Below are 56,115 nucleotides of genomic sequence, written 5' to 3'. Positions count from 1 at the left end.
GCTGTTTGAACTCTCATTCTGATGGCATCCCACTGAGTGCAGAAGATCATTTGGTGCAAGTGATGTAATGTTAACATTCTCCAAATCAGTTCCTTTGAAGAACCAAATGTTTCTTGCACATTCCACAATCGAAAGCCAGTACTATTGCAGTGAGAAATGCTGCCATCTTTTGGTCGAGCATAATTGTGTCTTTATGCATTTTAAACACCTTTCTGTGACATTTCTGCTAAGCACTGATCAAAACAGAAAATTAACAAGAATGACACTCTGTTGCAGTTTTGTTTGTATGATTTATTTCCAACTAAAAATTTAATATTTAGAAAAAAAGTAGCATACCCAGCAAGGACATGTCTTGGCACATTTTTTCTTGGATTTCTAATACAATTTCTTTGACATACCAAACAAAACCATATCTCATCTTTTAGAAAGATTTTAAAAAAAAAATTCTAAATAATAAGCACATCTATTAAAACAATTTGCTTTAGTAAACCTGAATATATTTACATCCTTTGGATGAATGGCTCTGTGTCAATCTATGCCATGTTAATTGAAAACACTAAAACAAATATAAATATATCTTTACATAAGAAATATTAGAAGCCTGTTTCATTCATAATTCTTAGCAATATGTGAAATAAATAGACAGGATGTCAACAATTATTGCAGTTCTGACAAATGAACAATACTAAATTCTCCTCATCACACACACATTAAACATTATGCACAAATCTTAAATAAATAAATATATATATATATTGCATAGGATAACAAATTTATTAGTTGAGTTAATTTACTGGAGGTCAAAATATGATTGGATATGAAACCTCAATGTATAGGAAACGTCTCGGTTTCTCAGGTTGTTTCTACATTCTGTCACTGATGCAGTCCTTGCCGGCTTTGACACAATCTGTTTTGTTTAAAGCGCTATATAAATAAAACTGACTTGACTTGACGTGTTTATAGCACTCCATAATGCTCACACCACCCTATTCTGGGTAATACTGTAAAATGCCAAAAATAATACTTCTCATGACAAAAAAGAAGTGAACATTTGCAAATCCATTAGCTTGTCTCCAGTGTTTTACCACCTAAGGAAGTTTTCATTAATGCAAGAATATACCTAATTGTCATGTTCTAGGGTTGTCATATTTATCTTAAAAATCTAAAATCTTATGCAGTTTTTCCCCATGGTATCAAAAAATGTTTTTGAATATTGATATTTTTCAAGGTATCATAAAGTTAGAAAATCCAGTATCGTGACAACACAAGTGCATAGTAAACATTGCATAACCTACTGAATTCCTATTAGAAGTAATATAGTAGTTTGCAATTTTGAACATATCCACCATGCTATAGCTGAGGACACTCAATTGATTAGTTTATTACATTACTGTATAAACGTGACGTAGTGCTCTCAGAACTGGGAATCTGCCCCCAGTGTGTTCAGATCATCTTGGGAATATTTCTCTGCCCCTGAGCGGAAGCTTGCAGAGATCTCTTCAAATGTCCGGCCTTTAGTCTCAGGAACTTTGAAGTAGGTGAAGACGAAGAATATCAGCAGGAAGATAGTGAAGATGATGAAAACGTACGGGCCTGTCAGTTCCTATGAGCAGAGAAACTGAGTATTTAAAAAAAATTGAGAGCAATGAGAAAAGAAAGACTTTAACCGTGTTCATGTTTCCGTACCTCAACATACTGGAAACACATTCCCACCAAAAAGTTAGCAAACCAGTTGGAGAAACCAGCAACAGCGATGGCAGAAGGCCGGGGACCTTGACTGAAGAGTTCTGCCACAATGAACCATGGGATTGGGCCTGGTCCGATCTCGAAAAATGCCACAAAACTGAAGATGGCTACGATGCTGACATACGACATCCATTGCACTTGATCCTGCAAAGGACAGTTAGCGAATAAACACTATTAAACACCAGTGTACACATTATCAGAAATATAGTACATCAATGTAAGCATATACATACTAGTAGTGCCATAGCTATGGTCATGAGAACAGAAGACACAGCCATTCCCATCAGCCCTATGAGATGTAATGATCTTCGACCAGCTCGCTCCACTATGAACAGCTAAATTAGAGAGGCATATAATGATTTTCAACCATAAAACTGTCATGAGACTCAACAAAGGCCAAAATCACAAGGAAACAAGTTTTTACTGACTTACAGACACAACTGTGAATGCTGTGTTAACAACTCCAGCACCAATGGTGGCATAGACCGGCTCAGACACCCCTGCTTTCTCAAATATACCAGTGGAGAAATAAAAAACCTGAAAAACACAATATCAAGCACTTATCATGCAAATCACTGTAAATGTAGAGACTTGACAGCTATAGATGAACATTAATAGGTGCACCAATGGCCAACTAACTAGCACTGTAATTAGCTATATTATTTATATTAGCTGGGACAAATTAGTTGTACATGAACAAACAAAGATTAATTTTCATCCGATCACTCTTGCCTCTACAGCTATTTGATACACAGTTTATCCTATTTCTGAAGATCAAACAAATGCTTTCTTATGGATGCAAGTATGCATGTATCCTTGAATTAATTTTTTTTTAATAAAACCATAAAGCATAATTTAAAACATAATTTTTTGTAGTAGTATAGCATTACTTAGAAATGATGTTGGTCAAAAGTTTGGATTACGATGAAACAAAGTATCTTACTGTAATTGTTTTATGAAAAAATACAGTAAAAACAGTAAAATTGTGACATATTACATATTATATATATATATATATATATATATATATGTGTATTTTTTATTTTTTTTTTTTTTTTTTTTTGCATTAACTGGCACATTGGTTAACACATTAATCATTTTTCAGTAGCTGGTATTTCTAATACAACAAGCAATAGAATTTGGTTGAAAAGGTAGATACCGTAGATGGAACTACTGATAAATCCTAGATAAATAAATAGACAAGAAAACGTACAGCATTGATACCAGAGAGCTGCTGGGAGAGTTGCAGCATGATGGCAATGAAGATGGGCGGGCGATAGAGTGATGAGCGAAACAGCTCAGGGATGGTGACCTTCTTCTCCCTCATCATCTGCATGCTCTCATCCCTCATCTCCTGCATGTCTGCAGCCACGTCATCAGTGCCACGGAGCTTCTTCAGCACTGTGGAAATCAGTTAGTTAGGCTGGCTGGAGAAAACCTAGGAAACATCTTAAGTTGAGTATTAAAAACTGACCAGTCTTGGCTTTTTCCTCTTCGTTCTGGTTGATGAGGAGGTAGCGTGGGCTCTCAGGGCAGAAGGGGAGCAGGGCACACTGGAATAAGGCTGGGATGAAAGTAAAGCCAAGTAGGAAGGGCCACATTGTTGGGTTTCCCATGATTTCTTTCATACCAAAAATCTAGGGGACAAAGCAGGATTGTTTCCAAATGAAGTACACAAAAAACACAAAGGTCCTATCTATCTATAAAATGTAAAGGTTTCGATGATTGCTAAAAGTGTTCTTAAAATAAAAGAAACAATTTAATTAACCTGTGCTATGAGGATGCCAATGACAATGCCAAGCTGATGAAGTGTGCCCAGTGCCCCACGTAATGAAGTTGGGGCAATTTCTCCAACATACATTGGTACAAAGCCTGTGGACAGGCCAGAGTAAAGGCCCACTATGAAGCGTCCAATAATAAGCAACTCCCAGGATTCAGCCAGCTTGGAAAAGCCCATTAATGCAGCAGCTATGAAGGCCAGAACATTAACAATGAGCATTGAGTTCCTCCTGTTAAATGATCAGAAAGAGAACGTTTAAAGACAAGTGAATTCAGGATAAAGGTAAAGTATTTGTAAAGTTCTGGCTGAATAGTCAAGTTACCTGCCAAAGCGGTTTACAAACAGCCCAACTGAGAAGGAGCCGAAAATGCCACCTACTGAGAAGATGGCCACCGATACAGACCAGAGTGTAGTTAGTGTGCTCGACAGCATGTACTCTGAATACCTCTTATGCCACGTCTCATTGTAGAAAGTCTCGATGATCTATGCATGAAAAAATCATTCTATTTCCATTATTAAATAAATTCAGATTTTTTATTTGACATAGCAACTTCAGACTTCAGTCAACAGTCATTTGCTCCAGCAGTTCTACATTAAATTCAGCAGAGGAGCGTCAGAACGGACTTCATAAGAAGCTGCTTGATTAAGTTAATCATCAAACATACAAAACTGCAAAAACAGGCTTATGATCTAGATTAAACAGGCTTATTGTTGAAACTTAAAACTTTCTTCCACAAGAAAAATGAAACAAGTAAAAATAAAGCAGACAAAAGAATATTTAAACCTCTTCACTCCTAAAATGTCCTGCATGCTATTACACTGAATATGTGAACTAAATACCATTCAAAAGTTTGAATTTATATATTTCAATAACTAATTCAATTTGACAAATTGAAAGATTTAGATGTGATCAGTCAATAGAAACATTTGAGTTGGAGAGGTCAGAATTTTTTTTTACAGTGTACTAATAATCTTAATATCACTGTATTACTTCACAGTAATGATGTCATTACCTGTCCTAGACTTTAGATTTTTTCTATTTATCCCATTAAATGACTAGCCAAACCATGCCACATGATTTCCACTCTATATAGAGTTAATTCAAGTGTATGTGGGATTTACCCACAACCCTTACTTGATGTGTATTGAGAGGTCAAAGTCATTTAGTCATTCATTGTTCATGGCGGGAAAAAAAAGGCAAATCTAATCATGTTTTATTACTTGCACATAAACATAAATGTAAAAGAGAAATCTATTTGCCTACTACTGAAGTAGTGCTGGTCTATTATTAGAATGCTCTGCACGTGTTAAATCAGCATGTCTTAATAGGCTATGGTGGAAGGAAGCTTAATAGAGCATACAGTATACAGCTAGTCTAAAATTAAATGTATTAAATAATAACACTAACATACAAACAGCAACAATACTGTAAAAGTTAATATGGGTGAAAATACCCAAATATCCATATGCTGATACTTAAGTGCTTATGACAAATGATGTGCCATGTCTGTAGTTACACGTTTAAAATTGTTCACCTTCTGAGGGGCATTGATGACTCCTGTGTTGTAGCCAAACTGCAGGGAGCCGATCACAGCAGTCCCAGCAGCCATCAGCAGCTGTAGAGTCAACTGCTGTAAAAGAAGAAGAGCATTTCAGTTCAACTATAAAGAAATATTTTAATTCGGTTCGCAAATTAACAATTTTATCCTTCTGAATTATATGGAACAATATATATATATATTTGTACTTTGAGATCAACAAACAACTCAGAGAAGCATCTGCCTGCAAAACTGGAGGCTGCATTTTCAGGACTGCAATCCTAGGACTGCATTTCTAGGACCCTAGGTTTTTAGTGACAATGCCACCTACTGAGTTAGAGGACCAGTGAAGATGGATGATGAATATATATATATATATATATATATATTCTGTGGCAGAAACAAAATACAGATTGTGAAATGTAAACTTGGAATTCTGGAGAAAAAAAGTCAGATTTGTAAGATATAAATTTAGATTTGCATGTATTCAGAACTGTGAGAAAAAAAAGTCTGAATAGTGTAATACAAAGTTATAATGAGCTTTATTATTTATTTATTTAGGCTTCCATATAGACTTGATATATAGATATTCATAATTGTGTAATTTTTCACTCAGTCGGTGTACAACAATAGTCAAATTAATATGGCCCTTCAATTCCTTTCACAGCTTTGCTGTTTGTTTAAAAAAAAAAAAATTTTTCAAATTATTTAAAAAAAAAATTTCTAACCTACATAAAAACAATGGTTTATTCCACAGAATTGAAGACCCAAAAAGCAGCAACATGTAAGATGCTGAATGAGGGAAACCCTCCAACCACAGGACTTTATATAACAATGCTCAAAGAAAACGACTTCATCGTGAGCTCCAGCACGAAGGGTCGGATTAACAATATACAATTCGGCTTGTGATTTTATATGTGCCCCTAAGCATTCTAAATAACACTTTAAAAGGAACATAGGCCTGAATATTTTTCTGGGAATCCAACCTTCTACCTGTCATACATAGAAAACAATAGTTATTCTCAAGCGTAAGAAGGTTTACATCAAGTAGCCTTGTAGTGTTTTTTATCTGTCCCCTGCCTACTGCAGAAACGCTGAGTTTTAACAAATATTCCTTGTATTAGAAAATAACGGTTATGGCAGGTTTACTGTTGGACAATTGCGTCCCCTGGCTGTCAGGCTCGGTACAGTTCTGACTCGACCACAGACTGCAGCCCTCGTGTTTACAAGTAACACTTGAAGCTTGTTAAATATTATGTAACCATAGATTAATAAATGAAATAAATTGCAGTTGCAATAAAAATGCATGCATAAAAAAATAAAATAAATAAATGGATGTGCATTTACCAATGTTCACGGAGTAAAATTATCATCAAGACCTTAGAAGCGTAACATTCCTGTTAAAATAAACATATAGAAAATAACCAATGCAAGGCCAACCAAGCCACTGAATCAAAGGTGTTTAGACTTCAAAGGCGATACAGCAGCTCTTTTTCTTTAAATCTTAATAAAAACCATTTAAGAGCACTGGTCTTCTAATTCCCTTTAGCACAGTTAGGCTATAATAAGCAAAAAAAAAAAAAAAAAAGAATTCGTTTATTATAATGCATATGCATAAACATGAATCTAGTTCAAAGTACTTTCATCACTTTTCCTGGAAAGCCAGATGAATGAGTCTTATATCAATGTCAGAAAGGGTCTGTTTCTCCTAGGCTGTGGTTTGAGAGGTCTTATTAGAAGGCTTTCCTACGCATTTCCATTACTTAAGGGATTAAATCTGATGACATCTTTATTGCTGGAGACAAAAATAGGATTTGCTTTTCATCTAATTATTTTCCTCGGATAGCCTACCATATTGGAAAAACATCACTACACTAGTGTTATAAGGAAGGCAATATTTAACTTTACCTTTTTATTAGACTCCATGGTGGCAGATAAAAAAATAAAGTGTATAAGAATAATTTTCTTCTTTTCGTTGTGGTGTAAAACTGCAGTCCTAAAACCCCAAAGCGCGAATATATTACAATTTAAAATCCACAATGTATCATCCAACTTGTCATATTGAAAGACGCCTTCATGTCTTCTGTTAGTCAGAGAACTGTTATCAGTGGAGTAAAGAGCTTATTATAAACTCACTGACCGCTTTGAGCCGTTGCTGCGATACGTCAACGCGTCCGCCATGTTTGTGAGGGCAAGAAATGCCAGCTGCGGGTTTTTTTTTTTTTTTTATAAAAACACGATAACGTTACATTTATCAACCTATTTCAGAGCTTTTGTGATCTACGTGCAGTTAAAAATAACTGGTCTTCAAGTTATTTAGTGATTAAGAAATTGTGAACGCTCACACTTGTCTCACTTGTTGATTTCGTTGGCATTTTTCAGTTTACAATTCTAATATTAATGTAATGTAATCGTGACATATAAATGTAGCCTAATGTAAATTGAATGTACATTAAATTATATTAAATTGTTTCATTGCTTTCCGTTTTCTTCTTAATAATATAAAAAACGAGTAGAATAACATAGCATAAGTGATATAGGCTAACAGATTTATAATAATACAAATGATATGTATAATAGGCTACCATAATATATATATATATATATATATATATATATATATATATATATATATATATATATATATATATATATATATATATATATATATATATATATATATATATATATAATCCTCTGAATCAATCTCAGCACAAGATACACATTTGATGTAAATAGAGTGGTTTAGTTGTGATGACAAAATCTAATAAAGACTAATTCTGGACCGCTTCCCTCAAGATTTTCCTATATTTTATTCAATAAATGAGTAAAATAATGGGAAAAACTTGACAATGCTTCACATTTTGTTCTACAGTAAAAAATTACTGTTTTGTTCCGAATATAAGATGATGTCTTTTTTTCTTGGAAATAGCCTAGTAGGCCTACATCTGAAAAAACGCGGTCGTCTTATATTCAGGGTCCAGACTTTGACATATCTATAAGCCAATAATACAACCACAGCAATAAGCTGGCGCAAAAAACGCGTAAACCGATTGTGAATGAAATACTTAATTTAATGTGTGTTGTAAAGATTGAGTTAAAAAAAAAAAAAAGAAAACGCTTACAGCGGCATGAGTCGTGACTTTCATTAGCCCGATGGGACCAAACTTTCTCTGTAAGTGATTTTGAAACATATGAAAGGACCCACATTTGAAGACTACAATAAGATTTTACTTCTACTGTTAATAAAATTCTGGTATAGGATACTATGAGATGGATGGACTAAATGTGATATAATTTAACCTGTTAACTGTCACTCACATTTTTGAAGATAGACTTGAATGTGCATGATACAGACCTAAATTTTTATAATTCATGACTGAAAACATTTTGTAACATGATTTTGATGTGCCATTTACATCGTAATGCAATGTCTGATTTTAAAATGGGTTTTGAAGGATGAATTTTGAGATTTTATGTTTTCAAGTGATTTATAACTTCTGATGATTTCTAAAATGTGATAGAGAAAAAGGCAACGAGGAAGTCTTTTTTTTTAAACAAAGGTCAAAGCTCCTTTTGTAATGTAGATTTCTGAGGGTGCACTCTTGTCATAAATTCATCTATTACTTTTCCTACATAAAGATTAACAAAAAATATTGGTAAAATATATATTTGGGAGTCTTAGACCTTTCCAACGATATATAGTTTGTCAAGATTAGATTAGATTTGATTGTAATATAGTATAGTCAACGTAGGCATCCCGTATACGGGCCGGGGTGACATTTAACAGGTCAAATGGGCTACCTGTTATTTGGTATATATGGTATATCAAAAAGTGTATATTTTTATTTTTATTGATTATTGTTGGTAAATGTTACCAGCATTTACCATACTTTCAAAACAAAAATTAAAACAGGAAAGAGATGCAACAGGAAAGAGATGCAATATGCAATATGAAAATAATTGAAGAAAAAAATTATGTGTTTTGAGGAGAAAGAGAGAAAAAAAATAGATTTGGTTTTCAAAAAGCCTTTTTTCAAAAGGTAGCCTATCTAAGAAAAGTGGGGGTTGTCTTGTATTCTGGTCAGTACGGGAGATAAACCAATGCAGAAAACACAAAATTTGAAACAGTTGTTTATTTTTCCATGTTAATACATATGAATGTTTGGGGTGTGAGTGAGAGCAGTTTATGTTGTACAACAAAATGTCAAAGCTGCTCCCCTGAAAAAAAAAAACATTCTATTAATCAAAATTGATAATAATTATTACAACATCCAGAGCAATAATAAAAATGATTTTGTCATGATATTGCAGCTTGATTCACTAATGAGTTCCTGTGTTTTCATTTCTAGGCTATTTACATTATGTAGCTATTTTTTGTGTAAAGACACATACAGTCCATGATCAGCATTAAAAAGCCTATGTAAATAATTTTAAATGCTCTCTATAATAATTTCTATTCCTAATAATAATTCATTTAATTTAATATATAGCGCTGTTCTGGTCACTCAAAGCACTTAACATAGAAGGGGGAATCTCCTCAACCACCACCAGTGTGAAGCACCCACCTCCAAATATTTGACAAAAACAACAGAAAGATTTAATAAGGTAATTATATAAAATTAATTCTAATAAAAACTGTTCTGGGGGGAGAGAGAGAGAGAGAGAGAGAGTGGTTTGAATATGAGCAGGATCATTCTGGCCGTTCATTTAGGGCTGCACTGGCTTTTTAACCAGTACAAATACAACATTAGGCTGTTGAAGAATAGCCTTGTCTCTTGGAAATGCAGAGAACAGGCTTTCTTCAGCGTTCCTTAAAGGGTTAGTTCACCCAAAAATGAAAATTATGTCATTAATAACTCACCCTCGTGTCGTTCCCAACCCGTAAGACCTCCGTTCATCTTCAGAACACAGTTTAAGATTTAGGTTTAGTCCGAGAGCTTTCAGTCCCTCTATTGAAAATGTATATATACTGTCCATGTCCAGAAAGGTAATAAAGACATCTTCAAAGTAGTCCATGTGACATCAGAGGGTCAGTTAGAATTTGTTGTAGCATTAAAAATAAATTTTGGTCCAAAAGTAACAAAAGTTACAACTTTATTCAGCATTGTCTTCTCTTCCGGGTCTGTTGTGAGCGCGTTCACGAGGCTGCTGACGTGTTATCTTTGTTATTGGGCGCACCAGAAAACACGTCAGCAGCATTGACATCTAATAACGTCTAATAATGAGATACTAAGTGATAATTATGAGAAAGTTTCTCAGTACTATGACTTAGCCTACATAATCATACTTTTCTCAACTGTGGCGGAAACAGGCTTCCATACATATATGCTAGGATTACATAAAATCATCTAAAGCAAATTATGCATAAAATGAATAAGTGCATTTTCATTGCATTTAAAAGATGTTAAGTAAAAGTTCCACCAACCGTTTTTTTTTTTCCTCGGTGGGTGGGAACGTTTGACAGAGGAAGTATGCTGCAATGGACAGATTACGTCTGCCCATCTATTGGTACATTGAGTGTCTCTCCAGTCTATCCACTGAGCTTCAGCCTCTTATTCACAAAGAATAATATTTGTATAGAGTGAATAGAGAACAAAACGACAACAAAAACTGGACTCAGAGATGTCAGGACTCCCCACGATCCTGGTGAATAACTTCCTCTTGGTAAGCACAAAGGCTAAATTAAACTCACATCATAATATACTTAAGTCTTCCTTTGACTAACTCAGTCACATAAAAGACAGTAGACTAAGTAGGTAATGTTAGGTGACTGTACTTACTTAGCACTGTGTAATTCTGCCCTCTGGTGAACTGGAATGTGTACTGCTAAGAATTTGTTGGAGTGGGTAGTTAGTAGTCTACAGAATCAAAGTCTAGGTTTTTTCTTTTTTTCATGGTAAAATAAAACGCTGCTTTTAAATGAAGAAACAATTCTCACACAATTCTCCGGTACTAAATACCTTAAATAGTTGTAACAGAGATTATTAATAGTAATCAAGTATTGTGTCATCAGAGCTGATTTCTCTATTTTCACTTGAGCAGTAGGCTAATCACATGATTACTCTGAAATGTCCTAGAACAGAACTTCCTTTTTTGCGCAATGATGCAAAGTAATTTTGCCTTATTTATACAGCCGAATTTGTCATCATTTCTTGTGTAACCAAAGCCACATGAAATACGTATAGTCAGTAACACCAAACAAGATAATATCGGTTTTGTAGGTTTTGTTTGAAAGTACGGTGAGAAGCATTATTATTATTATTATTATTTTATTTGCAGATTCCAGTTAAACATTAAAGACAAGATTGCATGTGGCACAGACTCCTGTACATACATATAATCAAAATGTTACATAAAATGATTTTTGGCAAAGCTGTTTTTCAAATATTTGAGAGCTTAAATGTCAAACCTTTTATTATTTTATTTTCTTATTACTTAAATTGACCTTTTAATATGAGCCCATGGAACTGTCACTTGATGCAGCTAAATTAATTATTAAATAGCTTCTCTAATCTTTTTGTATTCTATCTCTTTGTTTTCTTTTAATTTATTATACAATAAAAAATAAAATAAAAAAGGCCTCTAACACTTTCTTGCTGTATTCTTTTCCTAATCAATCTTTTTTTCATTTTCTTTTTATTTATTATATGATTTAAAAAACCTTGCTTAGTGTACTGCATTAAGCTAACTGCTTGTCATAGCACATATCATTGCTCTTTTGTTGCTTTTGATACCGTTGTCCTCATCTGTAATTCGCTTTGGATAAAAGCATCTGCTAAATGACTAAATGTAAATGTAAAATAAAAAAATACTAATGGAAAAATATGAATTCAACACAGTAGTCTTTGTTTTATTTAATTGAAAGGAGAAACAAATACTGAACAAAGCATAGAAATAATAGTCTAAGTGGTAATGGGGATCTGAAAATACTATCATAATACTTAATAAATTGTTTTGTTTGTTTACAATTTCAAAGAAGACATAAAACGATTCAATTCAACAATAAACAACATAAACAAAGGGGATGAATAAAAAAAATGTTTGCTTATAAAATTTTGACAGCAGTATAAATAAATTAACAATGTATTCAAGACCCTTTGCTCGTTTTGTTTTCATAGTACACAATAATATCCTTAATGTAAAAATGTAGTTACCCTATCTTAAATAAAAAATAAATGTTGCCAATTCCATTCAAAAGTTTTGGACAATTTAACATTCAAAGAACAAATCTCTTTCATTTTTACAAAAGGAACATAAATCGTCAATTATCAAAGTATCTTGAGTATCGTTGTTGACAGTAAAGCCATGATGTCATGAAAACCAGAGCGTTTGACCAATACGATTTTAGCAAAAGCTGACGCTGGTTGCTTGCTAATAACACTTTGTACCAATGCAACATCTCAGGATAGACTTGTTATAGTGTATATGCTGATTATACAGTCTATAGTCTCTCACGTTATTTACCAAATAACGTAAAGTTGCAGTTTGTGTTTCGTAAACTGGAGCGTCGAAAACAAAAGTATCTGTATTGCAGTATCACTGGATGTTCTGACACGATGTCAACACAAGCAAAACAGGTTTGGCAACTTAAGTTACCTAAATAATGTAATATCATGTAGCCTTTTTGCAAATCCACTAAAACACCGGATAAAATGTATTGTTTTGTATTAGCATATATAAGAAGGCATATAGCAGACTAAATGTCATCAGATTTATAAGCTACTGTGCTGTGTGGAACTTGCTAGCTTATTCCCATATCTGAACAACAGATCAAATGACACTGACAGCATCTGTGCAAACCTACCTGCCGTAAATAATGATGGGGTCTAACATTTAGATCTTATCTTATATTATCAATTTTTTTCCCCAAAAAAAATTTGTCACCTTTCCGTTATTATAGATTTAGATTTTTTTTGAAGTTTATTCTTAAATGTTTAATCTTGATGGTTTGTTTCTCTTTGGCTACTTACCAATTAAATAAATACATGGACATAATGACATTGATTTGAGCTTAAATTTAGCCTGTTTTAATGTTAGGCTGTATATTATTAGCTTCATCTTAGAAGAAAAAATAAATGATTATAATGTACGAACAATCAGCCTACCAACAAGATGAACACTTCAACAGTACTATATTAATTTTCAATATAATTTTCTAGTGGCTAATTGTTAATAAGAACTAAGGTGCTGGTGGTAGATCTACTGTAGGGTAGAGCTACTGTAGGTGTCTGAGTAGAACAAATATATTTACATTCTATTCATTCTGTTTACACATTTTCCTGAATATTATTACAGTTCTTGTTGCTGTCCTCCCTGGTGGCTTTGCATGCTGAATACTCCGGTGGGTTGCCAAATGTCCTTTCCTTTTCACTAATTGCAAGTGTCCATGTTACATTTCTGATTAAGCAATCAGTGAGAGATAATCAGCACTATTCAAAGCTTCACAAAAGTTCATAAGCACTGCAAAGAATTTATAAAATACTTCTCACATGAGCAATGTATAATTTTTTTCTTGTCTGTTTTTTCCCCACAGGACATCACAGTTTGATCATATATGTGACATTTGCTCCCAGTCATCAATATCTACCTAAATACTCCTCATATGGCATGCTTGATGATTACAGAGTGTTTACTTATGACAGCACCTCTGATGCATTTTCACATCCCTTCGGCCCACTGGAATCTCTGTCCACTGTCTGGAGAGATCTCAGGGATTGCACAAACTTTAAAACGGGATATTTCAACCTGTTTTCAAGATATGCAAATTTAACCTTGGGGTTGAATGGTAGGTCTGGGAGTCTCTTTCTGGTACTACAACTTGTCTAAAACTTTCAACCAGTGTTAAATAAATACACGAATACTTGATATACTAAATAGGTGGTGTCGTGGCCTTTTGAGACCGCACCAATCTGATCTGATATCTTTTGGGATTAAATAAGCAATTTTACTCATTTAATTTCTTGAAACACTTTTTATTAATAAAATTACAAAATGATTATGTAAGGAAAATGAGGACAGAAATGTATGTTGAAGAAAGTGTCTCACAACTATGATTATACAAACAAAGTCAAAGTCACTTGTTTATCTATTATAAGAAAGTAAAAAGAGCTTTAACTTGTATAACCTTCCAAATATTCAATGGTAAATTTTTAACTTTTAGTTGGGTTTGATTGCAGAAATAAAATAACTGTTTAGGCTCACAGTTATAAAACAGTTGGAAACCCAGTGTCGTCTAATTTGTCAGCTTCTGCATAGTAGATTTAATAACTGCAAATATTCAACCCAGTAATGGGCACTAGAGAGTTACTATGCTCAGAATCACAATAGCTGTTGTCTGCATTTTTAATAAAGCCCAATATTCTGCAACGTTGCAACAAATTATTCCTTCAAATTAGTCATTTTAGGAATGAAAAGGATTCTTAAAAATGGTTCCAGTTCTAATTAAACGATGATTTTGTATTATTAGGTCCTCTCTTGCAGTTAATGTATGGCTGTCAGCTGAGCCATAATGGAACGTCAAGTGGACTGTATCATTTTTCAGCCGATGGAGAGTATAGTCTCTCGATGGATATGGACAGCCCCCAATGGTACTCATATTTGCCACAGGATCTGGACATTAAGAACATTCTAGACAGGTTTGAGCTCTGGAATCACAATAATCTCATATACATTCATCGTGATTGTGTTCCTCGACTCAAGAAGTTCTATGAACACAGTAGAACAACACTTGATCAGAAAGGCAAGTGTGTTTGTGTATCTTTAAATGTATCCAGTGTTGTTGTTTATAGTTATTCATGCTTCCAACCAGGTTATATACAGCTTGATGAAAAAAAACATTGTATTCAGCTTAATATATTTTTGTAATCTTTTTTATTGCTTGTTTCACCTGCGCTTACAGTTCGCCCTGAAGCTGTGATCAGTCATAAGCGCGCTGGAGCTCTAAACTGTGTGGTGACGGGATTTTACCCTAAAGATATCACTGTAGAGTGGATGGTTAATGGACAGCCAGTCTTAGATGGGATATCAACAGGCTCCCTGCCAAATCATGACCAAACATACCAAATTCAGGTGATAATTCTGTTATCTGATCCTACACACAACTACTCCTGTCAAATAAAGCACAGCAGTCTTCAAGAACCAATGGTCCTTACATGGGGTAAGAATAGATCACAAAAATTCCTATATATATATATATATATATATATAATAAGCATGCAGCTTGCTTATGACATGATTGACATCAGTATGACTTGCTGTTTCTTGCTTTCCCAACAGATGCTTCCTCAGGTATGACTGATAAAACTTCTTTGCACATTGGTTTTATTGCAGGACTTATCGCAGTGCTTACACTAATAGTAGTTCTTATGTGTTTCATATTGAAGCGTGTAATTTGGAAAAGAAATGCATATTTGTAATATAATTGTACATTTTATTTTAAAATAATATATTATTTTCTAAATATTATATTTTTTTTCACTGTCCCCGTAAAGGCTTGCAGTATAAAACTCCTATAAATAAACATGGTATTTATATGATAAACTTTATATTTATAAATTATTGTATTTTGGTTATTAATTTATTATATGTTAGTTTATTGTCATTTTATGTTAAATAAGTGAGATTCATGTTGACTGTCTTTCTTAAAATTTGTTTTACTACTTTGATGTGGATATTTGTAAAATAGGGAAATTAGATCTTATTAGCTAGAATTGTGTGACTGAAGCAAGTCAAATTAGTTCCATTAACTGCAGTGTCACTACTCTTGCACATAAAAGAATATGTATGAAAGGGTTTAGATTGTGTGATTTGATATCATCTGGAATAGAAATGTGAACATTAATCGATGTGTGATGCCAAGCACTGATCATGTTTCAACCAAAGACCACAGAATTGAGAACTGCATGGAAATATTATGATAACTGGCTGGGCTGGGAGTATCATTTGAGAGCTACGAGGCACATGCAGTCCCATCTAATAATCTGACCTCAAGCACCACTTCCATCCTGACCACTTCAGCACACTCAACACAAATGGAAGGGGAAACCCTGCCCTAATCAGGTTCTCTGCAGAGTTAAACACATTACAAATGTTCAAATGCATCTGTGGGAATAATTTGTTTATGCTTTTATATATCATTTTGGACCTTTTTTGATGGTCACCGTTGTTGTGATTCTCACGCTGATACTTGATATCCGTGTCTAAGTTATAAAGATTTTTTTTTATAGTTTTTGGTCTAAGTAGGTTTTAAAAACTGCCAGAAATGCCAGATCTGATATTGTTCACAGTGTTGGCATAATTAATAATAATAAAAAAAAAACCTCAGTAATTCCAGTCTCTACATGATGATTATTTCAAAGCATAATCAACACCACATTATCACTTTTCCTCAGGGTTGTCTGGCTGTTATAACACAATTACAATAACCAAAAAAAATCTTAAATGTTGACTTAGATTTTTTTTTTCTCATTTGGTGATTCTGCTTGTTAACATCAGGCATCTTCAATAATGTTCAATCATCACTTAATTAATCACTTAATTATCTCATTAACCAACACTAGGGATTTTGCTGTGTACAGTATCTGGAATTGAAAATGAACTTTGTTCATTTTTATCTGTCTTACTTTTTGAGGCCTCTGTATAATTCAGTATACAACGAAAATATATCTAAATAAATAAATGTTTATATAAACCATTAGAACATAATTATTATTCATGTTTTATGCAAACAGTTCGGAATCAAAATGTTCATAATTAAATTAGCTTTTCATCAAAATACCGAGATGCTGAAAATGAGACTTACCTGTTTGCTGTCATCCCTTGGCCTAATCAGGCTGGTGGTTTGGTTAAGTTTGGTCTTGTCTGTGGTGGTCATGCTGATGAGAGAGAAAAAGAGAGACCAGAACGCAGAATGAGAAGCAGCTGTCTGCTTCTCCAGCACAAAGGAAAACACAAACCACAACCCACATCTCATTCAACACATACATAAAAACACCCCCATTACATGCTTCTCATCACCTGATGCCTCATTCAGCAACTAACATATCCATGGCATCAGCTTTTGACCACCATTTGAACAAATCAAACGGAAAGGTTTACTCATTGTTCAGACTTACATTACACATTATTCCTATACACATACAGTACTGTCTAATTCAATCAAGCTACTGGAAGTTTCTGAACCTTGTGTGTTCTGGGGTGCGTTTCCCAAAACCATGGTAACTAACCTGTTAGCAATGTTGGTTGGCAATGGGAAATTGCATTGCATCCAACAAAGTTGCTAACTTAGTTACACCCCTGATCACCGTTTACCATGACAACAAAGACATTAAGTACACTACACTGGAAGAAAAAAATGTAGATGTCACACTTTGCTCGAAGAAGGAATGAAAAGATACAGGAGAATGTGGTAGTAGAATATTTAATCAAATGCACATGGTGGACAGTGGACATCGAACCAAGAACACTATTTAAAGACAGAGACTGATGGGACACAATTGGAATCAAATTAGCTAAATGCACAGTGTATGTTCGGCCTTATATAGTGAATGTGTGATTGCTCTCAGCTGCTGTGTGTAATCAGTGCATTTGGCTGTGTGCGTGTAATCAGTGCAATGGATGATGGGAACTGTAGTCCGGGTGGAAGTAGAAACAGTGGGTGTGGTGCAAGAGTCCATGTGGTGAGCGGGTGACCTCTGGTGACAAATGAACGGAAGTTCCTAGACCAGATTCATGACAAAAACACTACATAATGTAATGCATATGTCAAAATACGGTACCATTCAACAGTTTGGACATGACTATAATAATAATACGAATAATAATGAATTTTAATTTACTTTAAAATTTAATTTATTACTGTATTGGCATAGCAGAATTTTCAGCACTACTACTACTACCATTAGTGAAGTACTCAAATACTTGAATGTCACATGATCCTTCAGAAATCATTCAATATGATGATTTCATACATTAATAAATAAGTATTTTTTATTATAAACTTTGGAAATGATTGTGCTGCTTAATATTTTGGGGCAACTGTGATATATTTTTCAGAATTCTTTAAATAACAGAAAGTTCAAAAGAACAACGTTTATTTGTATAGAAATATTATAGGAAAGTTTTAACATTATAAATGTCTTTACTTTCACTTTTGATCGATTAAATGCATCCTTGATGAATAATAGTGTTCATTTGTTTTTGTTTTAAAAAAAAAGCTCAGACACTTAACTTTTTAATGGCAAATTAAAAAATAAAGAAAACTAACAAACACAAATACTTTTCACTAAAATAAATAGATAATTAAAAAATATATATATAATTGTTATATAAAATTATAATGAAATAAAATAACCTAGAATTATACTTAATGACATTAATGCTGCAATTTATTTTCTAAAATCAAAAGATTATTATATTCTACTGGCAGAATACTTTGGGGGTCTGTCACATAAATAAAATTAAACTTCTGAGTGAAAACCTGACTGAGTGTAAAGAAACTAAATATAAACCAAATATAATGGCAGGCCATCCCTACTCTGAAATAAACTTTTATTTTTAAAAGGGGTATGTAAAGAGTAATTTGTGAAATATTCCTTCATTCTAAATACACATCTAAATATCCATAAAGGCTAAATACAGTAATATGAGCAGACATGCATCTAACATCCTGTACATTGACGTGAACTTTCACCAACTCGCCAGAGGATGGCAGCAGTAAAATACTAAGGTTGAAGGTCTATTTTCTGTATTTACAGTATATACTGTGTCTGTTGGACGGCTTTCAAAATGTGAATTCTACTCACTTATTACTTTCTATACAGTGTATATTTGCATTATTCAAAAAAATGATTCTAAAGAAGTAGAGCAAATACCTCAGGGACATTTCTGTACTTATCATTAATATTTCAGAGGGAAAGCCTTGAATAATGGATCATGGTGGCGGTAATTGTGTGTGATGTCATGTAAACATTAATCATGACCTCTGAACCTTTGTGGTGTTCACTGCAGGAGATGAAAAGGTATTTTCTTTTTTCGCCAGTGCATGCCAAACTGCCAGCACTAACCACAGATAAATAGTAAAAGCCACTGCACCATATTAAACCATGAACGATATTAGTTGATAAAATAAATAAATAAAATATAAGTCCTACTATTACAAATGTGAATGTCTGTCTCTAGGGATGAGAAATGGCAGTAGGCTGTTCATGGCCTGTGTGTGGATGGACAGGCAGCAGTCTGCCCCCATTCAGAGGAGGTGAGTGATTTACAGCTCAACACAAGGGAGATGGATGGGAAAGGGGTGGATGTCTTGTGTATATGGGGGCAATTACAGTGATGCTGGGGCATTTAGGCTACTGCTGATAAGGAACAGCGCTGAATGGGGGTGAGCTCTTTTTCACCTCAACAACAGCTTTGTCATAAGTGTGATGGATCCTGCTAATCTAGTGTCAGTCTTTCCTTTTCTGGGAACTGAAATGGGATGTTCTCATTAATCGGATACACAGATGTGTGACTCAACCGCATCTCAAGTTAATGCTTCCTTCACTGTTATCTTGAAGGAATCTTTCAACATTGTGAAACTTCACTGTCTTGGCTGGTTGGGTGAATTCCGGTGAAAATTACCAATCATCTATCAGTGCCTTTGTCTGTAATTTTGAGAAGGAATGTGCCTGTGTGGTGACAGCAGTGATGTCAGCGCCTTTCATGTTGCTTCATTTCAGCCGTATAAAGTGGATTCAGGCTACTGCATTGGCTTACGCTCTTTAATATAGCCTATAGCATCAGTGACATCTATTAGAATAAAATGATACAAAACGGTACCACTTTAATTTGAGTGAGCTTATGCTATTGGTAATCAGCACAACTAAATTTCTGAGTCTTCTGAGTATCTGTGCCATCTATAGATAGATAGATAGATAGGTTTTCTTCATTATCCATGCATACATTTTCTGAAAAACCATGAGATATGCATATCAAAATTTGATACCTTAGGCCTTTGAAAAACATTTATAAAACTAAGGTTTTCAAACTGGACTCTAGGGCAAGAGAATGCAATTCTAAAATTTTTGCAAAAATTAAGTATACATATACAGTACGTTTCATTTACGTTTTATTACAGCTGTCACCTGTAGTTTGCACACTGAACAACTCTATTTTCTGGTTTCTCTTATATTATAGCTGCTTTGAAACCATATGTTGTTCAAATTACTATGCAAATACATTTGAATTAAAAATGTTATTCAAATTCAAATACTGGGTGGAAAAATGTAATATTTATATATGACAGGGTAAACCTAGAAATAAAATTAAGGTGAGCAAATATTTTTCAATATCCCAGTTGTTTATTTTGCTACAATGACAAATAAAACAGGTAATTTATGTTATCCAAGTTAAAAACACTGATATATTTCCCTGGTTTAAATTGCTCTCACCTCTTCTAAAACATAAAACACTGCAGGCTCATTACGGGAAAACGATCTTCTCTCTCTCTCTCTCTCACACACACACACACTCACACACACACACACACACACACACACATACAGACATAACAGAAGCATAAGGAACTTATTATCAGAGCAGAAAATAGCACAATCACCCCCTTCATTCTCCTGGCTGTCCTCTGACCTGTTTAATTATGCCAATGCTGCTTATGCACCTGTGTGTCCCACACTATTACACCTCCCATCACTAAATGGCTTTTATACCGAAAAAAACCGAAAAAACCTACTGTTTGAATCCCCCTTGAGCGAGACCAGTGCAATCACGTACTTGAGGTGTTCAGCATCCAACCACGATTGCTGTTTAATGCTCTTTGTGGAGGTGGGCTCGTAAAAGTCATGGTCAAGCAACAGAGGTGTGTTGTAGGCTTCCACCCCCCATCGGCTCTAATGAGACACAGAGACTTGATAAGATGGAAGAAAAAAGTGCACACCTGCAGACAGGACATTAACACGCTGTTGTTAGACTACAATTCCTCCCTCTTCTCCCCACAGAGGCTGAACCGCTTTCTCACAGCATCTCTGACTAGAGACATGCATTTCTGCTTCACACTATTTGCATTTCCACCCTCTTTGTGAATCAGTTTTTGCATTTTCATTCACAAAGAACACAATAAATGTTTGATTTTTTTAATGTTATTACAATGTACTCTTCTCTAGATTGCATATATTTACTTTCAATATGCAAACTGAGGGTCTGATTCTCAATATTAGAATTTCCATAGCAAAAAGAAAGTTTATTCACACGTTTTGCATTTAAACCCTCTTTGTGACATCATTTCGTTCACATATTACAGTATTTACAACCCAAAATGTGGTCTTTTAAATATACTATTATTCTATACTATTCTATATATTGTACGTTTGTAGCATTATGCATAGTGAGCATCTGATTTTCAGGGTTTGATAGCCAAAATAGGTTCATCAACAGACCACATGTATCACAATCCTGTCAAAGGGTTTCTATAAGAGAGCGGAATGAGAAGTGAGAAGGGAGGAGCTAGAGGTGGATCATACTGAATCCAGTGCAGCCTATTGGTGTTTTGAAGTCACATGATTGCTTTAGGAATGCTAATTCATGCTGTATTTTTTTTCTCCTCCTCTGTGCTTGGTGTAGTCTGTGCCTGTCGGACAGAGCAGACCTCAGACATGGTGTAGGATATCAGGAAGGGAACAAGCGACTGAAGTTGAGACGAGGCCTGTGTTGAGGGTACGTAAAGCTTTATTAAGATGTGCTGTTGTTTCTGGCTTCATATGTGACTGTAAATGCCACTTGTTCAGGAAGCCCTATATATATTTATATATGTCTCTTTAAGCTTAGTGTCTTATATCAACAGTATGTGTGGTCTGCATGTTAAATAGAGTGCATCAATGAGCGTATGCCTGTGCATGTCCGTCTCGGCACAATGAAAGCTGTTTACTTTGGAGAATTCCACCACATGTCTGCACTGCTTTCATTACGGTTCACAACATCAGAGAAAGCGGCACAGGCTGATAGATATTATCTAGGTGGGCTTGAGGAACTCGAGACCCTCCTTTCAAATCATACTTCACCCAAAAATAACATTCTGTCATTATCTACCCGCCCTCCTGTATGAGTTTCTTTCATAATCATGTTGAATAGTCCATACAGTTAAAGTCAGTGGGGTCCAGTGTTGTTTTGGACCCCACTGACTTTGATGTTGAAACATTCTTCAGAATGTCTTGAGTGCGAGCACATATTTGGGTGAATTATCCCTTTTATGTGTCAAGCTGATTACTCAATATTATCAATAAGACACTTTTTTGACTGTAGTATTTCTGCTCAATCTGAAGGTGAGTGATTTATGTGGATATGTGTCACATCATTTGCAATGTTTTAAGGATGCACGATGAATTTGCTTAGCACACATCTAAACAAGAAGCTTTTAGACCTCTCGTAAGACTACATAGAGACAATGCGTTCCCGGTCAGGGGAGTGTTACACTAGTAGACTGACTGACTGACAGCTAGTGCTGATACAGTTCATCAACCCATCGGCTCTCAAATAACAAGACCATCTGCAATCTTTTTATTACCCAGTGCTCTGTAAACAACGTGTAATCTCGCCAGTGTCATCTTATAAATTTGACACTGAACATCTGGGCACTTTTAATAGTTAACTGTTGTGTGGTAGCTTTATATGTGATATGTGTTTTATAGAATGATATGCTATGGTTTATTGTGCAACTGTGCTGTAGAGTGGAGGAAGCAATCGTTTATTTCATCATTTCACGTTGTGAGTTGTGTAAGTACTAAGGTGGCCTACTTCTAGGTTTTCACAGATGAATCAAGCAAACCTTGTTGAAAAAAACTTTACAATAAAGTTAATTAGTTATCTACTTTAGTTAACAAACTAAGCATGAACAATACTTCTAGCATTTATTAATCATAGCTATAATTTTAACTTTAACATTCACTATCATTAATTAAAGCACTGTGAATTAGCATGAACTAACGTTAATAAAGATGAATAAATATTGTAATCAATGTGTTGCTCATTGTTCATCTTAGTTAATACGTTAACTAACATTAACTAATGGAACCTTACTGTGAAGTGTTACCGTTGTTGCTCTCAAAGCGCCAGTGGGCAGGTCACTTCTGTACAGTAGCTGGGGTAAGACCCTCATGTTTTACACTTGCCTTTCCTGTGTCATGGGCCTCACAATGGGCTGGAGTAGTTCACCCTCACCCTCAGGTCACTCTAATAATTAATCAAACCGGAGGGACACAGCTCCGGTCCCCCTTAAAGTACCAGGAAATGAGGGGCTTGTTGAGAAGTGCAAGAAGCTTCTGTAGTCAAAAGAGAAGAGATAGAATGAAATTAGCACTCTTGCAAGGTTTTTCCTTTATTATTCTCTCTCAAGGCCTGATATTTTCTGTGAAAGAAACAGATATTGGATTAAGTGATTGGATACTTGAGTGCACTCAAGTTCATAAAGTTCATAAAAAATGCCTTTAATGCAGTTAGGAAAAAAAAAAAATATATATATAGGTAGATGTTTATTAGTGCTGCCTTGTTCATTAATATAAATGATTTTTTCTCTTTAATGTACATATAAATGTGGGCAATTGCAGATTGAGTTGCTTTTTTGGAAGTATTTAGAGAATATTTACAGAAGTGTTTAATGTTAAAATGAAAAATCACCATATCTATAGTTCACCATTTCAACCATTTACTTTCCTGTCTGTCTTCTATCATTTACTCACCCTCAAGGTAATCCAAACCTGTATGACTGACTTCTGCAGAACACAAAAGAAGATATTCTTCAAAATATCTTCTTTTGTGTTCAACAGAAGAAAGAAATTCATGCAGCTTTGGAACAACTTGAGGGTGAGTAAATGATAAAAGAGCTTCATTTTTTTTAGGTGAACTATTCCATTAATGTATGTTATAGATGTTATTATGAACAATTCATGCATGTATTTTTACCTTCTCTCTCTCTCTCTCTCTCTCTCTCTCTCTCTCTCTCTCTCTCTCTCTCTCTCTCTCTCTTTTTTGAATTTCAAATTTTTGATCAAACTGTCATAACTCAAATTCCAGTGAAAATTACAGCTTTCTCAAATAAAATACAATTAACAACAGGCATAGTACCAAGTTACCGGCCTACATGTTTTACTTTTTTGATAATCTGCTACACACAGATATATGTCACAATACAGAAGAAAAGATCTGTCGATGCTTCCATTTCATTGCAACTTCTAGTATTGTTTTTCTCTGGAGATCTGGAAACACTCAAGTCAATTGAGAGTGTGCTTCAAAATATGAGTCTCATACTCTTTCTAAAGAAATTGAATGCTTTAGAGAAATTTTGATTGATTAAATTTATTAAGTCCAGCTGACAATATATTTTTTCCATATTCTTCAGTAGACCAAATACCAGAACCAGTAGACAATTGCTTTCACTTTTAACAGACAGCAGTCCAGTTTAGGCCATATATCACACGCTGGTGATAGTTCTTTTGAAGGAAGAGATCTGTTTTTGAGCACATGCAGTGACCCCCTTGATCTCTAATGAGCTATACAGGACTCAACAATATGTGCTATGTGGAATCTAATGGTGAAATCCATCTCCAGCGATGAAAGCGGTGAGAAACAGTAACAGATGAGCCAAGATGTTTTCATACAGCGCTGTCCAAGCTCTCGTGAAGATGAGATGCAGACCTAGCAAATGAACGCGTTCACCTCAGCGTTCACCATGACATTCTTCTGTCATGCCTGATGATGCTCCCGTGTGACTCAACCATTAACAGAAAACTCAATACATACCGTATGTCAGGGCTCTCTCTTTCTTTCATGACAGTTTCTGATACTTATCCGACATTTAGATATGTTCACCACTCTTCTCTGCTGTCTTTCCTGAGAATGACAAGTTTTGCCCTTAGAGAAATGCTTGTGATGCCCTGGTTCAAGTGTCAAAACCGGTGAAAGTGATCAATCAAATTGAGTGCTGCGTTAGAATAACTACCTGATAATTCTCAGTCATTGAGTTCAGTAGCTCTTCACCACTAAAGCCTTATAACCTTGTTATCCTTGAGAGGTAAGATTTTCAGTTACTTTTAATTGAATACATTTTGTTTGAAAACCCTTCCTATTCTATGTTTCATAAGAAATATAATACCATCAAGAGTGCTGTGGCAACAGCATGATTATGAGTGTGATATAGATTTCAAACAACAGTTTAATAAACAAGAAATTAATATTGAGTAACTTACATTTTTAGTATAACATGTCCAGCTTTGGATCCTTTTTACATATTCCGGTTTGGAATACATCAGCGTATTTGAATTAATCAGTTGAGCGATTTATTCAATGACTCACTCATAACAGCAGGCAATTGTTTAGATCCTGAATGAATTAGTGTGTTTGATCAAATCGGTTAAATGAACTAAATAAATGAATAAATGCCTAACTCCTAACAACAGTCGCCACCTACTGGTGTAACGATGAAACTTTCCAAAAGAGTCACTGAAAAATCTAAAAGCAAAACAGTTTTGTTTAAATTCTAAATAAATCAATTTGTTTCAAAGAATCAGTTCAATTGATAATTCAAGGACTCATAACAACAGTCAGTTGTTTAGTTCCTGAATGAATCGATGTGTTTAAACAAAACGACTGAATGAATGATTCAATGACTCGCTCATAAAGATCACCAAAAATCCCCACCACTAATACACAGACTGTTCATCAGAGGGCACTAACACAGACAAGCGGAGTGATACAAACAGCAAAAACTCTCAGTGATCAGCATCCATTTTACATCTCTTGACCAATAAAATTTGAGAGCCAGAACTAACTAATGTAATCAAATAGTTTTCTCGAAATTCACAGATCTCACTTTCTTGTCAGAGGTTTTTTTCTCGGAGTAAAGGCGTTTATGGTCTGAATGAGAATGTGTGAGAGCTGCTGACAGCCTGTAGTGACTGTTTGAGAGTGTATAACGTGAGTGCAGACAACTCTCTCTCTCCCTCCACTGCTGCCTGGGCAGATGAAAGTGATTCTTGCCTGCCTCTGAGCTCCATACCCAGGTGTTCTCTGTCCTCCTCTCCCTCTCACTCAGCTCTACAGCTCAGCAGCTGACAGCTACACAGCTGCTTGACATAAATCTCTTTTTTTTTTTTTCTTTCTTTTTTTTTGGGGGAGAAGCAAAGCTTAGGGCATTAATGATTTTCATCAGCAAGGGCAGCAACCACTGATATTTGGCCCATATTCCAAACAATTTTTCTTTACTGTTTCATATTTATACATAAAACATACACATTTAAATATTTCGCTTTCGATGTCATGACTCCTGACTTTGGGATTTCCAAAAAATGCAGAAATACAGTCACATTTCCCCCTCTGCATATCTAAAATAAGATATAATGTACAGTCAGTAGGTCAGTACAGTACAAAAAATAAAAAATACACAAATTACAAATTTTTTGGGACAATGATCAAATATACTGTTTTTGTCCTTATATAATGGTCTTTATATAAAATCATTACAGACTTACAGAATTAGAGATTCAGTCAGAATCAAGCATTCCAGAGAGAAAAGGAAAAAAGATAAAGGTATACAACAACATACTAAAAAGTAAGTTTATTATAATAATATAAAGATGTACAGTCAAAATATAACACAAAATAATCTACAAAGGAATGTTTAAAGTTGTGTTCGATAAGAAATATCATAATATACATTTTTCTATGACTGCTAAAACCCTGTAGTGGCACATTTGTCAAAGAAAACAAATATGTTGTCAGTTATTATCAAATTTGGAGGTTTTTACTCAAGTTACATCTCTAGACATTGTTAGACAAATTAGAGCTACAAAGCTTCTTAAGGCTCGATATTTAGAATCACTTTTCAATTCTTGCGTTACACTCTAGATTTTCCACCTCAGGACAGAAGTAAATCAAAGATCAGAGAGGCAGTTTAACTCTGAGGGTTTCAATTACATACAGGATCTGTCATCTTTTCCTCCCCGTTTGCTAAGTACTGTCCAACAGCTTCATGCTATGACATGTGGCTATGACAGGTGTTTGTGTTTCACAAGAACATGGTTTGCTCAGGTGTCTTAGCTATGTTTGCAACTGGAAAACTACCAGTCACCATTTGCTACGAAACCTAACATCCCCTAAAAATATATTATATGCTGCTTCAAAATGGGAAAAAGTTACAAAATGGCAAATTTAAAACTGAAATGTGTAACTTTTATGGAAAATAGAGGGTATTTGACTCTGTTATGTTATTTGAGTTATGTGAGTGGGTTCGTTCTTTTAGCACTTTGTGTTTTTTTTTTTTTTTTTTTTTTTTTGCAGAATGTGTATTGTCGTTTTTCACAGATTGTCCCGCTGTTAAACATGGTTATTTAAAACAGTATGGTGAAATAACACAAACTGCTGGGTTCAACAAAACAATATACTTTTAACAATCTCATATCTCAAAGTAGGTCTGTCTTTAATTGTTTATCGTTAAAAATGAATTCCCTTATTGAGAAAATGAAATGGAATTGGAAAATGTATTTTTTACTTCCAAAACCCAACTTAGGCAGAGTTTGAGAAACCTGGTCATTTCTGGTCTGCTGGTTAAGCTGGTAGCATAAATGTCACAATTCCGCTTTAAATTTGGTCACTCAAAGAAAAAGTGCAAACTGATTTTCACCTGTGTTCTTCAGGTTCTGTCAGTAATAACTCATAGACTGGAAGGCTTTGAGGTGTAAACTGAGTGGTCTCTGGGGCATCTGTGTATCTGATTCCTTCCCTGTGGTAATGTTGTTTTATGGCTCTGGGAGTTTGCACAGAGATGGCCACGTGTGCTGCTAGCTGCAGTCTTTTTACACTGAGACAAAGGGGAAGAATACAGCCTGAAAAGCTCTTACTCTTTTAGCAGGAAGACATTAATTTATAGTCCCAGTGTGAGAGCATCTTTGAGCTGGACAAACCAATCATTTCAAGTTTCATTTAAAAGGATAGTTCATCCCAGAATTTCTCAGAAGGTCTTTTAAATTCCTGTATGATTTTCTTTATTCTGTATTTCTTTTCCCCATAGAGTGAGAATGAACAGTGACAATAGTTGTCAAATTACCTTCATGTGTAATCTCCCTATCCATTTTCAGTGACTTTTTGTGTTATATGTTGTATAGTGAGGAAACTGGGGTTGAATTCAGGTTATTTCACGCTTGGACTCCGTGATAATTAGACATGATACAGTACACATCTAGTCTGTGTGCACCCGGTTGAATAAAACAACAGCAAAATAGCCAAAACCATGCTACTGTTCCAATTTATCTGGCTCTGTGTGCACCTAATTTATATGTTAATGGCTCCATCTTAAATGATAGCTTTGAATGCGCAGAATCCCAAATCTTTGTGAAATTGCACCACATACTTGGCATTCCCGTTCAGGTGCTGATGATAAGCTGCCTCTATATTTAAACTGGACTATTTGAATATGCAAACACGCAGTCTGCATATTAATTAGACCCTTCCATTTACATGCAACGTGGGCGCCCTGATTTTTTTCAGCTGCCTGGATATTTGCATGTGGAAAATTCTGTCTGGCTTCTATGTTCAAATCTCATAATCTCAAGGGGTTTTCGCAGTGATGCCACAGAACAACAATTTTGGATCTCCCAAAGAACTTTTCAGTGATCATTTTATAAAATAACATTTCAAAAAAAAAAATCCTTTAATGATGGGTCATGCAATCTACAGTACCTCTAAAAACACTTGTGATAGCTGCCAGACAGAGAAACCCCCCTCTGTTGGGTTCTTCATACTGATACCAAGGCGACTGGGGGTCATATTTCATGCTTTCTCAGTTGAACAACGATGTGGACCTTGCAGACAAAGCCGGCGGTTTTATGGTTGATCTTAAGGAAATGAGGGCCACAAATCTCCTCTGCCTGGTTGTCACATAGGGGGAATGTGCTAATGTGGAGAATGATGGATACCAGAGAAGAGAGAGTTCTGGCAGGACAGAACAATGGCTTGTCAAGGTTAAGATAAATTTCTCACTTTGAACTGTTTTGAGGTAACTAGTTTGGTGAGCAAATCAAGGAGGAGAACTTCGCCTGAAGGACTGAAGAATTGCTGTGTTGAGTCATTGCATGTGTTTGAGACAGATGATGATAAAAGAAGAGAATGTTACTGATTCACGCATGCTAGAGGTTCCATCTGTGCTCTTTATTTTTTCCAGCTCTCCACATCTCTGATTTACGACAAGCATTGATGTATGCTCAACAGGCACATTGTTAAGTGAACATGTTTTGTCAAGGTCCTTCGCTGCAGTGAAATCTTTCTGAGTGATGTACGCTCTTGTGCTACTGAGAACCATTAAATCTGACAGAATGAGTTTCCAAAGTGTCAGATCTCGTGGTGACACCACGTCTGACGTATCCATTAACTGTAGAAACTCCTAATTGCCTTACTGTTTACTCACACTTGGCCAAAGGTGTCAAGACTGACAACAAGCATCCTGTGATGAAGCTAATATCCTGGGTTTAACTAGCAGAGTGGAAAGCATCAAATGCTAATTTCAGATCTAATTTTAGATTAAATGTTTACTATACATGTGAGATCATTTTAATGGACCATTATAATAATAAATATTACCACTGTGGTTTATCAATTCATTGCATTATAAACAATCTAACAAAACAATATTACACACATAAAAATACATTATACATTAATAACATTATTTAACACATTGGCTATCTTGAACTAACAATGAATAATTTTCACAGCATTTCTTAATCTAAGTAATGTTTACTTAGAAATATACTTTTTTCATAGTTAATTCATGTACATTCATAATGCATTAACTCATTTTGGATTTTTATAATATTTCTTTTATTTTACATTAACAAGTAGTCAGTTAATTATAATTAAAATATGTAACAATATATTAAACTATATGTACAATATATGTAACATGTCAACAACAAGTTGATTTTGTTTTAGCTTATATAAAAAAGAGAAATTAGTATATTTTATATTTTGCATTAATTAATGGTTAATTTATATTAATTAATATAAAATATATTAGAATCACTAATATCTATCTATCTATCTATACACACACAGTCATAGTCTCTCAATATCAGCTCATAAAAGCTGCATCCATAATATATATATATATATAACAAAAACAGCAGAGTGAATGAACATGAAAAACAGCCGTTTCTGAATCATAGGGGATAATTAACTTGAATGAACAGAAGTTCAAATGTAAATGAACACCGCATGAATAAAAATAAATTTATTTCTAATTCAAGAAGATTCATCTTGATGCACCACTGTTTAAAATACAAGTTTAGAATGTACACTGCAAGACGTGAAAACACAGCACTCAGAACAGGGACTGACCATTAATCATTCTTTTCAATCAAGCTGTCAGTTTATGACATAACAAATGCCTGACCATACACACAACTGGTTTTAGCAGTTACTCAACATCTTTTGGTGGCCAGGCTGCTGTGATCCTAGCAGACTGGTTTAACCTGGCTATGGCCTGTTCAGACAGGCACAGATTGGGTGTCTCATCCATCTGCAGTCATTCACCCTAAGGGTTTAGCTCTGATTGTTTGATGTGGCCTCTGCATTGTGCTGATAACCCATCTCTACCTGAACGCCTTGAAAAGAACCTTGCCTTTTACAGCTCCGGCTCGCTCATGCTAATCCTATTTGTATCGCTCAGTGCAGACTTTGCATCCTGGTAGCTACACAAAAAGCACTTTGGTTTTCAATGAGTGTAACTCAATTTGTTGTATGACTGTGAGAGGGTTTTGCAAGAGGATACTCGGATGATGCTGGCACTGGACATTCAGTTAGCTAGAGAGCTGTGTGGTGTGGAGGTCTCTAATGCAGACTACAGAGCAAATTAAGTGGAATAATGTGTAGTGTGTAGTGTTAGACCGTTTAATAATTAGAAGAGAGGAGAGAGAGAACTACAAAGAGAGGACAAGTCTCCCTTTCAAGGTACTGGAGAATGGACTGTATTGAGCTTTTACGTCCTTGAAAGATTCCACATCTAGTGGAAGGTTAAGTGGGATCAAACAAATTCCACAAATGTATTCTGCTGAATTCAATATCTAGAATTATATATAAAATCTCACTGTAGTACCGATTGAAGACTCTTTCTGTCTTTTTCTCTTTATGTGCACCCAAACAAACGCAAATAACTCCACATTTTCGGTCCATCTGAATGTGTTAGACACATTACAGCAGGTGTATTGCACTACAGAAGAGGTTCTCTCCCATTTGGTTCAGTGGCCACACTGTTGGTCTAGCTGTTCCTCTGCTGAGTACAGGAAGTGGGTCCGGGTCTATTTTGATCAACAAGTGTCCTCCCAGCCCCCAAGAAGAAAACCTCAGCTCATTTCCCCCGGCAGTAGCCTTTGATGTGTGTTTGTTTAATGACTTTATTGGGTCCCAGTCATCTGTGATGGGAGGAGTCTCAGGAGAGTCAGAGTTTGGATTCTCCTTGCTGCTAGTTGTATCCTGTCATGAGTTGTGGTGGAAGCTGTCAGACTATCTGAGTGAGTACAGTGCTACTGACTGGGTTTTGGCTTGTGAACTGTTTTTACAACATTTTAAAGTTTGATTTAAGAGAGTTCCCTGCTAGTAATTTTATGCTCTACATACATGAGTTAATGAATTAGCTGCAGTTAAAACATTTGTGGAATGTTTTCGACTAACATTTTTATGTGTTTTTGTCTCCCATTTTTTGCAGTGTATAATCAATTTATATAGTATATATTTAGTATATAGGATTTTATTTATTTATTTATTTAGCATATAGGATAATTAGTTGTAATGTGTTATTGAGATTGATTTTGCACTGAATAGGATTTCATAGAATTTCGTCATACTTTTTGTATAATGAAAAATAAAGATTCTGATGACAGCATTCTAAAAACATTTTTTTTAAATGACACTTTAATCTGCTTCTCTGCCCTAGAAGTTACCATTATTTTCTGATGTCATGAACGTTATCAAAAACATCAACCAATATTATTGTTCTGTTTTTCAAAAGTTTATCTTTCCATTTTTAAATGCATTGTGCATAAATTTGTGTTTTGAAAACGTTATTTCCAAAATTGCATTCAAAATATTAATTTCTAATGTTATCATTTATAATATATATATATATATATATATATATACAGTATATATATATATATATATATATATATATATATATATAGAGAGAGAGAGAGAGAGAGAGAGAGAGAGAGAGCGAGAGCGAGAGAATTATAGGGGATAATTAACTTGAATGAACAAAAGTTCAAGTGAAAATTAACACAACATGAATAAAAATACATTTATTTCTAATCTTATTTCTAATTTATTTCTTATTTCTAGTTTCTCTGCATTTGGATAGTGTCGGAGCTGCAGATCATTTCATAAAGCTAACAGCTATAAAACTAGCATTAAAAACTTTTTTAAATAAGTTGAGCTCAAAACTCACTTTCAGTCAGCAGCAAGTATTTGAAATAACTTGATCTGATGTGGATTATAATAACCATATAAGGCAGAAATATTTATAAGGAATGCAAAAGACTATGCACACTAGGCACTGCATTACCATAGTAAAAGTGGTAAATTAACATATGATATTGTGCTTTTTCTTCAACACCCTCAAAGGTTTTCTGGTAAAACACACTTTAAGCTAAGGAATAAGGCTGAGAGCTGTGTCTCTAGGAACTTTCAATGTCTTGGAAATCATCATATAGCCTTAGCCTTTCTAAAGTAATACAATATTTCTTCTCTTTAGCTTTCGTGAGATCTCTGTTGACATTTTTGCTACTCAACTTCAACACATGCATGGGCTAACTGTATGTGTAACAGCTCAAGCTAATTCTGTTTTTAATCGAGTTTCTAAAGGCTTAATTGTGTTTTGAGACTGTTTTATTCCCCACCATGCAAATAAGTGATTTAAAAACAGCAATGTTGAATAGGGGTTGAATAATTATGACATAGCAGTATTATTAAAAAATCTTAAAACTCAAAAATATCACATTATATATTGACTATATCACTTTTAATATGCCAGTGAACTGTTATAGATGCAATTTTTATTTTATCCTGGATCTTCAGAAAAGCTTGAATTTGTAACGTTTTGCAGTCTCTGAGGTGTTGAGTAATTTTGATTGCAACTGTAAATGAGAAAAATCACCATTTCAAGTATGACATTATCAACTGCATTCCAAAGAAACAAAAGCAGTTTTACCTGAGTGGAAATCAAAGCATTAATCACGCTTTCAGCATGTTATAATGCCTGTTAATACATCTCTTATGGTCTGTGAGATCCCCAAATGGATCCAAGCCTGGGGTTGCCTCCAGTGCTATTGTCATGACTGCATTATGTTGTTCCAGCCGATCAGTCTATTCATATTGCAGATGCTTCTATCCAAAGCGACTTACAATTGAGGAAAACAACAAGTGATTCATCATTACGAGGCAGATAAACACAGGAAGTGCTTATAATACAAAGTTTCAGACATCGTTCAGATTAGTTCAAACTAGACAGGGAAGGATTAAGGAAAGAGATGATTTTTTTTTTTATTAGTTATTTTTTTTATATATTAAGGTGCAGTCAAGTGTTGACAAAATAGATGAGTTTTCAACTGTTGCTTGAAAGTTGTCAGGCATTCAGCATTCCAGATAGGGTTCGGAAGATAATTCCATTAGCCGGGAACAGTGAACGAAAATGTACCACAAGGCATTGCTCACTTGTAAATGATGTAAATTCATAAGAGTGAGTGGAAGTAGGAGGGTGATGAGCCCGTGGCTGTTCTATACACAAGCAATAATGTCTTGAACTTGATGCGAGTCGCAACCAGTGCAGGGTGATAAAGAGACCTGGGCCCTTTTGGGTTTGTTGAAGACTGGTCGTGCTGCTGCAATCTGAATTGTGTGTGGAAGCTTTGCGTATGATTGAAGTCCAGCCAGGAGAGGATTGCAGTAGTCCAGCCTAGAACTGACAAGGGCCTGAACAGCAGCATGTTGTTGTTGTGCAATGCAAACCTGCATGATTGAGCGGTTTTGTGAATGTGGTCATGAATGTGGTCTTGAAAGTCAGCTGATTTCTGACCGAATTTGATTGGGTAATTGTTTATAAACCTAGCTGGAAGGTGAAATCATGACATAGAGTCAGAGAGACAGAGAAGACAAGAAGCGAGAAAGATGAAAGCAAAGACTGATACATACTCCGGTCTGACAGTTCTATTAATTTGTGCCACTTTCTCTCTGCTGCCTTGAGTTTGGATCGATGTTCACGAATAACATCGGATAGCCAGGGGTTAGAAGGAGTAGCACTTGCTGGTATGGGCGAGAGAGGACATATATAGTCTAGTAGTAGTAAGATCTAGGTTAAATGTAATAGAGAAATTAGATTTGTAGGGGTTTTACCGAAATTATGTCTGCAGTACAATTGCATGTGTAAATTAAGTCAAGCTGGTTGTCTGATTTGTGAGTGCTTGTGGTGGTAAGCCGTTTGAAATCAAATGAAGCTTGGAGTAAGTGGAAGCATGCAGCATAAGGCTTCTCCAGATGGATTTTGAAGTCACCAAAGACTACAAGTGGACTGCCATCCTCAGGGAATGAGGACTGAAGCCCATCAGACTCATCTATTAAGGGCTTCCAGTTGCCCAGAAGCTATAAATTACTACAGCATGGACAACATTTATAGGAGTTGTTATGATAATAACATGAGATTAAAAGTTATTATTATTATTGCATAGGCAAGAGTGGGTTGAGTATTTTCAGTTGTTAGAAATGAGGAGACCAGTAACCCCAGGCCTCCCAACCTGACAGGGGATGTCAGAGAAAAGCCTTTCGCACAGATAATGTAATGTGTCCTGTGATTTGTCCCGGGATCGTTTGATTGTGGTTCATTCACACTGCCAGTGATTTTCCTTAAAGATCCCGTAAAGACATGTGATATTACGATGTGATGTGTAATGTTATGTGTTCTGTTTCACATAAGCTGGTGAACAATCTCAGTTGCAGAGCACCCGGTAAAACAGACGCACGATAAAATGTGTCATCACTATGATACACCCTTTACAGCATTGGTTCTGGCTTTTTATGTTTTTATCTATTTCTATTTAGAAATAGATTCACATTTGTTCAGAGCTACTGGTGTGGCCAAGTGGATCATAAATGAAACGAGGACTGCAACTGTGCTGAGAAGTGTTACAGGTAGGCAGTCAAGAACCACAAAAAGTCCAACAAACGGTGTAGCTGTCACTTCTAGTGAGAATTTAAAATAAGATGATTTAGTGGTGAAAATGACATCTGCATGGATTAAATCGTGATCCTGTCAGATGGAACTCAATGTGAGAGTGACATGGATTTTAATGCATGATGTTTAACACAGCAAACCACTAAAGTATACAGGAATCATGTGAAAGTCTGTGATTGATTTTTTTCCCCTGGACTCCCCTCAGGGTAGCAGAAAGCTTGGCTAATTGCAAGTAATCTGAATGAAACTGTTTGTAGCTTTTTATTATCATGCTCATTTTGCCTATGTTTAAATTAATATGACCTTTGTCTTCATCTCATGCTCACTTAAAGATAATCTGTTAAAACCATCAATTCGATAATACTGTGAAATGCAATCTTTATCAAATCTCAACATTACAATGTGCCTAAGTTCACCTACGGTTATTAGTTGATTTTAGTTTTTAGTTAAAATTTTTATACATTTAAACAAAATAAAATAGAAGTTAGCAGCCATATTTTGTAAAATAATTAATACTTAATTGTCAGTATGGCCACAATTTTAACATCCCTTCAAAATGTGTAATTAAACTATTATGCTAATGATATAATTGATGATGAAAAAAATTATTACATTTGTAAAACAGAAGCATAAACTCGTATGTGCGAATACTTATACAAGTGTACACAAACACATGCAGGCCACTTTTTTTAGTATTAAAGCGATAGATCACCATTAAAAAAGTACTTATTACAAAATATTTAAGTACATTTATGAGCAGCAGTGACAAAAAGAAAGATGCTGTTCCAAACCTTCTTACAACAAATGAGTACCAAATGACTACACTATGCACTTATACACTGTGTTCTTATGTACTATGTACTCAGGCATGTAGAGTATGATTTATATAAGGAGTCTGATAAACCCATATCCCCCCCCACCCCCCCCCCCCCCCCCCCCCCCCCCCGCTACATAATTAAAGTGAATTCGTACTGTTTATAATACAAAATGTCATAGAATAGTGCATAAGTATTCGATTTGGGACCCACCTAATGATATGTACTACTCAGTGTCAGCAATGTAAAGAAAGGCTTTCAATGATGGACATGTTGCTGCTCTGTATTTCTCAGCTGGAGGGGAGTGTGAAGGATCGACAGTAACCGTGGATCGGGCACAGGCAGGCGGAGGCCCCCCATGGAGAAGGAGCGGGGCAGCGTGGCCTCCAGTGCCAGTGTCACCACCCCTAGCACCACCTCAGCCTCCACCGGCAGCAACACTTCAACAAACTGCTCCAGCAGACAGCAGGCTGTGCCTCAGATATCAGTCTACGGAGGAATCACAGACAGACAGGCCGTTCAGGTAGAGAAATAAATATCCACAGTCGGTCAATCGCAAGTCCTTCACTGTGCCACATAGATTTGCATTATCCTCTGGCGCCATCTACAGGCCATATGCAGCAAGTACTTCTAAAATTAATCAGCTTTTAGTGAGCTTTTCTTAGTCACGTGCATTTAGTGTTGTTCATTTAGTAACACAGTATTTTAAAATAAATATAAGTTTTATTGCCATATAATAGATCTTTAACAATCCTGAATGATAGTCCAGAAGTTCTCTGTGAATCAGAATGAGTCAACAGCTGACCACCAGTGATTGGCTGCACAGAACAGGATCTCTGATGTCAGCTGAATTTGAATGGTGGTATTCTTAATACTGAGCACATGGTCAGTAAGGATCCAGCTGGATTTATTCAAGAGAGCTCAACTTGTGGTCCTTCACAGGGTAAAATTGGTTTTCTTTTGGCTGTATGTACATTGTTAAACATGTTGATATTATATAAGAAACTGTGATACATGTAATCCTGTTTCTTAATAAGACTGTGAACTTCTTGATTATTGTCTTTTGTAGGTTTGTTTTATGGATATCTATCCCTAATCTGATATAAGGACATTCAGTTCCTTCTCCATTTTAGCGCTTATTTCCTCAGCACGAGGTCTGTCAAATTAAACTCCTCCCTTTGGCTACACAGCAGAAATCAAATTTGGTATATATTATTTAGTATTAATAGTTTCGCTGTAAAAAAAGTAATATAATTATTACATTATTAAATAAGGTCTCACTTTAGTTAATGCATTAGCTAACATGAACTAACAGTGAGCAATATATGTTTACAGCATTTCTTAATCTTTGTTCATGTTAGTTAATAGAAAAAAACTATTGTTCATGTTAGTTCACAGTGCATTAACTAATGTTAAAAGATAAAACCTGATTTTAGATCTGTTTTATTAAGTGTTAAAATATAAAAAAGCTAAGATTAAGAAATGCAGAAGTATTTGTTTTGTTTATCAGGTGCTTTTATCAAAATGATTTGCAAATGCAAATAATTGAACCAGGAGTGATAGCTTTTAAAAGCAGTGGTTCTATTGATTTTTTTTTTTATAGTACAAGTATATTCTCAGATATCCAGTGGTTGACAGTCCATTGATTGCTCTGAAGGACAGTGTGTACAGATCATGTTAGGTGGGACACTATAGCTATAGGGAATGTAGTCATGTTGTCAGGCTGCTGTGATGGATGGCAGTGACCTCACATGCCAAATCAGTGCACCCAGCAACCCTCTGTGTTTACAAAGGAACCGCTCTGGTCTTCTTTCTGCGTGGAATGTTATGTGCTGGTTACAGATTATACAACACAAAATGTTTTTCTTTACACCTCTGTGGTGTGAAATACACCATGAATAATATATGCCCTAAAGGACTTAGTAGACTAGGAGCAGAATAATATTCACATGTTCATTTAATAATCCTATCCCATCTCATCTTACTCAGGTCATCCAGCAGGCCTTGAACAGGCAGCCCAGCACAGCGGCAGCTCAGTATCTTCAGCAGATGTATGCAGCTCAACAACAACACCTCATGCTACAGACAGCAGCACTACAGCAACAGCACCTGAGTCTGGCCGCTGTGCAGCAGGTGGACGCACACCTCAAACACATATACCGTAGAATGCAAAAGCCATTCAAAAATGATTTGCTTTAGGCTGCACTTGAGCTGCAAGAGCTCCTCACATTTGTGTAAATAAATGCTGATGATCATGTTCTCCAGCATGATGCACAAAGGATCTTGAGCTTCAATTGAGGAACATCTTACTGTCTGTACAATAAATTCATGTCACAAATTTGATGAATGATTTAGAAACAGTGCTGTATAGCAAATGTAACTTACTATAACATTTCTTCTTCAAACATATTTTCAGATTTAAATTAGAATCAACATATCCATCTGTTAAATGCTTGCTCAAGCTTACAGGCAATGGTGCTTTATATTTACTCAAAATTATTCTCCGATCTAACAAACTGATTCTTGATCTAATATTTGATCAGCTCAGACAGGATTTTTCTTGTTTGTCTCTTCTTAAAGTGTTTCATTCGGAAAGATGAAAGAAATAGTTTGTTCAGTGATCACTCAACATGCTAATGAAACGTGCATGGACAAGCATGCTCTTAATCAGGTAGTGCTTCACTGTATGTGAAGATAGTGAGGTAATGGTTAAAATCAAATATTGTGTGATGATAAAAGCAGATAAGGTCTAATGAAAGTCACTCAGTTGTGCAGTCAGTAACTCATGTACAGGGTCATTCATCTCTTTTGACAAGTATTGATGTGGGATTCTTTGCAATGCCCAGAGGCATGTTTTGCAACATTTAACAAAAATCCGCTCTGGCAGAGCCACAGCCTGTGGACATTTGAGAAAACCAAGGGGAACAAGCATTTCTTAACACCTAAGGAACGATTTGATTTCTATTTTTGGCCAGCATGTCAAGTTTGTATTGTTTTTTCAGTGGATATTGCTGTGAACTAAATTAACAGGCAGAAATAAAATTCTAAAGTCAGTTAAGCCATTGCTAAGCAAGTAAATGACATCTAAAACAATTTGTATATTTTGAACAAGCTTTTCAAATGTTCAGAATATTATACACATTTCATTAAATGAGACACCTCTCTCTCTTTCTTACCTTCTCTCTTGCTTGGTGCTGTTGTTTTTAAAGAATGAGTGCTGGGTTTGACTTGTGACCTGTCTCTGTGTCTTTCCTTCTTTTACCATCTCTCTCTCTTTCTCTGGCATTCATTCATTCCCCATAGGCTAGTATAGTGGCGGGAAGACAAAGCTGTAGTCAGAATGGCACTACATCCCAGCAGACCGTGGCCTCCCAAACCACTGTAAGTATTATTAAACCTGACATTCACATCTCACTCAGCAAGTATCCAGTGCTACACAAATAATGTTAGTGGGTATTACTTACAGGCAACCATCCTTTTTTTTACCTGGCAGGTTCCTTAGTTTTTGGCTGATTGAGATAATTGTAATGTTTCGGTCAAGATTATGATTAATTATTTTGACTACATGGATTTCAGAAAGTAAAACGCATATGTTGTTAAGATTTTTCCTTGTTGAAACAGATCAACCTTGCCACATCCCCAGCGGCAGCTCATTTGATCAGTCGAGCCCAGAGCGGGAGCTCCGTTCCAGTCTGCATTGCTCAACAGGCCGTGCTGCTGGGAAACTCCTCCACACCCACACTCACCGCCAGCCAAGCACACATGTATTTACGAGCTCAGATGGTAAATCCTCTTCCACACACACAACACAACCACATGTGCTAAATAAAGAGCCATACCAAAGACTTCTATTGTTTTGTACATAATGCTTATTTTAATAAGCACAGATTAAACATAACTCTTTTTATTTTATTAAACATAATTTTATTTTTACTTTACTTGTCCTGGAGGATAATGTCACTAACAAACCAGTGGAAAGAATATTGTAAAAGGATGTTAAGGGAACATTGCAAATATCTATAGTACTAATTTAAACAATATTTCTAAAAAAATAAATAAAATAAATGTTTTGTTGATTAGAGAAATAGAAAAAAAGACACTTGTAATATACTAATAAACTGTCAGATTTTCATGTTAGTTAGTTAATTAATTGTGTGTGTTTGTGTGCGTACATAATCATATTTTGGGACTCAAATTTGTACAAAAAAGTGAGCTAAACCTGACAAAATCTCCAAAAACCTCCCTTTGGGGACATCCTCCTTTATAAAACTGATATAAAAATAAAGTTACTTTCAAGTAATTGTGATATTGTGAAATCATCTTAAAAAAACCTACAGCTAATATATATAAAATTATAAAATAAAAAAGTATTTTTCAAACAACAATGTCCCTAAATGTGCCCAAAAGAGATTTTTCCATATATTTCTCCATCTTATGGTGGCTAAATATAGTCAAGTAAACCCGAGCACACTGTGTGGAATTGTGGAGTGGTCCCATTTTAAATCCTCCATATAAACGGATCATTTTGGTTCCCTAATGGCAGCACTCACTGTAGTGTGGGTTATAGAAAATTGGTTGCCTAGTCAAATGCACTGCTACTAGACAGTCTTCTTCAAGATTTCCTCATGAATAAATAGTAATTTCCTTGAAAATGGAAAAATAATTGGCATTTACAGTGGTCTGCTTTTACTTCTCCTGTATTGTGTGTGTGTGTGTGTATGTGTGTGTTTTGTATTCATACTTGCCATCTTGCAACATCTTTTTCATTTGGCCTTGGAGAGTAAACGTGGCACAGCTGCAGCTCTTTCAAAAAACCTAATAAGGATGCTGACCAAAATGTTTTCACTGGCACATCAACTCTTTTTTTTTTTTTTTAAATAGAGTTTTGGCTAGGAACTGATTAACAGTTAATGAGCTGTCTGAGATCTGCCAGAATTGTAAATGCAGTCCTTTCAGCACTGTAACAGCTGAAATGGCTCAAGTGCTCTCTCTGATGTCAAATCTGATAGCCTAGTATTTGTTATGCGACTCATATATTGGGAGAAAGCAGCCATTTTTGGTGTGATTTCCAGGCACAGCAAACCAATCTTGTACAAGTAGCAAGGAGTCTAGGCCGAGCTGTTCCTTTGTCCCCCCAGCTTATTTTCACCCCAACTGCCTCAGTCACTGCAGTTCAGCCGGAGACCTCTGCATCGTCAATCAACCCACCACCCACCAATGGACAGGTAACGCTGACATACACCAGCCTGACTTACATCTATACCAACATATGCACGTTTTTTTCCTTTTTTTTCCGGATGCCCCACCAAAGTCACTTCTGTCTTTCTCTGCATAGATGCAAAACCTTGTTCTTCGTGGCCAGCAGGGGGCGCTGACTTCCTCCCACTCTCAGTCTCAGTTACAGAGCCTGAGTGTGAAACAGTCCCCCGGGGGATCAGCGTACCTCTCTGTGACTGGCCAACCAGTGGCCCGACTGAAGAGTCCTGGAGTGGAGCTAAACTCTCAGGGAGCTGCTGCAAAGGGTAGTCCCTCAGATACTGTGGATAAAAATGAAAAAACCAGTAACCTCACAACAAGGGAACTTACCGTGTGTCCCAATCTGACCTCGGTGGCGGGCCATCCTCTCATCAACACAGGTGAGCCATCAACGCCTGGTTGCTGTCTTAAAGTGGTCATATGACGTTGCCAAAAAGAAGTGTATTTGGTGTAATGCAATGTGTTTATGCAGTTTAAGGTTAAAAAAAAACATAAGTTTCCACATAATGTTCATTAATGTTTCTCCTCTATGCCCTGCCTTTCTCATCGTTCTGAAAAGCGTGGTGTACACTGATTGGCCAGGTATCCAGTGTGTTGTGAGAGGCTGAATGCCTCAAGCGTGTGGAGGAAATGTTAAGCCCCTTACCACAGCGGTTCCCAATTCCAGTCCTCACGCCCCCCTGCTCTGCATATTTTGCACATCTCTCTTAGTTAACACACTTGATTCATATAACCAGATCGTTAGAAGAGAGCTACATGCATGAACTGCATTCTGATTGATATGATCCCTGCACTGTGTTCATTGCTCCCTACATCTTTTAAAGAGTACTTCACTTCCTGACTTTCATTCATGGATTTGCGCTGTGCTGCTATATAACACATTACAGACAAGGCATTTATTGCATCCAGTGGGGACATAATTACTGATTATAATGACTTATACTGTCTTTTTACGGATCGCGTTGCGTATCCTGCTGCGTAAACATAAAACCATGTCTGGTTTTGTGATAGAGAAATTACAAACAACAAGCGCTGCTCTACACTGCTCAAAACTCACGTTTGAATCATCAGTGGCATATTCTTTAAATATGTAAACGTACTTAGAGCAAGAATAAAAGTTATGCATTCTTTCTTTGCCTGAACATTTGTGCGGTGTTGTGCAAATCTTTCCACATCGTGATGTTGATATGTGGGAGCATGCTAGAACGAGCATGAACGAGCTTTTAGGTAAACGTGGTAAAAGAGTAAAAGAATATCTCTTTGGATTTGAGACTTTACTCTTTGCTACAGGTCTTCTTTATGCACCAAGAGCTTGTAACACTCCAAAGAGAAAGGAAAAATTGAAATCACATCATATAACCCTTTTAACATTCATGCAGCAGGGGCGGATCTAGTGAGAGCATAGTGTCTCAATTTTCTTCCTAATGGAGGAGTGAAAGCAACAAGGAACACTCAAGTGTAAGGGACATCTGGCCGTGAGCATTAAACGGGGTGTCGGGTTGCTGTGCCAGCGGACTTGAGGAGCACACTGGGCGGCAGTGTTTCTTCATAACACACCTGCTATGTGTGTATTTGTGGCTGGTGGGATTCTCTATTTGATATGCACGGCTTCTCTGAAAGGATATCCTTTATCAGAGACAGATGCATAGCCTTTTTGGTGAGCAACACAATTTTCCCCACATACTAGTATATATGAAGATATTTCACTTTTTGTTCTTGCATTTCTTGTCCATTAATCTCATAACACATCATCTGTCACATACGTATTAATAGCAACACGCCACACTGAGGACAAACCAAGCCTTCAGGCCACTCCAATCCGATACAAATGGCAACCAAAAGCGGGCTAATGTGTTACGTATTTGCGGGTGTGGGTTTCTGTGCATGTGGTAAGGTCCTCACCATTTCCTGTCATTAAAAGCTTGACAGAGAGGATTAAAGCACCAGTATACACACAGAAATGCTGACAAACCCAGAGAAACCACTGGAGCCATGAGAAGGTTCAGTACTTACTGGCAACACCAGCCATCTGTATGTTTTCCTTTACATACTTGTTGCTTAAATGAGTTTCATGTACCTACAAATATAATATTGTGATTTGTTAAACATGTGCACAGTTCTAGTCGCTCCTAAAAAGAAAACCTGTCATTATGGTAAATCTTGGTGGAAATACTATATTTAGATAGGTAAAGTCTATGGAAAAACCAATTGCTAAATGTAAATGGTGTGTTGAATGGCTCACTCTCCCATTGCCCATGTTGTCTTCATAAGGAATTCATTAAACTAGAAAAACATATACCCAGGAGCATGAAACTGGCAGGAAAGTACTTAGACCATGACTTGAGAGAAACCTATGTAAGACCAGACCTATGTTAACCTATTTTCTGACTCCAGAATTGAAGTGTTGGGTCTGAAATGAAGCATTTTGATCAAGGTTGAGATTGTGGACCCACAGATTCTTTAATCAGCTGTAATGAACAATGGTTGGGAGAACTTCTCCTTTAGAGACCAATAACGTATATGAACAGAGGAACTCTGCCTTCACCATGGGTCTAAAATCATTACTCAGTGAGAGAGAGAGAGAGAGAGAGAGAGAGAGAGAGAGAGAGAGAGAGAGAGAGAGAAATCAGCTGTTTTCAAATTGTTTATGCATTGTCATGCTCTAAACCAGGATTCCTCAAATCCAGCCCTGGTGGGCCACTGCCCAGCAGAGTTCAGCTTCGACCCTATCAAAAGCACCTCAGCAAGCCAATAAAAGTCTTCAATAAAAAATTACAAGTAGGTGAGTTTGATGAGGGTTTGAGCTAAACCCAGGGCTGGTTTCAGGAGCCCTGCTGTAGACTGATGTCTTTGACGGTTACCCTTTGTCGCGACAAACAACTTTGGCAGCGTGAAGTTAACTAAAGAGTCTATGCCTTCTCTAGAGCTGCTTCAACTGAATCAAATTCATTTTATAACTGATAAACATTTTATAACTGATGAACATCAACACTCTTATTGAACTGAACTGACTCGAGCTGAACATCAACACGTCTTGAAAAGGCGAGTATGTGCAATATTTACAAGAAAAGAAAACTGTACATTCCGCTGCAAACATTAATGGAATTCTTTTAGTTTTTCCTTGTGTTTGAAGTAGCACTTAGTATTAAAGTGCACTTACGCCTCAAAGGGCAGGGAGTTTCTTTTTTGTCATATTAATCTGGGCTGAGAAAGCGTGAAAGTGAATTATTTATCAACATAGGTGGAACTTAAACCAGAATGTGGTCTTCGGTGCTCAAAGAAAGGCCTGCATCTGTTGTTGCTATTCTATGAATGCGTTGAACTTAACAGCCTGCCAGAGGATTGTGGCTCACTATCTAATATTATGTTTATTCTGAAACTGAGAATAGTACATAGTTTACACAAAACACACTCCCACTGGTGTGTGTAATAATGACAAAAGATGATTTCTCAATATTTTCTGGAATTTGTCGATAACGATAATTAGACAACATTTTGCTGAGCAGGTTATTGTGCTGGACAGGTTTAGGACTGTAATGGACAGCTAACTCTCAAAGTTTTTGATATTCTTCATATCCTGTGCAGTGGTTAGTTTCCAGGAGTAACATAAATTAACTTTTCCAATAAGTTAAGAAATCCCAATTTGATTTCCTCAAGATCTATTCATATTCATAATTTTTGGATTGTTTGAATTAGCTGCCATGGCCCTCTAGCAGCATCCCTCCCTCAGACCTCTGTTACCCCTCTAGTCCTGCCTACTCCCACTACCTTTGAACAGACTCCGTTTATATGAGGATTTTGATGTCAAGACCATTACGTTTGATCGCTTGGCTTATCAGAAGCTGTTTGTTTTTTGAGGCAAAGCATGCCATGAGGATCTAGTTTTCTTGAGTAATAATGCTTATCGGACTCAACAGTACTTAGTAACACAAATGTAATCTTTTAATATGGAGAGTGAAAAGCTTAAGATCAAGTGAAATTTAGCAAATTATGTCAAACATTGTTCGCCACCCGAATTAAACAATTGGATGAGCCAAACAGAGTACTATTAAAACATTCAACATTTTAAGATGACTCACAGCACATTTAAGGTCCTGCACAAATTAGGCTGACATTCCTCTGAGTTACCACAGCACAGGCTGTCAGAGTATGTCTAACTGAAGGTTACTTGGAGCCATCTGATTCATCCAGGTCATATGGCGCTTCTCTAGTGGATTGAGTAGAGCTATGCTTTATACACCTTACATTTGACATTCCAGATCAGAAAGCTGAATTCAGCCAAATGAACCCATTAACCTCAAGTCTGCAAGTCAAACCTGCTCGAACACTGAAGACCCCTGCAGGAATCTCACAGGCATCACATTTAGGATGTTTTGCTATAGGCTTAAATCAGAGACATTATTTTACCTAATGAATGTATACTGTAGATAAAATGTTTTTTCTAAAATGATCCATCATTGTTTAAATGTAGTTAGTTCAACTTAGTTTTGTTGCTCAAACAAGATGTCAAAGTTTCATATATATATATATATATATATATATATATATATATATATATATATATATATAGGGGTGAATTCATGTATATTTGGAGACTTTTCTATATATATTATATATAATGGGACTTATATCGTGGCAATTTTATATATAAAATCAACCGAGCAAAATGTTATATATATAATCGATTGTCCTATGGGTCGTAGGTGATATAAATGAACACACAGTGTGTATGTTGGGTCAGAATTTGAACCCAGTTGTGAAATCTCTGTTGTTAGATTCAATTGTTTAGAGGAAATTCCAACCAACAGTTGATGGTGAAAGCTTGAATAAACATAACAATTATGTGGATAGTTTGATGCAGAACATATTTTTTTATGTACTTAAAAATAAAGGTTCTTTACTGGCATAAACTCAATTGAGAACATTTAGCATCCTTGGACAATTAACACTGCACAAAAAGTTATATATAGTGGAAAAAGGATTAAGATTATTAATATATTTTTTACAAAAAGTCTTAAGAATTGTTTGCTGAATGTATTTTCTTTGGAGAATCCAAAATGGCTCTTGTTGCATTGCTATGAAACCCCTCGTTTGGAATCCTTTATTTTTAAGAGTCTATCTACTGTAGTATAGCTGGTTTACCATAAAGCGTGTTTCTCTGAAACTGAAACATTAAATATAATTGTTTTTTGTTATATTTATTCTAGCATATACCCAAATTCAGACCCATCAGCTGCTCCAGCAGCACCAGCAGCAGTTTGTGATACAGCAGCAGCAGCCTCAGATACTGCAGAGAGGTCAAGCGCAGCTCTTAGAGGCCACCACCATTCATCCTCACACCGTGCAAGCTGTAACCATTCAACCTGCCCTGCCAGTTCAGCCTCAACAGTGCCCTATACCTCTGGTACCCAAAGTGCCTGTTACCTGCCAACAAGCTACCATCTTCCATTCTGCTACTGTGAGTCAGCAGGCAATTGCCCAGAATGGACAGCCACCCATGAGCCAGAGCAAAGCAACACCTCTACGGCTTACTGCAGTTAATGTCCAGATCCAGCCAGTTCAAACTCAAGTAAGTGGATTGAACATCATGTATTTGTCCGTTTCTTGATTTGTATGTATGCTTATTGTCTTAGTTTCACTTATTTGCTCCTATTCTGACCATGTCCTGTTCTGACATTAATTCCAGCTGGGAGTAGCCAAACAGGATGTGTCCGATAAGGATACCCCTGTTCCTCACGAACCGCAGGTGCTATCCATACAAATGGATGTGCCAACCCACGTCAAACAATCTCAACAAAGTCAAGAAACAGACACAGAAGGTACTGATTATTTTTGTTATTACACTGCTTCATATTCGTCTTCCATTTATTTAGTTTGTTAAGGGTAAGGGTTGTATACTGTTTCATGTTTTTTATTTTTTATTGAACAATCCCTGCAAGCATTGTTCATGTTTTGATTAATACATATATAAGCCAAGTTGGCTCCCTCTGTTTTAATGTAATCAGAATGAATAATGGATGAATATATATATAGCTTCGAACAGAGCATTAGCATTAGCTTCGAACAGAGCATTTAAGCTAGAGGGCTAAAATCAGGATATAAAAATGCCTTCTATTTCTAAATTTTAAATGTAAAGATCATACTAACAATATAAGTACACTTCAGGAAACATTAAAAAAAGCAATAAAAAGAGAGAAAATAATCCATGTCATGGGACATTTAAGAGGATGGAGCTTGATTTTAGCGCACCTACTCATAATCTCTCTCTCTCTCTCTCTCAGAAACAAATAACATTGTTTTCCATTTTCAATATTATTTTAAAAATGTCAACTTTGACAGTCCAATCAAGTAATGTTTCAAGAAACATAAAGTTTATACTGAGGTATTGCTCTCTGTTTATTCATAAATCTATTCATGAGAAAGTCAAACGTACTGCAATGTGGCAATTCCATGCTTCCAAAATAGTATGAGTAGTATGCAAAGATAGCCACGGACTATTACGTTAGATGCTCTTTTTCTGCTACGTGAGCCTCTGTCATGTAGCCGCTCACAAGTTTTAACCAATCGCCGAACGGCTCTGTGTTGAATGTGACCTGCTATTGGACAGAATTCCAAGCGTGTGCGACCAATCGCAGCTGCGCAATGTTTCCTATTCAGTTCAAAGAGGATTAGAGAGTGCGGCCCCGCTGCTCACATTGAGGGAATCGGTTAGAACAAACAAATCCACGCACACAAAAAGTTTGAATCGGATCATTTGCTGTACTTCTTTGTATATAACACCAGTGGATTATGGAAGTGTACTCGGAGTCGTTGGAATGCTAAATTCACTTCAGTGTTTTCCTCTTTTGGCGCTTGAAAGTGTAAGTAAAGAGTGCGTGAGCGGAACAAAGGCGTGTGCTGTTGACAATCACCAGGACGGCTGTGCGTGAGCGTTTGTCTGCAGTGTGAAACCCTGTCAAATGTTAGGGATATAAAGTTACAAAGTTACAGATTTGCTCGCCACTTGTTCTGGGACGGAGGGGTGCGATTGGTTTTTTTCCGTTATGTTTTTTTAAACGCGAGTTTTTTTAGTGTTTTGAACCGTCTCCAGGAAGCATGGGAATAGATCTGCTGCAGTTCAAGAGTCATATTGGCAGTTTTTCAAAACTGGCAATGCTAAGAAAGTCCTGTTTTTTATATAGATGGTTTACAATAATAGTCGCCTAGCTCTTCATAAATCAGTTTGCTGTGTGCAGACGTTACAGATCAGATGTAAAAAGCTGGAGAAATAGGCAAGTGGTTGCAGGTAACGTTAGCGTGAATGTGTTTTATTCACGCACATAGTTCAGTATCACACAACTGCATGTGAGCAAATAATGCGAAAGTAGTTTAAAAATGTGTCATGACTAATATATGTATCACAGTGTGCGTTAACGCTAATCGTAAAATGTTTATCACGCGATTGTATAACAGTTTTCTGAACACACTCGAAATGGGGTTAGTTTCAGTAAACAATTTTAATATAAAAAAACGTACATAAATGTAAATTCATCCAACCATTGTTTATCATATTTACTTTCGAAATGGTCATCGCAGCAACGAACTGGAATTGGACACGAAATCACTATCAACACTATTTTCATTGAAACCTAAAAGAAAGTAGTAAACTAAACATCGACATATATCTACACACGGCTTTTGAAGCGGTGTTAAAATGCAACGGCGAGATGTCACGGGGCGCACGATGACGCAATTACGTACACTGATCACTGAACCGGTTCTTTGAAACGAGCTGTTCTAAAGAACCGATTCTTAGAAATGAGTCGGGCTTGCCGTCCGTATTATGGGATTTCTGATGGACGCTGTTGTGCTCGTGTTCAGCAGGCAGAGTGAATGTGAAGGCAGGTGTGGGCTCACCTCCAGCCATGACCTCTGGGAGCGGCAACAATGCGCCCACGGTGACCGGCAGCGCTCCGCAGAATGGCGAGAGTAAACCGCCGCCACAGGCAGTAGTGAAGCCCCAGATTCTCACGCATGTCATCGAGGGATTCGTGATTCAGGAGGGAGCCGAGCCGTTTCCCGTGAGTAGCTGTTTATTTTACTCCACCACGTCTGGTTGTTTGCCATTGTATGTTTCAGATTCTCTCATGATATTTTTTCTGTTTTGTTTTTAATGTATTTAATAAAACTATAGTGTTGTAACTATTTAAGAGTTTGTTTTCATTATTATGCTTATTTGTGTTAGAAACCGTTACAGCTGCTAAAGCCTAAATATTAAAGTTCCAGCAGTTCGTTTCAATAGTACATCTTTGGTTTTTTAAACATGTCTTTAAACATAAACATTGGCTTATGTGGAATATGAGGAACAGTTTTGAATAATGTGCGGGTAGTTTCTCTTGCATTTAATTAAAATGAATCGAGGATTTAAGTTGTCAAGCTTCAATAAAAACACAACACGTTGTCAAATAATACTGCAAATATAATTGGAATGTACTGTTTTGTGGACATAATTATATCACTTTTTCTGTCATTTTGGAGCTTGACAACCCTTGTCCCCATACAATAATATTCTTAAAAATATATTTTCTGTCTTCCACAGAAAAAAATAGTCACATGAGTTTTGGGCAAGCTGTTGCTTTAAAATAAAATTAATTTTAAGTCCTTGTTTATTAAAAGGACACTTCCCTCTAGTGGACAATATAGCACTGTCATTAATTACATCTGCAGACTTTGGTTGAAGTTTCCAAGTAGTGAGCAAGCACATATCCCGTGCATGGGTACATTTGAGCAGTATATGTCCTTGTGTGATGAAAAATGTTTTTATGCAACCAATTCTGTATCTAACTCTCTATCAGGTTGAACGTCCATCCTTGTTGATCGAGAATTTAAAGAAGCAGAAGCAGCATCAGGCTTATTCAGACCTAGAGAAGCGGTCTCAGACCTTTCAGAATGCAGACTCTGAGATGGAGGATCTTTCACAGCAAGGTAAAGGTCACTTTAAGGCTGAGACTTTTGCCACAATTTACAGTTTGAATGAGATCCAGCTTATTTGCCCGAAGTTAGAGTTTGTCTGCTGATGAGCTGACAGGTTTCACAGAAAATTACATAGTGTGTGATTATTTTCATCCGTCATGTGTCTTATGTTTCAGTGGGAGTTTGTGTTCGGATTGACTTGAAAGTCTTCTAGTTTGTGATCCTCAGTCTTTTAGTGTCTGATGCCTACTTTCGATGTAACCATTTACAAAGTTATCAAATATATGATGTCTAGTGTAATCTGTTCAGATCGTGTAGTGTGGTGTAGTGTTCCAGCCTTCAGTTACCCTTTTGATGGATCACTGATGCTCCGACTGTTGTCCAATCAGCCATGTCAATTCTTTCATAGAGATGAATAATCAGAATGCAGAGCCAGTGCTGTCTTGTGAATTCTGTGGGATTGTAGACTTTGCATATAACTTCAAGAGATCGAAGAGGTTTTGTTCTACGGTGTGTGCAAAGAGGTATGGGGATTCTTCTGTAGCATATACATTAAGTCTTTGTATCATCACTTGCTTATATGTTTGTTTCTCTCTTTTTTTCTTCTCTACTAGGTATAATGTTGGATGCACAAAACGAATGGGACTTTTCCCAGGAAAATCCACAACAGAGAACCCAAAGAAACAGAAAGCCTCCAACACCAATCATCATAACAGCAGCATGGATGTCAGAAAACGGGTAATCAATGTTTCTTCCTGTCCCATTGCAGTGTCCCATTGGGTTTGTCTTTGCAGAAAAATGTGCTAACTTGTTCTCTCATAGAATCCAAGCACTCAAAGAACCATGGGAGCATCTTTGTTATCCCCACACCCCTCTCATCCAAGTCACGGTGAGTCCAGCCAGTGTTCAGACATGTCCAGCTTCGAAGAGCCCATTTCGCCACTGTCCAACTGCAGTTTTGGAGCCCAACGGCTTCAGAACGAGGAAAGATTCGATCACAGTAGAGAGCTCCCTCTCCTAACGCAGCACTTCCTGGCCAGTGACCCGACCAAGTGGAATGTCGAGGATGTCTATGAATTCATCTGCTCTCTGCCTGGTAGCTACCATAATGTTCCTATTGTTTTTTTGGGGTAACAAATAATTAAAAAGTGACTAAAAATCTCTGTTTTGCATCAGACTGCCAGGAGATTGCTGAAGAGTTTCGCTCTCAGGAAATCGATGGCCAGGCCTTGATGCTCCTCAAAGAGGATCATCTCATGAGCACCATGAACATCAAACTGGGCCCAGCACTGAAAATCTTTGCCCGCATCAGTATGCTCAAGGACCCATAGCCTTTCCTACAGCCTTATATAGCTTGGAAAGGACACCCTAACATCTCTGCACTGGTTTCCTCATCCCATTTTGGCTTTGGATCCTGGGGATGGCTGCTCCTCAAAACCACAAACTTGTGTATAGTTCTCGTGAGTCAAATGGTTTCATCCCTAAATCATGATGATGTGACCTGATTAAGAATTTCTCGTGTATTCAGCTGTACCAGGCCTGGGAGGGGGAAACAATCCATCATGTCAGGAAGACAAGCACAAGTACTTTACCATTTGTGCAAACAGATGATCATCATATGGTAGCATGGAAACAGGTTTACGGTTTCTTTACTGTTTTGAACCGGACTTTGTGATTTTTCTGTCGTAGTTCCGGTTGTCATTGTCACAGCAACGTGTAATGTTTGGTTAGCTAAGGAAAATTTTGTACCTTTAGCCTTGCAGTGTGCCATCATATGTAAGTAGTGAACTATTCAGGTTTCTTCATCTCGCAGGATGCACCTCAATTCACATCAGATTTTGTAGTCAAATGTGGCATTTTTGACACGGGGATAACGGGAGTTAAAACTTTAATTTCCAAGATGTGCCTAATATTTTCTAAATAGCCCAAAGATTACACAATTGTCATGTTTTTAGTTCAAGTGAAAGCAGCATTTCCAAAACCCATTTCCCAGTATTCAAGTTCAAGGACTGTCAGTAATATCACTACATTTAAGTTCAAAACCCATCTTGGTATGATATGATGAACTGGGATCATTTTTCATAAATCACTGTTATCCCAACCATTAATGTGTGAACTCGTTTTGCATTCATCATTTGATCAAATTTCTGTATTTATTGAGAGCAAGTCTCTGATTCTGTTTTATATTTGAAAATAAAACTCAGAAAACATTCAAGTTGTCAGATGATTGCTTTTCCGATGAGTCAAAACCTCACAGATCCTCATATCAGAGCAAGTGGATGAATGTTTTTATTTCTAACTGTACTGTTAAGTGGTTAACTGATTACTAAAAAGATGTTTTCCTAACTGCATTCAGAAGTTAAGTGACTAGCCACGTTAGCAGTGCTGCTCTATATGTAATTTAAGTGTGGATACCAACAGTGTTATTGTGTGTTTAACTATTTACGAGTTGGGAAGTCATGATTACATTGCCGGTGCATTCAAGTCATTTGGTTAGATCAAGATGGCAGAGCCATTTTCTTCAGGCTTTTTTAAAATTGTTTTATTCAATTAAGTTTTTTTTATAAAATGAATGTATATTTATTTTATTGTATTGTACATTTTCATCACATTGTTCATTTCAACAAATTGGCAAGCTCACAACTCGGGAACCTTTTCCAATTCAACATCTTAGCGGTGTTTCTGTGCGTTCAATTTGTAAATTTGCTCTTTCTGACATGAATTGAATGCACCATAGACACTGCACTGCCACCTAACGATGTTGGTCAGAATTATAGTTCTCTTTCATCATCTCCTGTTCGAGATCCCCCTATGGGAAGGGCATCCATGCCTTGCCTCTGCAGAAGCATCCTACCATGTTTACCAGGTCAGCTGTTTATTCTGCAAGATGTCCACGCTCGCGCTTTTTACTAGGCTGCCGCCTGTTACCTCACCTTTTCCTCATTCCATCTACTCTCTGTACTATCTGGGCTTTTTTTAATGGAATCCGGATGCACCCGTGAACAACCAGTCGCCAGCCTGCCTAGACGTATACAGTGCTGTCACAGCTGCTAGGGATCCCCATCCCTTTTCCATTGTTTGCATGGGTCTTAAACACATTCAAGAAGCCAACAGTTTCATAGAGAACTGTAGCCATAAAGTAATTCTCCTGCTGCCCTGCTCCTATTGGTCCTCCTTGAGTTTTGTGACCTCAATAATGAATGTCCAGCACTTCAGGCATCAGACCAAGAAAGGGACATGTATAATGGAAAACTCCTCATACCCTCTCACAGCCACAGAAGGCTGCTTATTCCTGTTCTCCTGACATGTGCTAAACACTACTGGGTACACTACATTTATTCCTACATTCAAAAAATGGAGGTTACTGTATCCTATCGACTTGGTCCACTGCCAGTGGGTACCCATTCGGATTTGGCAGAGGCTGTACTGTTCCCCAGGTTGCCCAGTGTGCATTTCCCCATTTCAGAGGGAAACATAGTAAGAAAAAGTAGACAAGCAGTGCCACCACACAGCTCCCCTAGCTCATCTCACTCAAGTTAAGTTAATAAAGGCTCCAGCCCATGTGTTGCCCAAAACATAAAAACGTTGTACCACAAATGAGCAAACCTGATGAATTAGTAACTTAAAGCAGTTCTCTGGTTTGTGTAGGGTCTTTCATGAGTCATGTAACAGCCTGGCTGTCTGTGTCATTCACACAATAATGAAGGGGCCCAGACTTCTGTATGGCAAAAGAGGCTCTCATTTCAACGGAGCTCTGCTTACATTCTGAAAGACTCCTGCTGAAATCATTGGACTATGATCATCATGACCTCCTAACAATCCCCATATCTGCTGATTGGCTCCATCACTCTGTCTCCTCTCCACCAGTAAGCTGGTGTGTGGTGGGCGCAATATGGCTGATGTCGCATCATCCAGGTGGATGCTGCACACTGGTGGTGGATGAGGAGATACCCCCTGACAATGTAAAGTGCTTTGAGTGCCTAGGAAAGCGCTATACAACTGTAAGGAATTATTATTATTACATTCACCAAATCAGAACAATTGGTTCACATTGATCGATCTGAGAGATGCTTTCTTCCACGAAAGTATTTATCCTCCACAAAGGAAATTCCTTTGCTTCACCTACCAAGGTGTGTGGAACAAATTCAGTCCTCCCCTTTGGCCTTGCTTTAAGCTCAAGGAATTTTGTCAGTGTGTTGAGGCAGGCCTGGCCCCGCTGAAAACAGCAGGATTCTTGACTCCATTCGCTGTTTCAGAGAACCAAGGTTACAAACTGTAAATTATTACTTTATGTAAAATACACTGATGCTAGTTTTAGAGAGCAGTTAACAAAAAAAAAGTATCCCCTTACCTGTGCAACAAAACGATGCCCCCAGGTTTCACCAATTACAGCCACATTGTGTGCACCGCGTGGATGTTAACGCTCTATTTTATTTTATTTTTTTTATTAGCCCTCTGTCTCAGCTGGTAAAGCAAGGTAAGTTGTTTCCATTGTCTAATTTTCTGTGACGGCCAATGAGCGTTCGGATTCTGTTGACGTTTGCACCGCGGGTCCCATTATTTGAACATAGCAAAATACAATGAAGGGCCACCCACACTATACATTATTAAATGAAGAAAACTATCATAAAATCATCATATCATATGAATGCACAATCAGGTGAGTCAAAAAACAAACAAAAAAAAAACACGTAAATATTCGGTATTCTGCAGTGTAAAAAATATTAAACTGGCAACAAACTAATAAATGTAGCCCTTTTAAAGATGCTGTGGGATATTAATCATCAAATGTCCAAACATGACAGCATTTATTGAAATAGGTTTCTTGAAAAAACATACCTATCTCTGTAACATTTAGGACTAAATAAACACAACAAAAATGTAAATTTCTTTGTCATTTTACAAGTTGAATCAGCTGGAATCATATAAAGCACCTAACTGTATGTCAGCTGCCATTCCGTTGCCATGCGCATTAATTCAATGCATTAGTTATCATTAAAGCTGCAGTCGGTAACTTTTGACGCTCTAGCGGTTAATAAACAGAACTGCTTGCGTCTTGCGGAAGAACATTGTAGCCGGATCTACTTCTCTCTGTTTATGTCTATGAAGAATCACAAAGGTACTGGGTTACTCTGCCGTGGGGCCCCCGAAGCAATCTAAAATAGTCTGAATATAAACACTTATTATAGGTGTACCCTAGTGATTCAGGACAAGCTAAAAACATGGTTTGGAAAATGGATTCATGGTGTACTCACTTATTATATACATTTTGTAAATTTTAAACACACAAAAGTTACGGACCGCAGCTCTGATTGGTTGTTTCTTACCGGAAGCGATGGTATTCCTGCAAATGGCAATAGGACCACTGGGGGGAGCCAGAGGAGCTTGATTTTTTCACAGATAATCTGTCTCATATTCTACTGTCAGGACATAATGACAGGTTTAACAAATATGTAAAACATACATTTTTACAAAAGTTACCTACTGCAGCTTTAAAGGAGCTACAGTATGTGGAGGTTTTTACTTTAAAAAAATCTTTGAGATAGAGTTTTCATTTGTACATGTATGAGCCAACCATGATGTAAAAAAAGAATGACACCTCGACTGTATTCATTCAATTTGGCGTCACTTTGACAGCGAATAACTTTACATCTGAGGCGTTTAAAGACTCCGTTTGTCCATTATTTATTTTGTAAAGATACACGACAATGTATAAAGGGCACCATTACCTTCTATGTTATATTATGGCCCCGTATAAACAGTTTTTGT

The 56,115-nt window shown here is 36.5% G+C and overlaps 3 protein-coding genes across 11 annotated transcripts; 2 read left to right on the top strand and 1 right to left on the bottom strand.

Annotated features, from left to right (window-relative positions):
* Positions 1-280: 280 nt before the first annotated feature.
* On the bottom strand, positions 281-16,986 carry LOC113068391 (solute carrier family 2, facilitated glucose transporter member 1-like). 2 transcript variants are annotated; one of them, XM_026241153.1, is made up of 10 exons: positions 16,868-16,986; positions 5,062-5,157; positions 3,849-4,009; positions 3,515-3,755; positions 3,221-3,383; positions 2,960-3,147; positions 2,179-2,283; positions 1,980-2,081; positions 1,687-1,890; positions 281-1,603 (listed from the first exon to the last, which is right to left on the bottom strand). In XM_026241153.1, exons 1-10 carry the CDS (start codon positions 16,937-16,939, stop codon positions 1,415-1,417), a joined length of 1,521 nt encoding a protein of 506 aa, XP_026096938.1. In that variant the 5' UTR covers positions 16,940-16,986; the 3' UTR covers positions 281-1,414. The 2 variants fall into 2 exon arrangements, with proteins under 2 accessions (XP_026096938.1, XP_026096939.1); XM_026241154.1 differs by lacking the exon at positions 16,868-16,986 and adding an exon at positions 6,973-7,192.
* LOC113068392 (zinc-alpha-2-glycoprotein-like) lies at positions 10,520-15,545 on the top strand. The gene is made up of 6 exons (XM_026241156.1): positions 10,520-10,731; positions 13,363-13,408; positions 13,601-13,852; positions 14,534-14,806; positions 14,966-15,223; positions 15,343-15,545. Exons 1-6 carry the CDS (start codon positions 10,690-10,692, stop codon positions 15,480-15,482), a joined length of 1,011 nt encoding a protein of 336 aa, XP_026096941.1. The 5' UTR covers positions 10,520-10,689; the 3' UTR covers positions 15,483-15,545.
* Positions 16,987-21,680: 4,694 nt separating the features above from the next.
* Positions 21,681-52,558, top strand: LOC113068389 (polyhomeotic-like protein 2). 8 transcript variants are annotated; one of them, XM_026241147.1, is made up of 16 exons: positions 31,588-31,613; positions 35,191-35,280; positions 36,433-36,661; positions 38,128-38,271; positions 39,442-39,519; positions 39,760-39,921; positions 41,211-41,363; positions 41,474-41,774; positions 46,602-46,963; positions 47,081-47,213; positions 49,255-49,454; positions 50,229-50,358; positions 50,756-50,870; positions 50,961-51,084; positions 51,169-51,442; positions 51,523-52,558. In XM_026241147.1, the coding sequence occupies exons 3-16, from the start codon at positions 36,497-36,499 to the stop codon at positions 51,675-51,677; spliced, it is 2,496 nt and encodes an 831-aa protein (XP_026096932.1). In that variant the 5' UTR covers positions 31,588-31,613; positions 35,191-35,280; positions 36,433-36,496; the 3' UTR covers positions 51,678-52,558. The 8 variants fall into 8 exon arrangements, with proteins under 8 accessions (XP_026096934.1, XP_026096933.1, XP_026096930.1 ...); XM_026241149.1 differs by lacking the exons at positions 31,588-31,613; positions 35,191-35,280 and adding an exon at positions 21,681-21,777 and having other exon boundaries at positions 41,277-41,363; XM_026241148.1 differs by lacking the exons at positions 31,588-31,613; positions 35,191-35,280 and adding an exon at positions 21,681-21,777 and having other exon boundaries at positions 49,258-49,454.
* The last annotated feature ends 3,557 nt before the right edge of the window (positions 52,559-56,115 follow it).

Source organism: Carassius auratus, linkage group LG44F, assembly GCF_003368295.1.
Source record: "Carassius auratus strain Wakin linkage group LG44F, ASM336829v1, whole genome shotgun sequence".
Lineage (NCBI taxonomy): Eukaryota > Metazoa > Chordata > Actinopteri > Cypriniformes > Cyprinidae > Carassius > Carassius auratus.
Note: the sequence above shows the minus strand (reverse complement) of the source record. Positions and strands in the feature narration are given on the sequence as shown.

Coding starts and splice junctions, on each gene's coding strand:
- LOC113068392 (XM_026241156.1), top strand. CDS start 10,690: ATGTCAGGACTCCCCACGATCCTGGTGAATAACTTCCTCTTG. Junction 13,409..13,600: donor TTTGCATGCTGAATACTCCG/GTGGGTTGCCAA, acceptor TTTTCCCCACAG/GACATCACAGTTTGATCATA. Junction 13,853..14,533: donor TTTAACCTTGGGGTTGAATG/GTAGGTCTGGGA, acceptor TTGTATTATTAG/GTCCTCTCTTGCAGTTAATG.
- LOC113068391 (XM_026241153.1), bottom strand. CDS start 16,939: ATGACCACCACAGACAAGACCAAACTTAACCAAACCACCAGCCTGATT. Junction 4,010..5,061: donor TCATCAATGCCCCTCAGAAG/GTGAACAATTTT, acceptor TTTCATGCATAG/ATCATCGAGACTTTCTACAA. Junction 2,082..2,178: donor CAGCATTCACAGTTGTGTCT/GTAAGTCAGTAA, acceptor TCTCTAATTTAG/CTGTTCATAGTGGAGCGAGC.
- LOC113068389 (XM_026241145.1), top strand. CDS start 36,497: ATGGAGAAGGAGCGGGGCAGCGTGGCCTCCAGTGCCAGTGTCACCACC. Junction 39,520..39,759: donor CCGTGGCCTCCCAAACCACT/GTAAGTATTATT, acceptor TTGTTGAAACAG/ATCAACCTTGCCACATCCCC. Junction 50,871..50,960: donor TCTACGGTGTGTGCAAAGAG/GTATGGGGATTC, acceptor CTTCTCTACTAG/GTATAATGTTGGATGCACAA.